The 72089-nt window shown below is 42.6% G+C and overlaps 1 protein-coding gene and 1 pseudogene across 4 annotated transcripts; both read right to left on the reverse strand.

Moving 5' to 3' along the window:
- Positions 1-212: 212 nt before the first annotated feature.
- CLRN1 (clarin 1) lies at positions 213-31559 on the reverse strand (the record flags this gene model as incomplete). 3 transcript variants are annotated; one of them, XM_080655554.1, is made up of 3 exons in its annotated part: positions 213-478; positions 12712-12891; positions 31307-31559. In XM_080655554.1, 3 exons carry the CDS (start codon positions 31557-31559, stop codon positions 213-215), a joined length of 699 nt encoding a protein of 232 aa, XP_080511680.1. The 3 variants fall into 3 exon arrangements, with proteins under 3 accessions (XP_080511680.1, XP_080511679.1, XP_080511681.1); XM_080655553.1 differs by having other exon boundaries at positions 12712-12935; positions 31303-31559; XM_080655555.1 differs by lacking the exon at positions 12712-12891.
- Positions 31560-36830: 5271 nt separating this feature from the next.
- Positions 36831-41139, reverse strand: LOC308241570 (D-3-phosphoglycerate dehydrogenase-like; annotated as a pseudogene). Its single transcript has 2 exons — positions 40728-41139; positions 36831-37996 (listed from the first exon to the last, which is right to left on the reverse strand). The product of its transcript is annotated as a D-3-phosphoglycerate dehydrogenase-like (transcript).
- Between the last annotated feature and the right edge of the window lie 30950 nt (positions 41140-72089).

The raw sequence follows: 72089 nt of genomic DNA on the forward strand, positions 1-72089 counted from the left end.
TGGTGAAGCGATTCCCCCCAAGGCAGCACACCTTCTGAAGCTTTCCTTCTGCTCCCTACTTCCGGCCTGTGCCTCTTGTGCACCGTTTGTAAACATTATCAAGGTTGGGTGGTCTGACTGAGGCATCTGGAAGGATGCACAAAATTAACCATATCCAAGCAGATGCAGCAAGTCTGCTCACTGCCTTGGAAAACCACAGAAATGTCTGCCATTCAGTACATTAGATCCACAGCTACATTCGTCGTCTCTGTGTCTTTAGATTTTGCAAAGGGGAACTGAAATCCAGCAAGTCGTATTAGGAGCCCATTCAAAAAATGAACAAAAAAGCAAATGAAAACGACCCAGAACGAGGTGGTGTATTTTTCACTTTGCGTTTTGTAGGCATAAATCCCTTCTTTATAATTTGCAATTTTTTCTGAGAGGTGGTGAATTTTCACTTCAGAGGCAAACAAAATCATGACAAGACAACCGCAGGACCCTGCAACAGAAGCAACAAACACCATGTTGGAACAAATATTTCCTGATGGAAAGGGACAGGGAAGAGGGTGGAGGTACAAACTAAAGAAAGCCTTTTACAGGTATCCTCATTTGCATTTTTCTGTAAAAAATGTATTATTTCAAATTAGTAATCATGAGCCTGATTCCCCACACAGTGGGTGCTCGTGCCTGGGTGATGGCTTTGAGTGAGAGGACCTGTGGAAGTCAGGTCAAGCTGTGTGGTGAAAAGGCTGGGTTGTTGGGCACCTTAAAAGCACAATGATGAAATCAGGCACAGAGCAGCCACTGCTATGATGTGGCTTCAAGAGAACAAAATTCTCTCAACAAATTTCTCAAAATACTTCACAGGCCATGCAGGAGAAATGCCATTCAGACAGCTCTGTGGAAAACCTGGGCTTCCTTCAGAGGGTTATGTGCCTCCTCCTCCTCCAGCTCCCACCTGACCGCAGCTGCCCAGAGGAGTCCCTGAGCAAAGGGAGCCATGGATGAGGTGTTGAGGCAGAGAGTACCTGTTCTCCTTGTTAACAACTCAGGATTTTCACCTGGGCATGTGGCTGCCTTGAATATAGACTACATTGTTTGGCTGAGAGTGGCTGAGATGTAGGGGCAGCAAAGTCTCCTTGAATTATGCATGTATTAGGGTCTTCCACTATCATTATTTTTCTCTGATTTATACTCATTGGTAGCCTAATCTAATCTTAACTGGTGCAGCTGCCATCCGGAAGAGACCTCTGCAGGACAGGGGCATCCACACTGACCGGTGCCTAAAAACTCTGACAGGACCTCCCCACTTGAAGATGGGGGACCGTCGGGTGGGTGGATAGCACAGAGGCAGAACAGGTGGCAGGAGGGCAGGGTGAGGAGCACAGTGGGTGGCTGGGACTCCCAGGGCTTCCACAGCCTGTGTTGGATTCCAGGCCACCTCAAAGGGGTGCCAGTTAATAGGAGACTTGCTGGGATGGTTTTCTGACTTAAGTCAAACCAATTTGGGTTCCTAACCTGTGAAATTAAGCAGTTTTAATCACCAAATCTCAATTTCCTTATCTATAAAATGTGGATAATAGAGATGACACATGATTAGCATTTTGCATTAGAATTGATTTGCATAAATGCTTATTAGTTGGTAGCTATTCTTATGGTTCTCATGTATTCCTTTCTCTCAAAAATTTTCACCTTAATTCTTTCCCCCACCACACATCAGGTAGGTAACCCAAAAGAATGTATTACAGTGCCTTGCTCCTCCAAATACTCTCCCGTTAGGCTTGTGACTCCTTTAGGAGGGGTGATGCTTTTGGTTCTTCCATTACAGTTCATCAAGTACTCTGGGAGCAGCAACAAGTGGCTTAAGTTCCCATCCATTAATTCACTCCTTCATTTATTCAACTAGATTTATTATATGCCACTCATGGGGATAGTGGTGGAGATTTAAACATTAAAACAAGCACATGTTTTCTGCTCTAACAGAGTGTGTAATCAGGCAGGGAACATAGATACAACAATGATTAAATCAAGCACAGTGATGTAATAGTAAGGGAGGTACAGGTGGCCATCACTGAGAGGGTGGGCAACAGCATGGAAGGTTCCTTAGAAGTAGCTATAGGAGAAGTTAGCCAACAAAGGGAAGCTGGCCTGTGTGGGGAGAGCATCCCAGATGTGGGGAGCTGCAAGGCAAGCGACGGCCCCCATTGCTTCCAGAGGCCAGGTTTGGGTTGGAGTGAAGGTACAGACTGGACCATGAGGGGTGGGGAATGGGGGGGAGCAGGAGAAGGGAAATCACATTTCTTTATTAGAATTTAGCTTAGGACTGGCCCTATCAGCTTGACAATCAATATAATACACCCCCAAATGATCAAATGATATAATTTTCTTGAAACTTCACTCCCCAGTAGCCTCAGAGCAGTAGTTGAAAACATTCCCATGTAAAATGTTGTCAGCCTCGTTTTCCCCTGGCAAAACTGTACTACTCCTTCATTGTTAGATGGTGCAGGACAAGGACAATCTATCAAAGCAGTTCTATGCTCATTGCCACCATGAGCTGGCGAACTTATTTATTTGAAAATGGTGGATAAAATGCCATTTCTTTTACAAGAGTCTTCTTTGTCTGAGAAGATGGTGAATTTCAGACAGAAGAGAAACACTGTATTACCTTAGTGCTTGAAGGGAAAATTCAAGCACGGTTTCCTTTTCAAGTTGCTAAATATTTTAAAGGTATTACTTTGTTAAGGAGACAGCATCCTAGTGAGACTGCATTTCAAATTCCTAAAGTAAAAGTTGCTTGAGGTGTCTTAAACTCACAGCTCTTCCCACCCGCCTTTATTTTACTTATTTATTTTTCATCCCCATTTATTCCCCGCCCCCATACCCTCTTCCACCTTCACCTATCCCCGCAATCACCAGACTGTTATCCGTGTGCACTAGTTCTTTCTTTTTTAAAATCTTTTTTGCTCAATCCCTCCATCCCAGCCAACACCCCCATCCCCACCAGAGCTGTCAGCCTGCTCTCTATCTATGAGTCTGTCTCTATTTTACTTGGTAGTTCAGTTTGTTCATTAAATTCCACATATGAATGAAATCATACGGTACTTGTCTTTCTCTGACTAGCTTATTTCACTTAGCATAATGCTCTCCAGGTCCATCCATGATGTCGCAAAGGGTGAAATTTTCTTCCTTTTTTATGGCTGTAAACTCAGCCTTTTGCCATAGCTAATACTTTAAGCGCACAAGCTCTCGAATCAGAACATGTGGTCCAGTAGTTGAGAGGATGGACGACCTGAGGTTCTGCTCTGGATTCTGGGCTTGGCCATGTGGTCAACTTTGCCATTTCAGAGTCAGAGCATAGAACCCAGCCCGAGCCTCAGCCAGCACTGCTAAGAGATGTGAAAGGAAACAACTCAGTGTGGATTGAGAATATTTTTGCTTTTCTCTGTCGAGGGCTCCAAACGATACATGAGAGCAAGTATAACTGTTTATGACTTATAGACCAACAGGTATATGGAACCGTTCTGTTGGTGGTCTGACTGCCAGGGACACGGAGGAGGCGTGTAAGGGATATGAATGATGGTGAGAACAGGGCTTAGCACATTTCCAGTGTGACTCTCAGGCTCCAGCAAGGGGCTCCAGCAAGGGGGTCCCACACCCAGAGGTCCTGCTCCCTCTTTCTTCTGGAGATCCCTCCTCTGTGGGGCAAGGGATCTTTGAGGTCAATGGGCCAGGCCCAGCTGGAGTCCCTGACTCACCTTCTAGATACAGTTCTGGGACCTGGGAATTCCTTCCCCAAACACCTGACACTTTCCAGGGCTATGTGGGTATCTCCCCTGGGCCATCCTCCCAAGGGCAGACTCTGTGTCTGGTACACAGCCCTGAAGCCTGAAGGTGTCCAAGGCACAGCTGCTTTGGGCATGGTCAGAGCCCCTGGAGGTCCTTTACAGTGTGGATGGAACCAGGCACAGAAGGAAAGAGGACAGACAACAGCCAGCTCTCTTCCCATCACCACATCCAAGTGTAGAATTGCCAGGGCTCAAGGATTCTAAATGTGAATCTGGCCTCCCAGGTCCTATGGAGAGATGTTTGTTCAGGCAGGAGCCGAGAACACGCCTCAGTGAATAGTTTATTAATGTTTAACTTTTAAATGTCTAGACACGGGGTATGTGAGCTGTCATTCATACTCTTGCCCAAGGGCTTACAAATGTTAGAATCAGGTCTGCTTGCTTCTCCCCTCCTTTTCCCAGTTTTCCATGTACACCAAGAGCCCAAATTCAGCAGGGCCATTTGGCCAGATTCCCCACGTCTGTCCATCTGACCAGCACTGCTCTGGCTCATAGGAAAGGTTAGAGCACACTAGACTTCAGAAACCTGCCACACCTTGCTCAAGCTAGAATTTGAAGTATAACCAGGCATAGGGCCCAGGTTCTACTGCCCAGGGTCTTACTCAAAGACCAGCCATTTTTCCTTCATGTGTTTGATTTCCCCACCATCTGGCTGATTCTGTAGTGTGTTGTTTTTTTTTTTTCCTTTAATGACTTTGATTACTGAGTTAATTTCTGACTGAATAGGATTGCTGAGTTACAAGGCTGTCACACCACGAATTATCAGTCAATTATCAAGCGATTGTAATGTCCTAGACACTGCACACTCAGGACTCTCTCTGGCAGCTGTTGAGAATTGGGCACCTCTCTCCTCTTGGACTTACAATAAAGGGGACAAAGGTCACAGCAAGGAGAAAACTGCTTCTTCATTGCTGGCTAACCCCTGAGAGAGAACATCCTGCCAGGATCTAGGTGAGTCCAGGGCAGCAGGAGTTTTGGTAGAGAAGTGTCCTCCAAGGTGAAAATCTATGAAACTTCCTCTCATTATCACTGAGATTGTATTTTGGGAAATAATAAATTAGAATTTCAGTTCCATCTAAAGTAATGGCCGAAATTTCCAGAAAGCTAACACATAATCTTTAAACCCTCTTATGGATGACAAATGTCAGAGGCACTCCATTTTCTCTACAGAATGATAAATCAATAATTTCCTTCTTTAAGGAGCCTTGAGAAATGATAAGTGGGGGTAGGAGAGCCACAACTTTGCAGGTGCAGGTGCTAATTTTCTGTGAAGTTGTGCAATCTCACTAGAAAGCAGGTATTGGAGGTGAGATCCCCAGCAGCGATTTCTTCTCCGAAGGAAGTGGTTCTGGTTTCCATGGCTTTCAGAGACCAATGGCTACCATCTAGACCAGGGGTGGGCAAACTTTTTGACTCGAGGGCCACAATGGGTTCTTAAACTGGACCGGAGGGCTGGAACAAAAGCATGGATGGAGTGTTTGTGTGAACTAATATAAATTCAAAGTAAAGGAGCGGAGGGGAGAGCAAGAGAACCGGATAGAACAGCCAAACGGGCCGGATCCAGCCCGCGGGCTGTAGTTTGCCCATGGCTGATCTAGACAATGGGCAGAGGGTCAAGTAAAGCAAACTAATATCTAAGGGTAGATTCTGAGGTCATAACGAAGAACAAGTTGGTCATGTGATTCCAAAGAGCAGCTGTGGATGAAGGATTAATGGCAGCTGGGCTCAGCACTTCCTCTTCCTCCTCTGTAACAGAGTTGAAGAGCCCACGTCTAACTGGAGCTTCACAAATGTCATGTTAGTGAGAAGGGTGATTTGTGCCAAGATAAAATGGTCTAAAAGCACAGTCTTTTTCCAATTTGAATTGATTTCCAGAAAGGGGAGAATGTCATTTTTTACCAGGAAATATGCAGGACTGCTCCTATTTTACTCAACAAGTATTTATTGGGTGCTTACACACTGTCTGGGCACCAGGGACACAGCAGCGAACAAAGCAGATAGAATTCTCTATCTTCATGCAGCTCTTGTTGGTGGAGACAGTGCAGAGAGAGGAAATAACAAGATAGATTTAGTTTATTGGAGTGTGATACACACCAAGGAGAATAAAATAAAGCAGGGAAGGGGATCCCTTGGGGAGGCCTCAGAGAGAAGATTACATTTTAGTGTCTCTTGAAGGATATCAGGGAGTGAAAAGTGAATACTTGTGGAGAAGAGTATTTCATATGCGGGGGGAAGGAGGGGAGCCAGGACGACAGCGAGTGAAAAGGAACCAGGTGGTGAGAGCTGAGAAAGGAAGGCAGGGGTGAAGGAGGTGAGCCGTGTGTGTGCCGTGTGTGTGTGTGTGTGTGTGTGTGTGTGTGTGTGTGTGTGTGTGTGTGGTGGGAGGGGGGGCGGGGGAGGACACATCAAGTGGTGCTTTGGAGGTCATAGCAAGGACCTGGGCTTTGATCCTAAGTGAAGCAGAAGGGAAGACATACATGCACATTCTGAGTAGGAAGGAGTCTCCTTGAAATTGTGATAGAACGAGATTGAACATCTCCTTGCACAGGTTATTTCTGGACCCTTTGCAGAGTGAGTTAGATCGTCCTTGTCCTGCATCCTCAACAGGAGTGACCCAGAGTGCAATCCTCTCACAACAGTTTTGCCCCTTCAGCTGCTGCCTGCATATCAAAGCAGTGCTATGCTCATTGCCACCATGAGCTGGCGAACTTATTTTTTCCTTCTGCAGCCTCCTTTCTAAAGGCTATGCTGAGAAACTGATAGAATATTTTTATTGCTGACTTTTCTACCCAGTCCTTAACCTTCCTTAGGATCCATGGCTTTGGTGCTGGGATATCCTGTTTCTCTTTCTCGGACTCTGAACAGCAGCTCCTCCATAAGGACCGAAGTGAAACGAGATGCAGATAGTTGCAGAATAATGAGTACTAGACATATTAAAGAGGCCAAGACATTATTGACACTAAAACTGATATGCAATGAAAGCATTCTTCTATTTTTGTCCTGCTTTTTATTTTCTGGTCTTCATGTTTTATATATGACTTGTGCTTATTTATGTGCCCTGTCACTGTTGTGATTATCATAATTAATTAAACCCATATTAGTAGCATCCCCCTTTTAAAGAAAGTCAGTCATTTTATTTGTTTGCCTTGCTTGGTATAACTCATTACATGATGCTCTACGTAAAAGAAGACATAATAAATGTAATTTGCAGTAAGCCCACATTTCGGAGGCTTGCTTGAGCTAATACATATCGTATTATCCTCAGAGACTGTTCCCTGAACTATTTAGGACATTCCAACGTTGATTCACAGCAAGTCTTCTACCCAGCCTGCTCTCTTTTACATGCAGTTGATTCTGCGATCAACTAGGAAACTTCTAGCATGGAACATATAAAGGCATACGCTTACATATCAATGCTCCAGTGTGAAACTGTGGGTCCATTTGCTTCTATATTCAGTTCTCTCTCTCTCTCTCTCTCTCTCTCTCTCTCTCTCTCTCTCTCTCTCCCTCTCCCTCTCCCTCTCCCTCTCCCTCTCCCTTTCTGTCTCCCTCTCCCTCTCCCTCTCCCTCTTCCCTCTCCCTCTTCCTCTCTCTAATTTAATTGGAGTCTCTGGAGGTTGAGCCTGAGTAGTGGTATTTTTTAAAGCTTTTGTAGGTAATTCTTTTGTGTGATGAGTGTTGATACAGGCACAATGATACAGGTGCACATGTTTCATTTACTCAACAAAACCTGAGTGAGGGCTCACTAGGTGCCAGCTGTTATAACGGGCACTGCGATACCACAATGAATCAGGTGCACAGTTCTGCCTTCGTGGAGCCTACAATATAGTGCAAGAGTCACACAAAAGTGGACACAAATAATTAAAGATCACAACAATTATAATTGGGGTGCTATTAGAAAATGGAGGCAGAGAGGAGATGGGGCTTCAATGTGGTAGTCAGCAAAGGCTATGCCCAATAGCTGAGTTCTAAAGATATAAAGGGGCTGATGACCCTCAGAGAACTTCTGGAGGAGAGGAGGAAGCACATGTGAGGATTCTAGGGAAAGAGGTCTCCTTGCTGAAGGAACTGAAAGTAGGCCCTTGTGGTCAGGGGGCAGGCAGGGAATGGGAAATGGAAAAGAAACTAGATTGGAGAGATCAGCTAATGCTAGTTAATGTTGGATATCCAAAGCCATGGAAAGTGTTTTGGGATTGATTCTAATTACAATAAGAAGTTTGTGAAAGACTTTAAGATATTGAATAGCTAATTTACTTTTTAAGAAATTTCTGGTGAAAGACTAGGCTGCTGCATTGGAGATGGGGAGAGATGAATGGATTCTAAAGACATTTCAAAAGTAGATCCAAAACATTTTGGAGGTAACTTAAGCAATTAGTAGACAGTGGTGGCATTAACCAAGATAAATAAAATAGGAGAGGAAAAGGCTTAGAGTTTGGGCAATAAAGAATCAGGGAGAGGATCTCAGCACTAAAAATCAGGTGTTCTACTTGTGGCATGTCAAGTTTAAGATGCTGTGAGATGTGCAAGGGGAAATAGCAAGTAGATAGTTGGATATGTGAGTCTAGAACTCAGAGAAGAGGTCTAGATGAAAAATATAAATTTAGGAGTTGTCAGGATATAGATATTATTTAAAGCAATGACAATGGCTAAGATCATCTAGGGAGAGAATGTAGTAAGACAAGAATTGTCCTGGGACCAGTCCCTGAGAATACCATCCGTTATTTTGGGTGGTGGAGGAGGAGGAACCAGCAGAGGACACTGACTAGGTGTGTTCCAAGTTGGAGGAAGGAAACCAGGAGACCTCCACATCCCAGAGACTGTAGGAGGGAAGTTTCAAGAGTACTGGTCAACACTGAGCTTTGTGAAAGAGTCAAAAGGAGAGTAAATGGGAGGGGAGGGAAAGTGGCAGGGAGAGGCAGAATGAAGGAAAAGGATGGAAAACACTTCCCTTGAGGTTTAGAATACAGTAGGGGAAAGAGAGAGATGTACACAAATTAAGGAGGTGAAGAGAGGGAGCCAGAGAAAGAGAGAGAGAGGAAGAGAGAGAGAGACCTGGGGCCCTGGTGTTAGTGTTTTTGAAAGCTCTTCCGTGATTCTAATGCACAGTCCAGGAAGAGATTCACTGCCCACAATGAACTATGGAGGACCATTAAGATATGGCTAACATCTTAACTAGGGGAATGATTTCTCAGACCTGGTTTTAATTGACAGGAGGAGAGAGAGCAAGCTGACTTGCACGGGTTTCATGGAACAATAAGAGTTCTCAGAAATGTTGCACAAAGAAGGCTGAGGAATGTGATGAGCCAAACGGGAAGCCATGAGAAGTGGAAGGAATGTCTGGTCCAGAAGGGCTATAGTGTGAGCAAGCTGTGGGGACTGAAACCAGTGGTGGCCTAATCCAAACTGCTGTTCCCTTTCTTTTCTACATCCAGGGTCAGGCCTGCACCACACTAGGAAACATACGAAGCAGCTTGTAGCACTGTTCCCTGGGCAGTGCGGAAGGCCCTGCCTAGACAGTAGGAGGACTCCCTTCCCCACCTTCTCCCGTCTTCATGCTTCAGGACCAGAAAGCTAAAGAAATAACTCTGCAATGACGTCACCACAAGGAAATCAAGAACCTGGGGGTAAGTAGGAGAAGAAGGGAAGATTGAGAAGTTTTCTCTGCTGACTGTGAGGGAGGCCACCTGGGCAGAAGGTGGAAGAGAGATGCTCCCTGGAGGGTCTCTGATGAAATGTGACTCACACTAGAACTAAAGGATCTCCCAGTTCAGGCTCTGGCCTTGGAGCGTGTAATTTATTGGCTTGCATGGGTTTCATGGAGCAATTCAGTGTTTGAGATAAGGGCTGTGAAACTCCCATCCTCCACATTCAGAGTTTATACTGGGGTATCCATGAATATTACAGCTTCAGTTAAATCTTCCCACACTCCTGGGGCCTCTGGGGACTATCTGTAGATGGATGGGGAGTCTGTGATTTACAAGTAACTCTTTTATCACCAAAGATCAGCTGGGAGTCCATCTGACCCTCACACATGTTTTTAAAACTTATTGAAAATTTTGGTATTTAAAAATAAGGATTTGGGGCTTAAAAGAACATAGATGATCTGGACACACTAAGCCTTTCTCCTCTGCAAGACACAGATCTGGAACTGGCTCCTTCTTTCCTTTCTCCCACTCTATCCCTTCCTTCACCCACAAACCTTTATTGAGCACCATGCTTTTGCCACAAGTTCAAAGCTAAGGTATAGTGTAAGCACATGGCCCGTGTGCTCCCACATATATTCTGTGCTCATGTTTTCTTTGCATTAGAATTGGACAAAGGCCACGATAAAATCTGAGACTTGGATTAAATTCTGCATTCTCTGAGTCATGTTTTTCAAATACTGTTAGTTTGGTTGCCCATTAGTACTGTCCCATAATTTGTCTTCCAAATGGGCTGTCCTGAATTTTATTCAGAAGCTATTGTGAGATGGCTATGCCAGTTAATAAACTGCTGTGTCTCGGCTTCAAACCAGCTCTTTTTTCTCTGCTTTGTGATGCTGGGTCAAGACTAGTTCTGCCTGTCAGCTGCTTCCCACATGGAGAACATGGCAGGGTGGGGAGGACAGGGAAGCAGAGGGGTCTGCTTCTTCTGCAGCTGGGGGTTCCCCAGATGGTTCCACACTCTCACAGCTGCCTCTTGGTGTCCTGTGACAGTGCATCTCTGCAAGGTTCAGTGCCTTTTTCCCAATGGTCTGAGACCAGCACCCTGGGCCTTTCCTTAAGTCCCTTGGTTCTGATAACTCCAGACTCTCCCCTTGGTTCTCAGAGCCTTAGGGGTGGTAGCTGCTTTCTGCAACTATGGTTTCAGAGTTACTTCGGGTTTCCTTTGTGTTTTTCCAGTTCTTCCAACACCTGTTTAATTATTTCCCTATTACCCTGGTTCTCAAGCTTGAGTTTGCTTCAGAATCCCCTGAAAGAAGGGCTTGTTAAAGCTCAGCATGTCGGGCTCCACCCCGAGTTTCTGATTCAGTAGGTCTGGGGTGGGGCCTAGAATCTGCTTTTCTGTCAACTTCTCAGTGATGCAGATGCTGCTGAACATTCACTCCCTCTGTTAAAATAGCATGTATTCTGTTTTCTAGCTGACCCGACTGATTCGGTGGCCTTCACTGAGACAGCACACCACCCGTTTGGTTTGGTATGCTGGGTGGGGCAAGTAGTGGTAACACCCACTTCTGATCTAGGCCTTCCCATGATATCCAATCACTATATAGGAACGTCCATCCACACTCTGTACCCGTGCTCTTGCTCCTCTGCTCTGATTGCAAATCCCTTGGCTTTCCTTTGTCATCTTCCATTCCATCTCTGCCTGGCTCATGTCCCACCTTCTCTATGGGCCTGCTCTGCTAATTCCAAACCACTTGAATTCTGATTTCTCTACTCTGTACTGCACTAAGTGACCAAGTTAACATCTTCTTTGGGGCTTGCTTTTTCAAGTCCACAATACACTGAATTGTTTACTGTGTGCAGAGCCTCACACTGGATGCTCTTGCTAGAGATAAAAGATGAGACTTAGACTCAGCCCTCACAGGGGAATCAACACTGCACAATTGAAAAATGGTATTATTTGCTTGTGAAAGATCTGGAAAAAATATCTGTAGAACCCCCACTAGAGAGAGAACTACTTTGGTAGAGTGTATCATTTGTTTATCAAGATGAGGGTGGGATAAGACCAGAAGAAGTGAACTCAAGCAATAATGGCTAGAGGCTTGAATGCCTGCTGACAAGCAGGCTTTGTTTCACAGAGAGGGAACTATGGCAAGTGTGTGGCTGGAGTGGAATTATGTGGAGGGAAGAGAGTGATATCAAGAGAAAGAAGAAGCATGGGGCCTGATGACAATCACAGGACAAATCAGAGGAGAATGAAATGGAAGAGAATGGGGATTTTCAATACACTACTTGCTGATGTGTTGTAATCTTGCACATCTCTCCATGAAATCATTAGTAAAGCTACTTGCTTACTGGGACTATGACAAAGTATTGAGTCTTTTTGCAGCTTTGGAGTGGGATGAAATCAGAGACATCCTATAGGAAAATGGCTACATAGGAGTTATATATTTTATTTTCTTGTTGTTTTTTTTCTTCCTTGTAAATATATGCTAAGCACCCTGTGGCCCTGAGTGGATTTCGTATTCTTTCCATTAGTCCTGGTTACGAGTAGCACATGTTTATTGATGAATTAATTTCCAGGTTTAGAATTTATCCTTGCCCAGACATACTTACCATTAGGTCACAGAAAGTGCCCACAGGCCTGAATACAACTCATATGTGGGTGAAACACTCGTCCTCGGCTTTTTTGATGATTTTTATTTATTTTCTGATTATATGTAAATAAATGCACATTATTGAACATTTGTAAATAATAAAAAGTGTGAGAGAAAATGAAAACCACCTATATTTCATTGTTCAAAGGTAACTACTACCAACAGAATGGTCTTTCTATATATCTTTATCTATATATGTATTTATGTAATGGAGGCTATATTTAGAGAGTATATATTTATATATTTATATATATTCTCTCTATATAAAACAAATTAGTTCCATATTTATAAAATTTTATATACTGTTTTTTAAACTTAACTTTTTGTTATAAGCATTTATCCTTTTGATTATGTCTTATTCAAAAATATAATTTAATGTCAGCATCATAATTATTCACATAGACTACCATAATATATTTATTGAAATCCCAATGTTGGATAATTATATTTTTCTCCACTTTTTGCTATCATATGTAATGCTACTGTGAACATTTATGTATATATACAGTAACACTGTATTTGAGTAGACCTATCTTTTGATATTGAAAAGCACATTTGTCTTCAGGTGTAGAATTTTGTTCTTACCTGAAATGAAGCTCAGAAGATACAAACCCAGAGGGCCATGCAGAGTTTCAAAGGGCTTGCCAAAAGCGTTGTACATGAAGAAGGCTGTCCCCACCATGGTTAAGACAATCAGGATCATGGAGAAGAGAATGACATTGACGTGGATGCTCACTGGGATTGCTTTGAGCAAATCTGGGAAAACTGAAGGTAAAACCAAGATTAGAAGGAATTTAATTAGCAGTTTTCTGCAAGTTTAATTTAAAAAATTAAATCCCTATTATTTTTAACTTCAAAAATTACTAAAATCCTTCAGATGAATACATCTCTCACTAATTTACAATGGATTTATAAAAATATTTAAACATGGGATTATTTTATAGAACTCACCAGTAAAAACTAGCAAAGGAGAGGTTTGAGGGAATTTATTTTCTGCTTTGGTCATATGTAATTACTTCAGTAAACAAGTGCTGGCTTTTTCTTTTTTAATTGATTAAGGTATTAAATATGTGTCCTCCCATTGACCCCCTCCCCGGCTCATACCCTCACCCCTCTGGTGTCTATGTCTATTGGTTATGCTTATATGCAACAAGTGCTGGCTTTATAACCAAAAACTCTACATAAGTTTGATGCACAAAGTTTCTTTAAATTGATTTTTAGAGAGAAGAAGGGAGAGAGAGAGAGAGAGAGAGAGATCAATCAGTTGCCTCCCACACATGCCCCCACTAAGGACTGAACTCACAAATTTTTAATGTACAGTATGACGCTCCAACCAATTGAGCCACATTGGCCAAGGTGATGACCAAAACTTTTAATGACATTTCTCAGTCATCATCTATATTTTTAAAATCTACCTTAATTTATAATGACATTTTCAATTTGGGAATCTCTGGGAGAGTTCAAATAGCAGGAGGTTTTTATATTTCCTTTACCAACTTTAAAGAATAGGATATTTGCAGTCAACTTTAATATTTTGATGTAGCACAAGCTGTGGGAAAATAATTTCTGGTGGTACAAGAAATATTTTCCACTTGAAAAACAGGCCAAGTCTATTTCTAGATTTTGTGTTCAGGGTAAGTTTTTCTTGTTTTCAAAAGAAATGAAATGCTTTATAAATGTACAAGAAATATTTCTCTTATCTGGTGAGACATCAGCATGCTTTAACATCAGCAAACCTGACAAAACCAATCTGGGGAAGTCTATTTCAGTCTATGTTAGTTTCCTGAACATTTATCAAGTGTTTAATTTATTTACTGAGCTACTACTATGTGCCAGGCATTCTTCTAGGTGCTGGAAATATAACCATCAAACAAGACAGACAAAGTGCCTGTTGTGGAACTTATGACCTAACTAGAGGCCCGATGCATGAAATTTGTGCAAGAGTAGGCCTTCCTTTTCCCAGCTGCTGGCACCGGCTTCCCTCTGGCACCCAGGACCCGGGCTTCCCTCACAGCCCCAGCTTCATCTGGAAGGACGTTTGGTCTAATTAGCATATTCTGCTTTTATTATTATAGATGGGAGTGGATAGACAATTAACAAGTAAACAAATAAGATACCTTATTGCCAAAGATGGCCACCATCAATTCCTTTCCTTCTTTTACACACACGTAACTTCCCCTTTAAGAGGTAGAATTTATTTCTCAATTCCCTTGAACCTAGGCAGGCTTGTGACTGAGCACCTGAATATGACAGCAGGGCACCTCTGCCAGTTGCACACCTAGCCTATGAGAGGACCAGCAGTTCCCACTGCTTTCCTTTTGGAGGCTTGTGCTACCCGCCATGCTGGAGGTCCAGGCTACTTTGCTGGAGAGAGAGGCCACTGGAGGAGCACCAGGCATAGGAGGAAAGAGTGTTGGACTTCCACCCCAGCAAAGTCTCCAGATGACGTCAACCCCAGCTGCTATTTAACTGCAACAGTAAGAGAGACTCAATCAAGAACTGTTCAACTGAACTAATAAACTTGTTTTAAGCCCCTGATCTTAAATAATAGAATGATATACATTTTTTTCCAAATGGTGCTAGGGGGTTATTTTGCAGTGATAACAATAAGACACTTTCCACTGGTGATAATGTTATGGGGAAAAATAACAGGGTAATGGAATTGGCAGTGATTGAGTGAGTGATGAGAGTGGTCAGGAAAGTAACACCTGAGCTGACATCTGAGTGTTGAAAGGAAGTGGCTATGCAGAGATCTGGGAAAGAGCATTCCAGAGAAAAGGAACACAGGGGTGACGTTATAAGAAACTGCCGCCCCGGCCGGTTAGTTTGGCTCAGTGGATAGAGTGTCAGCCTGCAGACCAAAGGGTCCCAGGTTTGATTCCTGCCAAGGGCATGTACCTAAGTTGCAGGCCTCTCCCCTGGCAACCAATCAATGCGTTTCTCTAACATAGATGTTTCTCTCTGTCTTTCCCTCTCTCTTTCACTCTCTCTAAAAATCAATGGAAAAATATCCTTGGGTGAAAATTAAAAAAAAACAAAAACACCTATCCAGTAAAGTCATCCTTTGAAAAAAAAAAAAAAAATAACTGCCTAGTGTTTTCTAAAGTGGCTGAACCACTTCACCTTCCCACCAACAATGGAAGAGTCCCCAGTTGTTCCTCACTCTTACTGGCACTTTTTCAAAAATTGTAGCCGTTTAATAGATGTGTAGTCTGTCACATTGTAGTTTATTTGCATTTGCCAAATGGCTAATGTTGTTGAGCATCTTTTTTTGTGAGTTTCTTTGCCTTCTGTATACCTTTCCTTGGTGAAGTGTCTGTTCATGTCTTTTGTGCATTTTTATTGGACTGTATTACTATTATTATTGAGTTTTGAGCATTCTTTATGCATTCTTGGCCCTTTATCAGATAAGGAACTCACAATATTTTCTCAAAGTCTTGGCTGGTCTGTTCATTCTCTTATCAGTATCTTTTGAAGAACGGTTCTTATTTTTATGAATTCCAATTTATCAATTTTTCTTTTATGTGTCATGTTTTTCATGTCAAATATCAGTAGTCTTTGCCTAATGCAAGGCCACAAATATTTTTTCCTCTGTATTTTTCTAGAAGTTTTTTAGTTTTAGGTTTACATTTAAGTCTATGATCCATTTGAGTAAGTTTTTAAAATTGTTTTAGTATTTAGCTGAATATAGACTTAAGACCCACAATGCCATTTCTAGGTATTTCCTAAAGGAATTAAGAACACATGCCTACACAAAACTCTGAATGCAGATGGTTAAAGTGGCTTTATTCATACTCACCAAAAACTGGAAACAACCTGAGCTGTGACCCATCCATATGGTAAAATACCACTCAGTAATAAAAAGAACCAGACTGTTGGTGACACAACAACATGGAGGGCTCGGAACTGCGTTTTGTGGGGTGAAAGAAACTCAAAAGGCTGCATATTGTATGATGCTATATATGTGACATTCTGGAAGAAGCAAATGGTAAGGACAGAAGGTGAGGAAAAGAAATGACCACGAGGCCAAGAGCCAAACACCCAGGGTTCTAGTCTACTGTGGGAACTTCAGCAGGTTGCCGCGTCTATTTTCCACCCTGTAAAGTGAGAGGGTCCCAGGGGACAAACTGGGAAAGTACCAAGTATTTGAAATCTGAGGAGGTTCATATTATGTTTCTCTTCTAACTCCATGAATTCCTTAAACCTTGATTTGAAACCTTATCTGAAAAAAAATACTAATTCTACCTTTCTCTCAGATTTGTGAGGATTCAGTGACATTAACGTAGAAGTTCCTAGCACATAGTAAATGCCCAACAGAGGTTCAGTATAGCCCATTCCACTACTGTTGATGATCTCACCTCCTCCAAGACACTGCTGAGGAATGCCCTCCTTCTCCTCAGCGTCGTCAGTTTTCCCCTCTCTACTGGATCCATCCCATCAGAACGTTATTTTCTCATCTTAAAAATACATCTCACTTAAGTCCTCCTTCAGCTTTTGAACCCACCACACTGATCTGACATTTCCCAGGCAATAGTGAGCTTCCAGCTGCCCAGCCCAAAGGTCTGTTCTTCATCCTCATCTTGCCTGGTCTACATTTGACACAGCAGCTCACTCCTTCCTCCTGGAAACGCTTTCTTCCCCTGGTTCCAGACACTACACTCGCCCAGTTTTGCTGCCACCTCAGCAGCTGCTGTCTCGATCTACTTGTTGGTTCATCCTCATCGGAGTCATTTAGGGGCTGACTCCGTTGTCATATGTTTTCTCTTCTGCCTCTTCACTTGCTCACTTGGTGCTTTATCCAGTATGATAGCTTTTCCTAGAAGCACTCTCAAATGGATTATTTCCAGCCCAGACTTTCCCCTGAATCCCACATCTGCATGTCGTCCAATTCCTTATGGAACATCTTGACTGGCATATTGAATAGGCATCTCAGTGTGTCCCAAATTGAACCCATATTCTTCCTTTGGCTTTCTCTACCTCAGTTGCTGACAGTTCCATTCTTCCTGGCATCATCCTTGATTCTTCTCTTACTCTCACATTTCATGTGCAACCCATCCGGGAAACCTGTTGGTGCTGCATTCAGAGTTTGGTCACTTCTCACCATCTCACTTGGGTGACTGCAAGAGGTCCTAACTGATCTCCCTAATTTTACCCCTCCTATCTACAACTTGCTGATAACCCAGCAGTGAGAGGGATTTTTAAAAAATGTATTGGTTTAGTTGTGGCCAGTGTTCTCAGTGGTTAGCGCACGCACTGAGAGGTCACAGATTTGATTCTCAGTCAAGGCCACGTACTTGTTTTGCAGGTTTGATCCCTGGCCCTGGTTGAGGCGCATGCGGGAGGCAACCAGACAATGTCTCACATTTATATTCCTCTCCCTCCTCCCTTCCATTCTCTCTAAAAAGCAATGGAGTGTTCATGCTGTTTCATCTGTGAGCACTTGTTGTGTTGCCTGGCACTCAGTAGTCAGAGTCCACGACCAACACTGTTTTCAGCTGCCCCTACCCAAATCAGAGACACTTCAGGGTCTAAAGGCCTGATATTGAACTCAGACCTTCGAGTGAGTCCCAGTGGAGGAAACGTAGAGAAAACAAGAGCAAAGCCCAGCCAGCGTAGCTCAGTGGTTGAGCATCAACCTATGAACCAGAAGGTCACGGATCGATTCCCGGTCAGGGTTGCAGCTGGAACCCCAGTAGGGGGCATGCAGGAGGCAGCCAAATCAATGATTGTCTGTCATCATTGATGTTTCTATCTCTCCCACTCCCTTCCTCTCTGAAATAAATAAAAATATTTAAAAATAATAATAAAATAAATAAAAAGCAATGGAGCCTTAGCCAGTTTGGTTCAGTCAAAGGGTCCTGGGTTTGATTCCAGGTCAAGGGTATGTACCTCATTCAGGCTCCTCTCCCGCCTGGGCCCTGGTGCAAGAGGCAACCAATCTATGTGTTTCTTTCACATCGATATTTCTCTGTGTCTTTCTCTCTCTCTCTCTTCTACTCTCCCTAAAAATCAATGGAAAAATAACCTCAGGTGAGGATTAAAAAATAATAAAAAGCAATGAAAAAAATATCCTTGGGTGAGGATTAACAACAACAAAAGACTTGGTTTATATCAATCCCCTCCAATGGACTCTAATCTCACCCAGAGGATAAGTGAAATGATTACAATGGCGGAGAAAGGATACATGATTGGAATCCTTGCAGACCCTAACTTCCTCTGCTACTTGCTTCCTTGCTCAGTGTGCTCCAACCACTGTTGTCCTGACTGTACTTAAGACATGCCAGGAATACTCCCGCCTTAGGGCCTCTGCACTTCCTGTGCCTGGATATTGCCCTAGATATCCTCCTGGCTTGCTGTCACCTCCATGTCTTTATTTAAATGTCATTTCCTCAAGGAAACCTTCTTTAACCACCTTATGTAAAGTTGTAACCCCTCTCCCCCCAAAGTCCAGTTACCTCCCCACTCCCAAACCCCTTTCCTTATTTTTATTTTTCTACACAGCAACTATTACCACTGACAAATTCTATATTTTTATTTATTTGTTTATTTTTGTTCCCCCCTGGTATGAGGCAATTGTGTTGGCTCTTTTATTCACAGCTGTATTCCTAGTACCTAGGGATGCTGGCACAGTGAGATCCGTATTTCTCAACATTGTTTTTATTGTTGCTCCCCACTCCGGGAGTCTTTTAGACACTTCTCCTAATTACTCTCCCCCATAACATTTTTAACACCACAGATATATTGTACATTAGTTTCTGTATTGTATTTATATATGTTTTAAATACATATACAATTTTTAAGAGTCAGGTGTGTTTTTTCCTACAAGAACCAATTTTCACCCCTTTAGGGGATACTTGCTGCTGTTAAGAATGCATAACAACCCTGGCTGGTGTGGCTCAGTGATTAGAGCATTGGCCAGCACACCAAAGGATCAGGGGTTCAAATCCCAATCAAGGGCACGTACCTGGGCTGCATGTTAGATCCCGGCCTGGTTGGAGTGTGTGTGGGAGGCAACTGATCTATATGTCTCTCCCACATTGATGTTTCTCTCCCTCTCTCTCCCCTCCTTCCCTCCCTTTTATTCTCTCTAAAAAATAAAATAAAATAAAAAAGTGATGAAAAAAAAATCCTTGGGTGAGGATTTTTTAAAAAAGCATGGAGTAGCTGTTGGACACTCATATGTGGGATGGGTCATTTTGCTTGGAGTTGGATGCAGGAATGGAGTCTGAGGTGGTTAGCAGGTCTCAGTTTCTTGATGGGAGCCACTGGTTCAGACTGGAGGAAGTTAGTGTCCCACTGGAGAGGAGGGAAGGAAGAAGAGGAGCCAATAGTCTAGTTAGCGAAGGGGGTCAGAGGAGAAGTAGAGGGGATTGGCAGTGTTAAGTGTGACGGGAAGTTCTGGTTAAGAAACAGAATTTGTCCACTGAGTCAGGCAGTCACTGATAGCCCTCCTGTAAGCTGTTTCTGGGGGCTGGTGGTAACAGCTGGATTGAACAACTTTTCAGAAAGAATCTGGGGCAATGGAGGTAAAATAAAGGAGTTGTCAGAGGAGGTGATAGAACCCAGAAGGGTTTTTTGTTTGTTTGTTTTCTTTTGTTTTTAGCAGTTGAAAGACAACTGGAATGGAATTTCAAATCTCTTTATTTAAATAAAAACTTTAATCCAACATACTTGGGTGATTGTCAACATGTTCTATGGAAACTGACTGCTGTTTAATAACAGGTTTAAAGTTTGGGATTTGGGAAAATAATTTATCTCAAATCTGAACATGACCAAGCTCTTTTGTCAGCAGGGCCGGAAGGGATTTGCTCCTCACCTTGTTTCCATTAGTTTGTCCAAAGCTCAAACTGTTTACAGAGAGACTTTCCTTTTTAATGCACAACAGTATAACAATGAAATGGATATTAATACAGAAATTTCACCTACAATCCTACCAACATAAAAGTAAGATTTGCCTTTATTTTTGTTCCTTTCATATCTTTGTCCATCTTAATATTTATATCCTATTTACTATAATCAAAATGCAGTTTTGGGGTCACATTCTGTTATTTTTACTAAGAATATAAGCATTTTCCACATTATAAATATTGTCTTCAAAACTATCATTAAGTAACTATATGAACCTTCCATCAAACTGGTATTAGACAAACTGTTGTCTTCTACAGTTTCAGAATTATAGCTAATGCTTCCATGACACCTTCAAGCACATACCTTTTTATTTTTTATTGTAGGGGTGGATGATGAATGGGGATAACCTTTATAGATGAATTCCCAGGAAAGGAATTACTTGGGTCAGAGTGCTTTCTAAAATTATATGTATATATTAACTTAAAGAACATTTATTATATTTTGTAACATATATATTAAGCTCCATTGTTTCAACCTTGGTTCATAGCTCAGTTTGTCCTCTGTGAAATCTGGAAAGCAAAGATTTCTGATAAGATATCTCGTCAGAAACAGAGAGCTAGAAGAAACTAATCATTAGCTTCACTCTCCTAATAGCAAGGGTGCCCAAGTCACAGGCGGGAGAGGGAAAAGGAAATTCACATTGTATAGGTCGCTCAGCATGCAGAGAAAGGCTGTCATGCTCTCATCACTCTAGTGTGCTATTATGAAACTGAACTAAGTCATAAGTTAATGACTTGGAGTGAAAACCCGGTTCCCAGGATGCTCCCTATAGTTTACCCTTCACAGTCCTTTACTGGGGGCTGTATTCTTTGAGCTGGGTCCCCTGCCTCTGCACCTCTCTTGGTCAGAGAGTGACTCCTCAAGCCTCTGACCTATGGTCCCCCAATTCTGAAAAGCCTTTTCCAGTCTTCATTTTCTGTCCCTTGTCAAATATTCCAAACTTCCCCCACTCTTAAGTACATATCCCATCCCCATCTCCATTTCCCTTAGTCTTATATGTCTGGCTTATGCAAAGCTTAAAAATCTCTAGTGAACTGAACTCTTCCATTTCACAGAACAAACACAGGCTATCAGGGGAATTGCCTCAACTTTCCAGTCCCCACTGCCATCCACTCACACCTTCTCTTTGGTCCATGTCCAACCTTTCCTCTACTCTTAGTGAATTTTTTTTCCTCCTGTCCAAGGTGTGGCCTTCTACCTGTACTCTCAGACCCACCCTTTTCCACCTTCACAGGGTGCTTTCTAGACTTATTACCTACCTCTCCTATCTATCTTCAGCCTTTTCCTCTAGCACCCTATCCCCTCAGCATAGAATCATGCTCAAGGCTCAAGTTCCCCCACTGTAAACACACACCCACACACACACACGCACACACACAGACACCAAGCCTGGCTTTAGGGTTCATCTAGCTACCACCTGACCTCTGTGGGTGATTGCAAAGTGAAGCCAGGGATGTGGACCACTGATCTAACGATTAGGTCTCATGAACCCTTTCACCATCTGGCCAGATGTAAAATGCAGGTAGTGCCATCTCAGAATGAAGACAATCTCTGATAAGGATGTCAGCAATAAAGCAGCAGCTTCTTCCTAGATTAAAGCCATAATGTAGCTTCTGCGGCCATTTTCCTTCTCAACTTGCCCTTCTTCACATAAAAGGCGTGTAAAAATGAAGTCGCATTTGGCCCCTTAGTGCTCTGCTATTCATTTTCTTGAAAGGGGATAAGAAAGAATATTTCTTTCTTCTTACAGAAATGTTCTTGATGTGACTTTCCCCTCAGTCCACCTGCAGCCAGTCATTATGAAAATCCAGTGAAAGCCATTCTTTGCCACCCGCTCAATGCATTCATCTCCTTTACTATCACCTTAATCTCACACCCAGGTACGGAGCCAGGCTTCTGATGACTGCACGGTCAGGGAGAATGAAACCCATGACCCCAGCACTTAAAAGGGGGAGACCTGGTGGCATTTAAAATACAATTTTCTGAGTACCTCCCCTGAATTCCTCTCAGCTGAAAGGCATGTACCTGACTCAAGCCTCTTTGGAGGCAGCCCCATCAGTGAGTCTTAATCACCAATGGTGGCTTAGGGATGGCAGCTGCTTTGGCACATAGGTACCTCTGATAACAGAACCCATTTAACTGCTCCTAATCCACAGGGTATGATTATGTCAGGGAAATAACTCCCAATAATGGCTTTGCCATAGTTAGAACTGCTGGGCAGGAGCAAAATCTGAATCCTGCATGAATTAGTCTGCAGACACAGTTCACTGTTAGGTCTATCACACCAGCAATAAAGGTGTGTCATACCACAACCAGTCTGGGTGTTCAGCTGCATGACTAGATGAAAGGCAAGTTTGTCATTGTTTAATGTAAATTAGTTTTGTTTTTAAATATGTTCCTTCAACTTTATAAATTCCTGATATATGTGAGAGTAATAATGAGTTTTTGGTGTGTGTTTTTTATTTTTTATTTTATTTTTATTTTTTAATTATTATTTAATTTCTTTATTAATTAAGGTGTTACATGTGTGTCCTTATTCCCCCATTGCCCCCGCTTCATCCCCCCCACTCATGCCCTCACCCCCCTGTTGTCTATGCCCATTGGTTAGGCTCATATGCATGCATACAAGTCCTTTGGTTGATCTCTCCCCCTTACCCCCACCTTCCCCTACCTTCCCCCTGAGGTTTGATGGTCTGATTGATGTTTCTCTGTCTCTGGATCTGTTTTTGTTCATCAGTTTCTGTTGTTCATTATATTCCATAAATGAGTAAGATCAAGTGATATTTATCTTTCTCTGACTGGCTTATTTCACTGAGCATAATGCTCTCCAGTTCCATCCATGCTGTTGCAAATGGTAAGAACTCCTTCTTTTTTACTGCAGCATAGTATTCCATTGTATAGATTTTTTTTTTTAATGAGATTTTAATTTATGCTCTAATTTTCCACTAGCTCTTAATGAATGTTTTTGGAAATTTTGAAAGTGAATACAATGATATGTGTCTGCCTTTCTCTTTGTTCCTGACTGTGTTTTGAAACTGCTTCTATCACCCCAGGAAAAACTATACCAGTGGTCGGCAAACTGTGACTCATGAGCCACATGCGGCTCGCAAGCCATGGTTTGCCGCTCTGTTGACTAATGAGTTTGCTGACCACTGGACTACACCATTTGGGATTGCTATGATGAAATAATTGTTGTAGTCAAAGAACTAGTTTGAAGATCATACCATGAAGATTTGGGTCGACAGTGATTCTAAGTCAGCTCACCACATAGGCAGTCAGATACCTCTGCCATCAACATTAACATTCAACAATATGCTTACAAAACCCAAAGATTAGCAATAAGTGTGTGACCTGTTCAACCTAGATTATTAAACAGGCTTGGCTTGGCTATTTTACCTCACAAAGAAAGTTCAAAGATGGAGCTTAGACATCAGGGCCACGGAAATATGAATAGAAGAGACAATGAATGAACCCGGGTCTGAAGGCCAAGGGCCATCACAAGGCTATATGAGAACTAGTGCTTGTGAAGTCGCAGCATCAGCTTTTAAATGGATGGTGAAATCGAAGACTATTCTTACATTTTCTTCATCTCTGTGTCCCTTTTGCACATTGTAAGGAGGCCAATGTGATAGAAGACTAGCACAGTCTATCCTATGCATCTGAATTTCAATCCCAGGTCTGCTCCTACTATAGCTCTGTGACTGGGAAATTTTTGTGATCTCTCTGAGTTTCCAGTGTCTGCATTTGTTTAAGAGGAGTAGTATCACAATACCTCCATGGAAGGGCTAGAGATGATATATGCAAGATGCTTGGCACCTGTGAGGTACCCAATAAATGGGCAGCTGAAATAAGGTGTTTTTTTTTTGGCGGGAGGGGGGGGTTGTCTGAAACCAAGAGGTCCCTTGTTCAATTCCTGATTAGAGCACATGCCCAGGTTGTGGGCTTGATCCCCAGTAGGGGTCATTCAGGAGGCAGCCAATCGATGTTTCTTTCTCATTGATGTTTCCATCTCTCTATCCCTCTCTTTTCCTCTCTGTCTAAAAATCAATAAAAATGACCCAAGATGGTGACCAGCAAGAAAGTAGGGAGGGAGAGTGTGTGAGAGAGTGAGGAAGCGATAGAGGAGTGTGTGGACGTGTATGGTGTGTGTGAGTGAGAGCTAGGGACAGTTAGATCCTGCAGGTCTTCCAAGGGGCTGCCAATCCAGGCAGTCTTAGACAGCGAAACCCCGCTGCCACCGCAAACACTCCAGGGAGGACACTGCCGGCACAGGGACTGCACCATCTTGAAGAACAGAACTGGTTGAGACTAGGATCCTAGCCTCGCCACTACCCAATCTGCTCTCAGTCGCAAACCGGGACCCTACAGTCACTCGGGTAATAGACCTGCAACCACAGTTGCAGACCCACGGACACCAAGACTCCAGGTACCCCGGCCACAGATTTCTGTGAGTCACAGAGCCAATCCCCCTCCCTGCCAGCCCCACAGCAGTGGCATAGGAACTGCCAGACCCTCTCCGCTCAAACAGGCCTCCTGCCCACACACAGCAGCGGCGCCTCTACCTGAATTTGAGCCTGGGTGTGCGGACATGGGAAGTTTGTTTCCTGCAGCCAGACCCCGCCCCCACGCAGGGATGCTGTGCTGAATCTGAGCCTGGGTACATGGACACAGGGAGTTTGTTTCCCACAGTGCACACCTGCAGGACCAGACCCCATGCCCACACAGGACGGCAGAGCCACCTGACCTTGATTCAGGGCAAGCACACACAGAAGAGCGTTTTCTGCAGGGCAGGAGTGGACCTCCTGCTGACACAGTGTGACTGTGCAACCCAGTCCCCCAAGCAGACTGGGGATCCTGATTCCCGGCGCGCGAGGCAGCATTGAGCACCAGTGACTTGACTCTGTTTCTCATTGCTCGTTCCTGGGATCCCTGATTCCCAGTGCATTCATACTAAGAGCCAGTGACTCCAATTCTTGGCGCATGAGCACACAGGGACCCTGATTCTCCGCACAAGGCCGCCCCAAGCAACAGAGACTCTGATACTCAATTCTCGGCATGGGCACAGGGCGAGATGAATCCTGACACGTGCTAGGGGACTCTGATTTTCAGCACACGCCAGCGGGGTCTCTGTTTCAGTGTGGCGCAGGTGGGGTCCCTGATTCTAGGTGCGCATACGAGGCCACACAAAGCACCTGTGACTCTGATCCTGGGAGAGCGTGGCTCCCACCCACCCACGGCAGCCACACGTCTTGGTGTCGGAGCGCTTCAGTGACCCTCAGGGGGTGTGAAGGTCCCACTGCACATGGCCCAGGCCCCTGCAACTCAACATTTGAACCTTCTGGTGATAATAAGAATGGGGAGGCAATGAAACAATCCCCAGAGGAAAAAAAAGAGGAATCGCCAAGAAAGGAAATAAGTGAAAAGGAAGCATGCAACATGACAGAAAAAGAATTCAGAGTAATGGTTGTACAGTTCATACACCAGATGGACAAGAAAATCAACAACCTATGCAAAAACCAGGAAGAAATCAAAAGTGATATAACTACAATCAAAAATACCATGGAAGATTTCAACAGTAGACTAGAAGAAGCAGAGGACAGAATTAGCCTAGGGGAGGCAGGTGCTTTCTGCTGTTGCTACCTCCATGTTTCCAGTTTTTTAATACCTAATAAATAAGTCCTCTTTATTGAACTAACTGATTTGCTTTCTATTTCTTAATTGAATTATATCCAATACTTTTGTCCAATAAATAAATGGCGCTACTGGAAAGAAAAAAAAATAAAAATCAATAAAAACATAGTTTTAAAAATGCATTAAAAATAGAGACTATCAAAAGTGCAAATGATATTAAGGGTGTGAAAGAAACAATGATCACAGGCAATTGAAAAATGTGTTGATTTGGAAAGATAAAAAGCAGTTAGCTGATGAGAGCATTTCAAAGGTAATGATACGTGAAAAAGCTAAGATGCTGTATACTGACCTCCTGAAAGAGACCCCTGAACTGAGTGCTGAAAATGGTTCATTTAAGGGTGGTTTGATAAATTTAAAGAAAACAAGTGTTTGTTTATAGTACTCTAGAGGCCCAGCACGCACGAAATCGTGCATGAGTAGCCTGCGGCCACGCGCCACCATGCAAGCCGTGGGCCCTTCGTTGCCACACGAGCCACAGGACCCAGAGCAGAGCCTGACCTGCTGGTGCCGCGGGACCCAGATCCCTGGCCGCCAGTGCTGCCGCGGAACCCAGAGCCCTGGCCACCAGTGCTGCCAGCGCCACCGCAGGACCCATCAATGCACCTCCTGGTGAGTCCGGTCATTGGGCGTTATGGCGTTATGGCCACAGGCCTTTTACATATATAGATTAGATACTAGTATGTACTGTATATAAGAAAGCTTAAAATGGAATCATTTGGGGGTCTGGAACAAATTAATTCAATTTACATGATTTATAATAGGAAATATGATTTAGTTTTTTAACAAATCACTTCTCAAACAGCCTTCTGGAATTAATTAAGTTCAAGAACCCAGGTTCCACTGAATTTACTAAGTACCTCTTTGTGACATGAGCTGTGCTAGGTCCTGTTTGAGGGAGCACCAGCATGAATACTGCACAGCCTCTGCCTTCTTGGGGCTCAGGATCACCGTGCAGAGAAATACACATTCTCAAATACTTATAAAACAAAGTGATTTGAAATAGTAGAGTGAACATCAAGGTCTGGAAAGGACAGAGGAGGAAAAAGTTATTTGGTTGAGAGAAATTGTAGGGTTTTCCTTTACACTAGTGCTTCTTAAACATTACTCTCTTCTATTCCACTAATCACTTTTTTTCCAATGGAAGGAAAACAAAATCTCCATTTGCTGGACTGTTTTTTTGTATGTTTTTTAAAATATATTTTTAAAAATATATTTTTCAGAGAGGAAGGGAGAGGGAAAGAGAGATAGAAACATCAATGATGAGAGAGAATCATCGATTAGCTGCCTTCTGCACACCCCACACTGGGGATTGAGCCTGCAACCTGGGCATGCACCCCCCCGATGGGGAATTGAACTGTGACCTCCTGGGTCCTAGGTAGACTCTCAACCACTGAGCCATGCCGACAGGCTTCTGGACTGTTTTGATGGGTGAGTGAGACTACATTAGTGCCTGAAGGTAAAAGTCAGGAGGGCCCATGCAGGCTAGGTGAAATGATGCAAGTCGCTTCCTTTCCCCATTCATCCCACCAGGTAGTCTTACCAGGTGAACTCCATAGGCTCCCGTTTCCACCCCCACCAGCCTGCTTCCACACAGGCCACACACTAAGGAAGGGAGGAGAGACAGGTACATCAAAGACCTTTGCAGCTCTGCGTGGTTTGGCAAGGTAATGGGGAGGGTGCAGGTTGTGAAGATGGTGACCAGGAGATCATCTGGGCCAGGCAGGTGGGTTAGCAGGAGACCATGGCGACAGAATGGCAGAGGTGACAGAGATCCAGAATCCCAACTCTTCTGCCCCAAATATGTTTGAGAAGCCACTTGCTTGCTCATAGAAGTAGTCTCAACATTCCCTCTGCAGTCTGGAACATATGCTTATTTGGTAAAGAAACTCTGCTTAAAATATGAAAATCTAAGCCTCTGTTAAGCTTTCTACAAAATTTCAGTCATTAAATTAAAATGCTTTGTATGACTTAAGTAGCAAGCTGTGATACATGATTGGTTAAATTTTATTTTTCACATTTCAAAAAAAAAAAAAAGATTCCATATGTTTTACCAGCTCATTGAACTTTCTTGGCAATGAACAGATTGGCGTATCTAGGAATGATTGATACCATGTGATTCTTGGGTATCATATTTTGATGATGCTCTGCAGTGTTTCAAACCACCAAAGCAGAAACCTACCCATACACACAGAACACAAAACTGGCAGTTTTTGTCTTGATGGCATATTTAGAGTTTAAAATCATCATTAAAAGTTTACAGGTGGCATATCAGGAAAAATTAAGCCTACCACTTGTGTTGCCTTGAAAGAAAAACAGTTCTTCATTATAATGAATGAAATTGCATGTTAGGCATGAGTGCTGGTGACCTCTAGAAAATGAACCACTGACCCTTAAATGGATGAGAACTGGCCAGAGTAAATGAGGCAGAAGTTTTTCCAGCATAGCTGTGCATGCTGGCAGGAAAGATTCTTGTTATAATTAAAAGAGATAGAGTAGTCAATAGGACCATTTAATAAGAACAAAAATGACAACATTGCCTAACTATTTTTCTGGCCTAGTCTTCATCCTCATGTTATACCATATATCTCGGTTTTAAAAGTTACACATACATTGCACATAAAAATAACACACATAACCTTGTAGAGAAACAAGCAAAAATTCATTTAGAATATGGACACTGTCAATGCCCAATTTATTGAGAGCGAATCTCCATCTAGATTTGCACTCTCCAGTGTGACAGCTATTAGTCACATTGAAATGGCTAGTGAACACTTGAACTATGGCTGGTCTGAGTTGAGATGTGTTGTAAGTACAACATGCACACCACACTTCCAAGACTTATCACCAAACAAAAGTAAAAATAGCCCACTACTTTTTTAACAGTTAAATTGACAGTATTCTGGACATTTTGGGTTACAGAAAATATGTCATTAAAATTTATTTCACTTGTTCCTTTTACTGCTTTTTCTAATATGGCTACTAGAACATTTGAAATTACATATGTGGCTTGCATTTATGGCTTGCATTACATTTCTGTTGGCCATTGCTGATCTAAATGAAAAGTTCGGTAAACAAGGTAGCATTTAGCAATCCAACAAAACTGAAATATGCGTGCATATTAACTGGTGATAACATGATCACGAAGAAACTTGGCCGTAAAGTTACTGATACTTTGATGAGTTACCTTTTCCACTCTGCCTACATTGGAAAGTTTCTGCAAATCCAGATGTTTGCTTAATAACTTTCAAAAGGGAAAAGGAGAAAGGGGAAAATTCTGGGAAATGAGGTGTACTCTAATTTTAAGTTGAACTCGAAGGAACAAAAGAATCATCCAACTCTTAACTTTTTGGGGGCCCTGGATTTTGAAGCTATTATTAAGAAGACATGGTTGGGCTCTGATTCTTTTATGTGAACAGGGCTATATTTTCCTATCAGGAAGAACATCAGAGAGCTTTCTCCCTTCAAGGGGATGTTAATGGAACACCCTAGACAGGGCACTAGCATTTTGAATGGGAAGCTGTGGACCAAGAAGCTCTGTTGCACTGAGAGTATAAACTGGGTGTGTCCTGAGGCACATTGATTAGGAAGATTTTAACACTCAAAGGGGGTGTTTATTTAAATGAGCATTATGCCTTTTAGGGAGTCTATTGGATCTATTTATTCTACAGTTTTCCCAACTTTCTCTCATGTTCCATTGAAAAGGATACTTTTCTGCTTAGACAGAAAAAGTTATACTGTAAATACACTTCCCTGGGCCTCAGAAATGAATGGAGTGTTAACGTGTCTGGGATAGTATATATGGGAAGGGTTGTCACCATAGAACAGACAAGCAAATATAAAATTTTCTTCACTAGGCTGGGGGAAAATAAGGGATTAATGCAACTCTGTGAGATAGGGGAGGGTATTGTTTAAGCCCACCAGCTCTGAGTCCTCACAGAAAGCAAAGGGAGGGATGCCTGATTGGACCAACTTCATCTGAGATAAGACCAGCATAGAACACAGCCATAACAGCCTGCCATTGAACCACAGATAAATGTGGCTGAGTGAGGGTTAAATGGGACAAAATGTGCATAGTGCTTAGTGTCTAGTAAGCATTCAGGAAACATTGTTTTTGAAACATTTCTCTGTAGAAAATGCAGACTCCAGGAACCTCACTGTATGTTCCCTGCTTTTGTCTAAAGTTGTCTGTGAGAAGCTTTACTCCTGCTTTAAGCTGCCAGCGACTCATGGTTAATCACCTCGCTCATTTTCTTTCCTTTTTTAATTTTGTAATATGTTGCAAATCATGTGGCATTCTGCTTTGTTCTCCGCCCTCCCCCCTTCCCCCATGAAAGCTAAGCAACTCTAACAGCCCCATTACCTTAATAAGCTGAAGCCATTCAGTAAAAAGAGTTGGTATCCACTTCATAAAATCTAGTGTATAATCATTTCTTGAAAAGCTGAAGACTAATCCTTGGAGAATTGCTGGCACCCTATGAAAATTCTTATCACTTATGAACTCACTATGTGAGATGAAGGTTGGTAGCCAATGACTGCTAAAAAGATATAAGCAGTGTTGCAGAAATATAAATAGACCAGCTCTGAAATTTAATTAGATACTGCATATGTTAATAATAAATTCAATTAATTTAGCCTTCTAACTATGCTGGTGAAAAAAAATACCCAGACAAAATAATAATTCACTTTCAATGCCTCATTGGCAACCTCTTTTCCTGAGGAGTGATTTATGCACTAATTTACTGGTTGTGTCTTCATAAGATTGTTCCAAACCAGTCCTTTTGAAATAATAATTTATACATGCGTGTTGTGAAAGATATATCAAATGATTTCTTATTAATTTTCATTTAATGAGTTGCCTATTCGACATGGTAACTTTTAAGAAGTTATCTTCTTAAGATAAACAGGTTATAAATATTGAGGATAACACTTCCATTTCACAAAAATCGTGACAGAAGATCTGTCTCATATTCTCTACGTGATTTGAAAGTCAATCACGTGAAAATTTTCTATACTGTACTAAACAGGCAACTATTTCTCTCCCAGTTAGCACAGCTGATTGCTTTAAATTTCTATAGCCAAGTGATTCCAAGTCGGTTTAAAAAAGTATTCATGAGCAGGAGAGGACGTTGCAAGGATAAAGGGGAGTGGACAGGAAACAAAGTCATGAGTGGGATAGAAAGCAGCGAGGCTTGGTTAAGGAGCCCACAGCACTGCCTGACACTTCTTTAAAGAACAAAATTAAAATCATTTCTAAGTCCCTCCCTTTTTAACAAGACCCCATAATTTCTTATGTAAATATTAATATTCAATAAAAAATTTCTTTTCAAAAAGTTTAACTCCATAGCCACTCATTAACTATACGTTGTCATAATAAAAATAGCAAGGATGAAATAATAAAATTAACACAAAATAAAAGCTAGGGAGAAGAGATTGCTCAGAAGAGTCTTAGGTATTTCAAGTGGGTCATACCTGTATAAAAAGTCCTGAAATAGACAGGACAAGGCTCTTAAAAATAATTTCCTGCAATCCTTGGAGGAGCGTGCCTAAGATATTAAAAAAACAAAATGCAGTTGCTACTTACATGAGAACCGAAAGGGCCGTGCTCCTAGTCCGCACTGCCTCATGCCTTCTCCATGAAAGAGCCCGTACTGCATCTCCCCCATGAACTTGTCCAGCTCCTGCCCCGAGGCGTTAACTAGCAGAGCCCCTGTTTTGCAGAGGAAGGTGGCTTTGATCCACAATGGTGTCCCCAAGGCTGTCACAACTCCAAGGGCACACACGAAGCTTAATACCCCTGCCATGCAAAAAATGACTTTCTTCTGTTGGCTTGGCATAATGAGAAGTGGCTTTTGTGAGGGTGAAGTTCAAAAATAAGACCTTTTGAGTGATGAGAAGCTACTTGACTGTCCCTTTGACTGCATTGATTATAGAAGCTGAACAGATGGAACGAAGCTGAAGAGGAGCTTTGTCGCCGGGGGCTGCGGTCAGGTGAAATGTCTGCAGAATGCCATAGAAGGCTTCTTCAGCACACGTACTTGTCTTTTCTCCCTTTTTGCTTCTACTTCTCTCTAATTTGAAATCTTTGAACTAAGAATCTGTAAAATAAAACTCTTTCAAACTGCCTTGAGTATCTCCTCCTGTGTCCCTTGGTAACAAAGGTCTAAGATAACAGATGGGAGTCCTCCGAGTAACTTGATAAATGCCTCCCTTTCTTCAGCCTTTTGTCTGATTGGGTGAGCTGAAACTTTCAGAAACAGGCTTAGTTCCTATGGTAAATTTTCAGCAACTTGAGAAGTTCGTGTATTGATGTGTTTTTATTTTTGTGAGTTTGGTTTTGTATGGGTTTTTTTTTTTTTTTTTTTTGATGGGACAGAAGAGAATTTTTGCAGAGGTGGAAAGGACATGTGTCTATTTATTGGTTGGTGTTAACTGATTTTGAAAAAAATATCATTGTCGCAGGAAAAATTATAGGCTTGAATTGGGTCCTGCATGGATTTGAAGTACCCTACACCAACCACCAGGGCTTGCCCTCCAAGCTTTTTTTTTCTCCCAGATCTAAGATTTAGAACCAATGTGTCAGTGGAGAATTTGATTCAAGTTTTTCCTGGCAAACGAAAATACGGAGATGTAGTTACAAATATCTAGGTTTCTAACTGCTTTCCTTTCAAATATTTGGCTGCTTCAGGACAATAGTAAGGGGATATTATTATGAGTCTGAGAAGTACCAGAATCTGTAAAGAAGATAAGGGTATGGTCATAAGAAGAAGACTGTGGTCAGATGGGAGGTTCTAAGAATTTGCCACAGAAAAACAAGGGTCCCAGGAGAGGTAATTGCCGTGGTCGGCAAACTGCGGCTCGCAAGCCACATGCGGCTCTTTGGCCCCTTGAATGTGGCTCTTCCACAAAATACCACGGCCTGGGCAAGTCTATTTTGAAGAAGTGGCGTTAGAAGAAGTTTAAGTTTAAAAAATTTGGCTCTCAAAAGAAATTTCAATTGTTGTACTGTTGATATTTGGCTCTGTTGACTAATGAGTTTGCCGACCACTCTGTTAGGGAGTAAAAAGACAAAGTCATAAGCGAGATTAAGTAGCAAGTGAGTTTGATTAAATTGTCAAGATCTGAAGACTAAAATTCAGAATTCAGTGATAGCTTTTAAATCCTGAATTTCCAATGAGATTCCTGTTCTTGGGCACAGATATGCGGGGTGGAGGGGGGGGCGGTGTTTACTGAATATCTGTTGTATGCCACATTATTGTGCTAGGCTCTGACCTACAAAGAATTCTTAACTTTTAGGACAAAAGTTCTTAACTTTTGGTAAAAACTTCATATGTCTGGCACCTTACTAACTATTTTACCTAAATTATCTAATTTAATTTTCATAGTTACCATATAATCGGTAATGAAGATGATGATGGTGGTGGTAGTCAAGATGATGATATCTCATTTTAAAGATAAGGAAACTGAGGGTCAGAGAGATAAAGCAACTTGCCCAAGAGAGTAGAGGAGCTAAATTCAAATTCAGGTCTAATTCTGAAGTGTATGTGCTATTCTAAGCAGCCCATGACCTTGAGGAGATGCAAGCTCTTCAGTTGGGGTTGGGTTGAACTGGGAGTTAACAAGGACAGAGTAGCCCACTGTTAGTTATACATCTTGGGTACTTGAAGAACAGAAATGTTTGCAAATAAAATTTCCCCAATTGGTCAAAAGCACATGTTTATGCTAGCTCCTGTTCTCTTGATCCATTGTGAAGCACGACAGCTTAGAAGAAGTCAATACATGAAGGTTTATTTCACACATTGGCAGCATAGATGGGTCTCTAGGTTGTGTGTGCTTGGAGGGGAACTTTAAGATATAGTCTTGGACTTTGGGGCACAGCTATCCTCTCTTGCTACAAGCTGTCTTGTTAAAGATATACAACTAAGTGTAGAACTGATTCAAGAATGCCAAGGTCCCTTCAGAGGAGGAGGGGACAACACAAACCATGGCCTCAAAAGAATGGGTCATACACAAGATTTAAAAGGGGAACTCAAAATTAGGGTTAGGATATAAGTAAGTCTTTATTGCATGTAACTTGACACAGAATAAACAACTCATCACAGGTTATTTGGCCTCCCAATTAATTATCCACTGGATTTAGACTAATTATCATCATTGTACACTGAAAACAAGGGAGCACCAGCAGTTATCTGGAGGTGTGTGTGCCACATTCAATCCAGAAATCTTAGTTTAAAATATCCAAGGAGAGTTCTAATTAAATCAACATATTCTGTAATGGGAAGAGACAACATTTCCAAGCCTGGAAGCAGAAATTACCTACAACTTAATCAATAATATTAACACCTTTACAAAAATGAGAGTGGTAAGGGAGATGTGGGGTAGTTAGCACAGGACAGTGGTTTAATGAATCAAAACCTTGCCAAATGTCTCTAGGCTGTGCAGGAAGAGAAGCCCTGCCTGTGACTGCAGAGCAATTACATCACACCCATTAAGTTTGCATCAGTTTAGAGTGAGAAAAAGAAACACAGCATAGTGAGTTAATCTTTTACCGTGAAATCGTGTCCTTCCTAATATTTTCTGTTAAGACTTTTTTCTTTCATAAAATAATGGTAATTTAATTTTTAATTAAATTACTTGCCTTGCTTGGCAAGTTAAAAAAATGGCAAACCTGTATCTGTTCCCAACTTAAAAATACAAAACAAAACCACATTGGTCTATAACATACAAAAGCATGGATCCCTGTGAGAAAAGGATGAGGCCTGAAGACCTCTCAGTTTAACCTGGCTGTTCATTGGAATCACTTGCGATTTTAAACTATTGCTGTCTGGGTCCTAGTCCCTGAGACTTAGATTTGTTTGATTTCAGAGTATGGCCTCAGGTGATTGCAGTGTGCAGCCAGGGCTGAGAACCAGAGTACTTCCCCTCCTCACAGGCTGCCTTGTGATTCTTAACTGGGCTTGGCAGCAATCTCGATGCTGGGATGCAAGGAGACATGAATGTCTAGTCACTAGAGGAGAATATTCTCATTGCTAATTAATAAATTTACACTATCCTTTGTAGCTCAAACTTTCCTGAATTTTGTTCAGCACCAAGAGCATGATTTTGTTGAAATATCCTGAGAGGGGTAGGTTCCAGCATATTCAAAATTCAAGACCAGGCCCTGGATCAGAGATTTACCCTCAGTCATCATATGAGTGTCACCGGTAGTGTCTCCTGATTGTGAGGCAGCCCCCTTGGGTCCTACGCCCACCTCATCTCCTCTCTGTGCAGCTTCTTTTCAAAATACCACACCACCCACCCACAAGCTGCAGAGTAGTGTGTGTGATCCACCCCCTGGGAGTGATATAATAGAGCCTGGCAGTCATTGTGCCTGACAGCCTTCCCGTGAAACTTCATCTTAAATGTATTGAATGACAGTGATGACACCATTTTCCTTGCAGTTGCTCTGAGAATTTGAGTCATTAATGTCAGCAAGTTTTCACCAAGCATGCTACAGAAATCTTCTCACAATCTTAATAGCAATACATTTGGTGACATAAGAAAATGGAACTAGGCCTTTCCATCCTCCCCCATGACCCTTTCAGGTTCTGGATGATGACATATTCCTTTAGTGTGCCTAGGAAGAACACAGGAAAAGAATATAATTGAGGACTGTGTCTTTATACCTCTTCTCACACTAAGATGGCTTCATTGGATACCTTCCCAAAAAAGGCTCAACTACAAAGGCATGGAAATTCTCACCTGAGTTGCTCTCTCTGTGTAAGAGACAGCATGGTGTGGTGTGGAGAGAGCACTGGGAGAAAGATGTGATCCAGGGTCTGGGTCCAAGACCATCACTAAATTAAGAATTCCTTCATTTTGGGGGGCATTTATTTTTCTCATTTAAGAAAAGAATGGTTCTGGCTGCATAGGTGATTTTTCAAATTATTTTTAACCAGAGAAACCATTTTCTCCATTGAACTCTTGGGTGGATTAAGAGATAAAAATTGAGCTTCTATGCTGGAAGAAATGGGATCACGGAGCTCTGCCACCCTCACTTCCAACCCTAAAGTCAGCTCTGAGAAGCGCTGTGATGAGCATAGGCCAGATGATCCTTTAGTTCTCCTGTAACTAAAAATTTCTTTGCAAGTTATAAAATTAAAATTTGTCCTTTTGCTGGATTATTTCTCTTCCTTTCTTCTTTGCTATACTAACTTGTTAGCTATTATAGGATACTAGAGGCCCAGCATGTAAAATCGCATGGCCCCGCCCCCCCGCATGTGTCTGCCCACCCACCCACCACCCTGCTGAGCTCTTGCTCTTCCCACCCGCCGGCACTCGCAGCCCCACCCACCTGCGCGTGCCTCGTCATGCTCTCCTTGCTGCACCTGCCTCACTGCACCTGCCTGCTGGCCACCAGCCTTGCTGCAATAGGAGCCTGTGGGCCACAGGGAAGGGACCGAGAGATGCTCCATGCACCTTCTGGTGACCTGTCGTTTGGTCGTTCTGGCGTTACAGCGTTACAGCCACTGGCCTTTTATAATATAGACTAGTGGCCCAGGGCACGAAATTTGTGCATGGAGAGGGGGTTCCCTCAGCCAAGCCTGCACCCTCTCCAATAGGGGACCCCTTGGGGGACATCCCTCTCACAATCTGGGACTGCTGGCTCCTAACCGCTCACCTGCCTGCCTGCCTGATTGCCCCTAACTGCCTCTGCCTGCCTGCCTGATTGCCCCTAACTGCCTCTGCCTGCCTGCCTGATTGCCCCAACCCCTCTGCCTGCCTGCCTGATCGCCCCTAACTGCCCTCCCCTGCTGGCCTGATCTCGTCCCTAACTGCCCTCCCTTTGCCGGCCTGGTTGTCCCCAACTGCCATCCCCTGCCAGCCAATTTGGTTCTGATTGGTCGGTTTCTATGCCAGTCAACGTCAAAAGCTCTGCCTCCTAGGCAGCCATTGGCTCCTCACAGTTGACCCAGATTTGGTTCTTTGTTTTTTGGGGGGGGGAGGGTGGGCTGTTTATTAAGTGGTTATTACAGGGGTCAGACCACATAAGTGGTGTCAGACCCGGGAATGTGACCTGTCAATGTTGATCACAAAGCCCCCAAGGCTGGTCCTAGTGAGCCCCAAGGTCAGAAATGAAACTGAAAGGCCTCGGTCACATGCTGCTTCCAGGCATCCAGGCTGGGCAGCAGGGAGGAGATGCCCATGACATGCCAGGTCTCCCCATTGGATACCACCGAGGTCTGGTAGGACAGAAACTGCACGCCTGCCTCTGCCAGGAGCCCAATCATGGTAGGCAGCATGGCAGGGTTGGAGGGCTGAGCTCAGAACAGGAGCAGGGGCACTTCTGGTCTGAAGACAGCTTTGTTGAGTGCCTGCAGCACAGGTGTGGTGCCCTGGACAAAGCCCACAGCCTGGTAGTGGGCACCTGCCAGGGCCACACTCAGGAGGCCTTCCCGGCATCCTTGCTCTCCTGGCACAGTGGGGTTATGGGAGGTGGTTACATTGAGGCAGGCCTCCTTCACCAGTAGCTTGGCGTTCACCAAGTTTACATCAGCATGATTAGACTTTGAGGAGGCCAACAATGACTTTGGGGCTCAGGCAGTTCCCAGCATTCTTCAGGGATAAGCCCTGCATTACCACTTGGATGGTCCCTTTGAGGGACCCTGTCCAGGCTCACATCAGAGTCCCCAGAGCTTCTGCCAGACCCATCCAAGGTTTGGTGTGCGGAGAGAAGGCGCTTGTAAGGGCCTGGGCATTCACGACCCCTGTGAGGACTTTCCCCTTCACCATGTCCATGAACTGGACAGCGATCTGCTCCTCGCAGCGGCTCTGGGCCTCCTTGGTGCTGGCACTCAGATGGGGGCAGCTGATGACGTTCTCATGGTCCACCAAGGCACAGTCCCGAGGCGGCTCCTCCATGAACACGTCCAGTGCTGCACCTGCGCACTGCCCCGACTGCAGGGCCCAGAGCAGGGCGCCCTCATCCACGATCCCTCCGCGAGTGCAGTTCACCATGTGCACGCCCTTCCTGCACAGGGCGAAGGTGCTGTAGTCCAGCAGGCCTGTTGTGGAGGGCAGGAGAGGTATGCACAGTGATGAAGTCACAGAGGGGACAGATCTCCTCCAGGGGCAGCTGATGAATGCTGAAAGAGGCCGAGACCTCTGGTGAGATGATGGGGTCGTACCCTACAGTCTTCATCCTCAAGGACTGCATCCAGATGGCCACCTCTCTCCTGATCCTCTCCAGGCCAAGAATTCCCAGGGTCTTTCCATTCAACTCGGTTCCCATGAACTTTTTTTTTTTTTTTTCAAATTTGCAACTCAGTTTTAATAACCTTTTAAAAACCTGTGACCTTAATATTGATATTCTAACTTTCCCTTTGATCTTGAGCTTCTGTTCTACCTTATTTTTGTTGATTCGGATTTTTTTAAAATAAATCTTTATTGTTCAGATTATTACAGGTGTAATCTTTTTTTTCCCCCATAGCTCCCCTCCACCTGATTCCCCACCCCACTCCATGCCCTTACCCCCACCACTGTCTTCATCCATAGGTGTAAGATTTTTGTCCAATCTCTTCCCGCATCCCTCACATCCCCTTCCCCCTGAGAATTGTCAGTCCACACCCTTTCTATGTCCCTGATTCTATTATATTCACCAGTTCATTCTGTTCTTCAGATTTTTTATTCACTTGATTTTTAGATTCACTTGTTGGTAGGTATGTATTTCATGTCATTTTGTTGTTCATAATTTTTTTTCATGATTCTATACTATTTTAATATATTATTTTTATTGATATTTTACAGAGAGGAAGAGAGAGGGATAGAGAGCTAGAAACATCGATGAGAGAGAAACATCGATCAGCTGCCTCCTGCACACCTCCCACTGGGGATGTGCCCGCAACCAAGGTACATGCCCTTGACTGGAATCGAACCCGGGACCCTTCAGTCCATAGGCCGATGCTCTATCCACTGAGCCAAACCGGTTTCGGCTGTTGTTCATAATTTTTATCTTTACTTTTTCCTTCTTCTTTCTCTTCTTAAAGAATACTCTTTAGCATTTCATATAATCCTGGTTTGGTGGTGATGAACTCCTTTAGCTTTTTCTTGTCTGTGAAGCTCTTTATCTGACCTTCAATTCTGAATGATAGCTTTGCTGGGTAGAGTAATCTTGGTTGTAGGTTCTTTCTGTTCATCACTTTGAATATTTCTTGCCACTCCCTTCTGGCCTGCATAGTTTCTGTTGAGAAATCAGCTGACAGTCGTATGGGTTCTCCCTTGTAGGTAACTAACTGTTTTTCTCTTGCTGCTTTCAAGATTCTCTCTTTGTCTTTTGCCCTTGGCATTTTAATTATGATGTGTCTTGGTGTGGTCCTCTTTGGATTCCTCTTGTTTGGGGTTCTGTGTGCTTCCTGAACTTGTAAGTCTATTTCTTTCACCAGGTAGGGAAAGTTTTCTGTCATTATTTCTTCTAATAGGTTTTAAATATTTTGCTCTCTCTCTTCTTCTGGCACCCCAATAATTCGGATGTTGGTACGCTTAAAGTTGTCCCAGAGGCCCCTTACACTATCTTCATATTTTTGGATTCTTTTTTCACTTTTGTTTTTCTGGTTGGGTGTTTTTTGTTTCCTCATATTTCAGATCTTTGGTTTGATTCATGGGGTCCTTTGATCTACAGTTGAATTTCTGTATATTCTTTATTTCAGACAGTGTATGATTAATTTCTGACTGGTCCTTTTCCTTTTTTTTTTTTCTTTTTTTTTTTTTTGGCATTCTCATTAAGGTCCTTAAAGGTCTCACTAAGCTCTTTGGAGGTCTCATCAAGTTTCTCAGCGGTTATTAGAAGATTCTTGAGTAACCTTATAAAAGTGGTTTTGAACTCTATGTCCAGTAGTTTGCTTTCCTCCATTTCTTTCATTCGTGACATGTTTCTTTGTCTCTGCATTTTGCTGCTTCCCTGTGTTGATGGAGTGGTTTTCTGTGGTAGGTGACCAGTGGTTCAGCCTATTATCTGAGGTGGACACTCTTGGTGCACCCCTTTGTGGGCTGAGTGCAAAGTCTTGGTGTAATTGAGCCTTGATTGCTGTTGGTACACTGGGAGGAATTGACCTCCAGGCCAATTGGCTGTGAGGACCCGCTGTGTCTATAATGGAAGAACTGCTGTGCTGGAGACACACTTATGGGACAGGACTTGTTTCAGTGGGGCTTTGGTGCTCACTGAGTCTGCCTCTTGAATGTGTCACTTATGGATGTGAGGAGTTGAAATCTGGTGGCATCTCACACTGACCTCTAGATACACTAGCTTCTGGATCTCCAATGGGGTGCAGGTCAGCTACTGTCTGAGGCCACCCAGCAGGAGCTACAGCGAGAACAATAGTTTTCTCCTCTTTGCTTGGGGTTTGGAGATTTTGGAGCTGTCTGACTGGAGCTGCAGTTTGTTAGGTTAAGCTGCAATAGGGCAGACCATTTATATGCAAAAGCCGCTGAGTGGAGCTTGGGTGGGTTTGTAGATTGTGCAGGGCGGGGTCTCAGGGAGTCACTAGGCTAGGGCATGGCAAACAGTGATGGCTGCCAGTCGTCTCTGCGTCTCTGCATTTCCAAGTCCCCACATCCTGCGCCCCAGCATAGTAAACAATGATTGCTGCGCGTACCTCTGCAAGAAAGCCACCCTCACTTTCCAACCCGATGGCAGCTTCTCCCCATAGGAGTTTGGGTCCCCAGCATCTCCCCAGAAACTGGAGTTCAATCGAGAGCTTGTCTTCCTTCTGGTTGAAAAAAGCAGCGCACCCAGTCGCCCGCTGCCAGCCCGATTCGTGCTCCTCAGTACCTCAGCTTTTCAGCGCTTGTGCACGTCTCAATGCTCTTTTCTCTTTCTTTCTAGTTGTAGAACTTCCACTCAGCCAGCTTTCCTGTGGCTCTGGGTGATAGACATTTTGTCTTTTAATTGTAGTTTTGAAATTGTTGTGCGAGGCAGCAGTTTAGGTGTTTACCTACGCCACCATCTTGGTTCGGATCTCCCCCATGAACTTCTTTCGGTCCCATTTGCCATCCTTCATCGAAGCCGTTGCCTGGGGAATCTGCCTGGCCAGACACATGATCATCCCACAGGTGAGCTTCACAGCACTAAAGAATGTTCCCACTGGAAGTGTTCATGACCAGGATGCCCTTCCTCGTGGTGGCCTCCAGATCCACGTTGTCCATGCTGGTGCCAGCCCTGCCCACCACCTGGAGCTTCTCTGCTGCGTTGATGACATCCGCAGTCACCTTGGTGGCCGAGCAGAGGATAAGGCCTTTGCAGTCCTGCAGCTCGGCTATTAGCTCCTCTTTGCTCAGGTTCTGCTTCTCCACCACCTGCAGCCCTCCATCTTGCAGGATCTTCCAGCAGCAAGGGTCCAGGCTGTCACTGATGAACACTTTCTGTAGATTTGTGAAGGCCATTGCTGGAGCTGGCCTTGGGATCGACTGCTCTCCCTGGACAGAAATACCTCTAAGCCCCCAGATTTGGTTCTGATTGGTCAGTTTCTATGCTAGTCAGCGTCTCTGGGCCTATCAACAGGGCCTGATCAAAAAGGCGGGGCTAATCAGCAGCCCCAGTGGAGTCCTGGAGAGAAATGGAGGAGTAACTGCTGGCCAGACTGGGAGAGAAAGAGAGAAGCAAGTGCTGGTCAAAAGCTGCCACAGAGGCAATGGATCGCTCCCTGCTTCTCTCTTCAGGCCTCTCTCTGGCCCTGATTTGCAGCCCCCTCAGCAGTCAGTGCTGGGGCACCGCACCTGCAGCGGAAGCAGTCAGCACTGACTTCTGATCTGGTCGAGTTTCAGCGGTAAGGGTGTTACACCCTGGCTCTTTATTATAGAGATAATATAGATTACATTACCTAGAGATACTAGGTGCTTGATTATTCCAATTATTAATTTTTTTAACTTTTTAAGAAATATATTTTTGTTGATTTCAGAGAGGAAGGAAGAGTGAGAGAGAGATAGAAACACCAATGATGCTCCCTACTAAGGAGCCCACAACCCAGGTATGTGCCCTGACTGGGAATGAAACTGTGACCTCCTCGTTCATAGGTCAGTGCTCAACCACTGAACAACACTGGTTGGGCACAATTATTAATTTTAGATTACTTAATGAGAGTTTCTGGGTTTTGTCTGATTTGTTATTGGTAATACTGACTTTGATTTTCTTCCAAATGTATCATTATACTCTAAGGCCTCTCTAAGAGAGATTCAACAAGGGTTTATCAAACTTCCTATTCTAAGACAAGAAGCTTTTGTGAATATAACCCACTTTTCTTATCTTTAAAGCAAAATCTGGTAAATTTGATTGACATTTCTTAACTAATTCAAGTTGCTGGTGATACTCAAGTAGCATTGTAATTCTCTAATGACTCTAATGGGAAAAAACACACTCAGAAGAAAGAATTGATTGATTTATTAGGGGGAAATTATCACGTGTGCTAGACCTTGATTGCAGCTATTATTTGTAGAGCTAATTGCTTAAACTAGAGGATTAAAAGGGTTGAGGGAAGGGGGGAAAAGAAAACAAAGTTCTCTTTGAATACAGATGAGCCCACAGCAGATTTGGACTGGGAAGAGAATTCAGGGCCGGGGTTTTCAGGGAAGATGACAGTAGTGTGATATTTAGAGTGAATTCAGGAGCTGGACTTCTTTGATAGAGCAACTATAGAGTGAGAGCCAGAACCGGAGAAAAATGGCTGCTAGTGGAATCCATCAAATAAGAAGTGTGGCACCCTCTGATTTCTCTGGTTTTCTTGTTGGTATCTTATACCGAGGCTATGCTGGTAGTTAAATCTCAAAACATCAGAATGTCTGAGCTATTACAGGAAGGTGGAAAAAGTTCCTTAACCTACAGGAGTGAAGAGGGAAGGCACAGTTTGAGACAACTACATCAACAATAACAGATGGACTAGAGTCTTATCCTAGTGCAAGGAAATAGATACTGATTTTCCTCATTGCTATCACCTGTGATAGATGTGTTGAGACAGCAAACTTTGAAGTAGTTTGATTCTGTCATTACCTGTTATTGTTGTGTATATGTTTTCCTTTGTGTGGGTGTGTGACACTTAAAATACTGGTAATTTCCTTGATGACTTACATCAAAATAATAGTAGCAGTAATTAACAAAAATGTAACACATACGGGGACTCAGCTCTATTCTAAACACTTTCTGTGTATCACTTTATTTCTTTTCACACACACTGGGCAATTATTAGATTTCCTACTGAGGAAGGTTAATAAGAAGCTAGGAAAAGTCCTTGTGGTGGGATGGGGAAACTGAGACAAATAACTAAACAAACTGGCTGAGCAATTTACAGCCAGATACAGAAGGTCACCAGGGTGGAAAGCCCCAGCTGCCTAGCAATGGGCAAAACTGGTGCTGGACCTCACCCCAGGGTAGCCTTTCCTCCCTAGAGATAATGTCTAGGCCTCAGCTGTATTTCAGCTGCAGGTCAAAAAAAAGCAGCAAAACCAAGTGGGTGGAGTCAGGACTAGCTTCGATGACTAATAATTCCCTGCCCTGGCACTGATCAATCAGTGGAGACCACAGCCCTTAAAGGACACACCTGGAAAAATTGATGAATAAGTCTGTTGAGATCCTTCCCTAAGATCTCGCTAAACGCCCAGCCTTTAAAACCTTCAAGATAAAGGACCTAGTGTGCGCTCTCCTTCCCAGGAGCATGCTTACACCTTTCCATTTCCCCTTTTCTTCCCCCACAGGCATGCATCTCCTAAACTCTAAGAGACCCCATGAGACTTGCAACAAGAGGAGCAATGGGAAGTGGCAGCTGGTCCCTGGCAAATCCCCTCAACCTGTTAACAAGGCCCCCTTTTCTCTGACCTCTCAGTGAATTCACACAGCCCAGTGTGGTTCTATTCCTTTCCTATAACATTTCTAGAAAGCCTAGAGCCAAGGCAGCCCCGCCTAGGCTCTCTCCTATTGCTTCTTCTGTCCTGAGCCCTTTAATAAACCTACTTTGAATCACCTGGATGCATGTTGTGAAATCTTTCCTGCATGAAGTCAGGAACTCACTTACTACCAGCTGATCCAAGGCAGGCTCACTGTGGGCCCTGGCCCCTTCCTGGAGACACTACCACTCCTCTGTTAAGATGTGCCAGGTTGTAGGATAACTTAGTTTTCAGTCAGACAAATCTCAAAGCCTCCTAAAATAATTTTATGGCCAAGAACAGGATAGTAGTCCAAGTAGGTGGATTTATAGCTTGTCAAATCTCCAGAAACAAGGAGTGTTGACTTATGGAACAATGCAAGCTAGAGAGATCTTTAGACTAATTCCCCATACATTTTTATCAGTTATTTGCTTAGAAACATAGACTATATATCATCCAAAATTTTAGCTTCATATCAAACCTTTATTTGAGGACTATGAACAGAGACAGCTAAAAATAATAGAAGACCAAATGAAGAATCAAGGCCAGGGGTCCTCAAACTTTTTAAACAGGGGGCCAGTTCACTGTCCCTCAGACCGTTGGAGGGCTGCACTATAGTTAAAAAAAAAACAAAAAACTATGAACAAATTCCTATGCGCACTGCGGGCCCAGGACGAGTCGGCTGCTAAGCAGGACAGGCAGCGGCACCTGGTGGGCCGGATAAATGTCCTCGGTGGGCCACATGTGGCCCGTGGGCCATAGTTTGAGGACGCCTGATCAAGGCTATTTTAACCTTAAATAACAAAAGCCTAATATGCTAAGTGTCCATTTGTCTGTTTGTCAGTTCAACCAATCAAAGTGTAATATCCTAATGATATGGTAAGGCTGCTCAACCACTCGCTATGATGTGCACTGACTACCAGGGGGCAGACGGTTGACTGGTTGACCAGTTGCTATGATATGCACTGACCACCAGGGGGCCAACGCTCCGACAAGTAGGTTAGCTTGCGGCTGGGGTCTGGCCGATCGGGACTGAGCAAGACAGGCTGGACACACCCTGGAGCCCTCCTGCGGTCCCTCCCTGGCTGGCCAACCTCCGTGTCCTTCCCCAGCCCCGATTGTGCACCAGTGGAGTCCCTCGGCCTGGCTTGCACCCTCTCACAACCTGGGACCCCTTGGGGGATGTTGGAGAGCCAGTTTCAGCCCAATCCCGCAGGCCAGGCCAAGGGACCCCACTAGTGCATGAATTCATGCACCGGGCCTCTAGTAGTTTATAAGAATGGGACCAAAGCAACAAGATGTCTTTAGGTTTAAAATGTAATTGCTTGGCAATCTGGGTTGGTGGGTGTCCTGTGAAAAGATAAATAGTCAGACAATGGGCTTACGCAGCCAACACTGTGACAGGACCATTGTAAGTGCTGTAACAGTGTTGTTACAGAAAACCAGAGAAGAACCAAGCAACACTTAGAGAGATGGAGTTACATTTATTATTATTATTATTCTGCATGGGCCCAGAGAAAAACATCTCTCAAATTCTGGGCCAAGTCACACAGGAAGTTTCCTGTATTTATACCTTCATACCCTCTTTGTCTCCCAAATATGGGGTTTTCCGGTCCCCTTTGCAAGTTCTTAAAGAGCCCCTATGTGCTGGGGCTTTGAGACCTCAACCAAAGGCATGGCCTGGTGCCAGCACTGATAACTTCATCTGGGGAAGGTTTAATGGCCTCTCTGAAATGGGAGTAGTCTTATTTTCCTTATTATTTAAGCAAGCAAGCATTTACAGAAGCCAAAATAGCAGGGTTAAAATTTCAAACAGCAGTTTTTATATAAGATGGATGCTTCCGTATAACTACACATTTGAGGTGTCTGCCCAGCCTTTGATCCTTTCTTTGAGAAATTCCTTCAATACCCACATTTTTACTATGCAACTCATTCTTTCTAGCCTTCTTTCATTAAGAATAGACATATGGATCAATCGGATTCTGTCTCCTGAAAATATAGGGTTCTGTCTCCTGAAAAAAAATGTATACACACACTTTAAATAATTAGAAAGTCAGTGTTTATTAAAATACATTTCATTTTCAAAATTGAGCTATCAGCTGTTAAAGTGTGTTTGCTTTTTGGGGGACACCCTGTGGTGTTGAGATGTGAGTCCTCAGAAAGAGAGGACGAAGCAGAGTCTTTTCCATACAGAAGGCCTTGAACTGTCCTCTACTGTGGAAGCTGATGGCTCCCTTTTCCCACCAGTAGTCACTCTTCTTCCTGGAAGTCAAATCTAGGTCTATGTGTCCAAAGTTGTCTTAGTCTTTTACTATTTTTTTGTTTCTAAAGAAAGTCCCTGGAAGCACAGATTTCAGCTCTTCCCATGCATGTATGGTTCTTGGCATGGTGCCCAGGTGAGGCTGAGTGATGGTCGCCTCAGTGAAGACTATGTGGTGGCCACCTTAGGCTCCATGTGTGGTCATGAGCAGGTGTGTTAGTGCCAGCCTTCCCCAATTGTATGGTGTATGTCTAATGTGGCCTACCTCAGGAGCTCTTGATCAGGCTGGTCTCACCTGGCCCCTCCTTGATCAGAGATGAACCCTTTTTTTTACATGCTGTCATGTCCCCCTTAGGTGTCCAGGGCCCCACCTTCCAATCCTAAAGGAATCACAGGGTCGTGGGCTGCTGAATCTCCTGGGATTGACTTCATAGAAAGGAACAGAAGGGCGTGAAGAGGGCTGAAATGAGTCTGGGAGTACAGACAGGCAACTCTGCTGTGGATCTACTATTGGCAATGTGCTGGCTGCTGTCCAGTAGTGGGCCTCACAGCTAACCATGAAGACTGGGTAACAGTTCAGTTAGGTACAATGATCAGGGACTTGACTTCCACGCTGGGCTCTAGTTCCAGCTCAGTCCCCATATACCCTTCCCTGAATACTGGGTCCCTTCCTCCTCTTCACTTTCTCAGACTGCAATGTCCTTTAGCAAATCTGCAGGTAGCAATGCAGGCCCTACTCAGATCTGATCTTTTTTGTCCATCCTTAGGGTAGATCACACATAAATTAATCTTACTTCCCTTTTTCCTCTCTCCCTCCCTCAGTTTGATTAGCAAAAAGAAATAGTTTGTCCATCCATGAGAAGATCCTGAATGAAATGCCTTTTTATGCACCTTTGAAAAACAATACCTTGGATGGTGAAACACACTAGAGCATTAGAGCAGTGCTGTGTTAAAGCCAAACATTTAAGCACTTGTAAACCAAGGTAAATTTTCTAGGTTGAGTCCTTTGTCGGAAAATTTAAATTGAAATGAATATAAGATCTTCATTAATTTTCTGACTTCTCTGTGCATAGTACTTAGTTGAAAAATAATTAAGGTAAACTGTAGACCAAGCAACCTAGAGGCTATGAATGCTTTACGGTTAAAGTCTCTCTCCAGGATGAGCAGCCGCAAATGGGTAAGTGCTGGGAAACCCAAGCTGGACTGGGAACAGCCTATGGAGTTACTATACTTGGAAGACAAAATTCTTTGACTTGTCATGTGTTGAAAATCACCAGCAAGCCAGATGAGACATTACACTGTGTTTTTAAATGCTGTAAAATGCTTGGGCTCTAAGCCATGGGCACTACTAAGAAGAGATATAACTTCAATGAACCTGGATCCTTATGCTGCACATAACTCCGCCTTTTTCTAATACTCTCTATTGAACTTATATCAAGCTTTACTTCATGCTTTCACTTCTCTTGGAATGAAAGGTAGACTAGCCCATAACTTTTCATATCAGTGACACATAAATGTTTTGCTATTATGAAAAAGATTATTTTGACAAAGTTATTTAAAAATTAAAAACGTACCTGATTTAAAAATTAATTAGAAGTGTATTATAGATCTAAATGTCAAACTTCTAGGATAAAATCTTTGTGACCTTGGCTTAGGTAAAGATTTCTTAGAGAAAAAGAGTATAAACTATCAAGTTAAAAACAAAGTGATAAATTAAAAAATTTCTACTCTTCTAAAGGAAATGTAAGAAAATTAAGAGGCAAGCCACAGACTGGGAGAAAAATCTATGAATTACATAGATTTAATATAGGACTTGTATGCAGAACATATAAGTCAACAATAAGAAAACAAATGCTGCAAGAAAAAGGGGTGGGCAAAATACTTTAACAGACACTTCATTAAAGAAGAGATATGGGTGGCAAATAAGCCTGTGAAAGATGCTCAATATCATTAGTCAAAATAAAGTTACAATGGGATACCACAAGCCACTATTTACATAACTAAAATTGTTAGAAAACTGATAATACTAAGTCCTGATGAGGAGGCAGAGCAACTGGAACCCTCATATATCTTGATGGGGATGGGAAATGACACAGAACTTTGGAAAACAAGACCAGCAGTTCCTTTAAAAGTTAAATATACTTTCGGTATGACCCGCTCTGGATATTTACCAAAGAGAAAGGAAAGAATGTGGCCAAATAAAAACCTATAGACAAATGTTTATAGTGGTTTTATTCATAATTGCCCCCAAATGTCCACCAACTGTGAGTGGCTAAGCCACCTGTGGTACATCCACACTTGAGATACTTCTCAGGAGCAGGAAGGAACAGACTACCAACATGTACACCAAAACAGATGAATCACAAATGTTTTTGTCAGGTGAAAAAAGTCGGACTCTATTGAATGATTTTATTTACATGATATCTAGCAAAGGCAAACTGTTAAGACAAAAATTATATCAAAGATTGATAGGGGCTAAAGGTGGGAGAAGTATTGACTACTAAGCACAGGAGGGAAGTTTGTGGGTGATGATCATGTGAGGTTACATGCCTAAAAACATTTGTCAACAATTTTATAACTGTATACCTAAAAAGGGAGAATTGTACTATATGTCAATTATACATAAAAGAAAGAAAAAGAATTAAAATATATTGAAATGCCACCACTCAGCATATAGCTCTCCAGATGTCATCTCATGCAAAAAGTTCAATATAAATTAACCTCTTTCTTAGAATAGAAAAACAAAATATTCTAATCAATTCAATATTTTGTTAAACAGAATTATATGGGGGGGGGGGGGGGCGTGTCCCTTAGCCCAGCCTGAACCCTCTCCAATCTGGGGCCCCTCGGGCATCTTCTCACAATCCAGGACTGCTGGCTCCTAACCACTTGCCTGCCTGCCAGTTTGATCACCCCCTAACCGCTCCCCTGCCGGCCTGATTGACACCTAACTGCTCCCCTGCTGGCCTGATCGCCCCAACTGCCCTCCCCTGCAGGCCTGGTTGCCCCTAACTGCCCTCCCTGCAGGCCTGGTCGCCCCCAACTACCCTCTCCTGCCTGCCATCTTGTGACAATGTGGGGGGTGGCCATCTTGTGGCAACATGGGGGTGGCCATTTTGTAACACGAGGGCATGAGAGTCAATTTGCTTATCACCTCTTCATTATATAGGATTACATACAGAGATCACTGCTTCCAAAAGCGTTCTAATTAAATACCTCGTCTAAAATTTCTTCTACTATAAACATTCAGTATGTTTTGGACGAAGTGGCATAGCTGGGAGACCTGGGCTCCACTCTAGGTCTCAAGACTAACTCACCTATGACCATGAGCAAGTGAATTTCCTCTTTATCTCTTATTTTTTCCTGTTTTACACTGGTCGATTTGACATGACTCATGGTCCTCAACCGTCTCTGCCTATGCAGGTACAGATAAGGGATACTGTCATTGGCAAGAGCTTTCATCACAGACAGTGATATTCAATGGGTTGGGGGAAGCAGCCAAAGAAGAAAATAACCCCAAATCTTTGGGGGTGGTGAGGCATTTTAAAAGTTCACACACCTCTGAAATCCTTTGTTTTAAAAATTATTGGATTAAATACTCTCTATGAAGCATTTTAGTTCATTCTAGTATTCTGCTGAGGGCATAAAATGTGTAAGGCAGTGTGTACCTAACACTAACCGTATGCTGCACATAAGTTTGTCTTTCTCTAATATTCTATACTAGAGGCCCGGTGCACAAAATTCGTGCACGGGTGGGGGGGGGGGTGTCCCTCAGCCCAGCCTGCACCCTCTCCAATCTGGGACCCCTCGAGGGATGTCCAACTGCCCGTTTAGGCCCGATCCCACCGGGCAGTCGGACATCCTTCTCACAATCCAGGACTGCTGGCTCCCAACTGCTCGCCTGCCTGCCTTCCTGATTGTCCCTAACTGCTTCTGCCTTCCAGCCTGATCACCCCCTAACCACTCCCCTGCCAACCTGATTACCCCTAACTGCCCTCCCCTGCAGGTCTGGTCCCCCCAACTGCCCTCCCCTGCAGGCCTGGTCCCCCCAACTGCTCTCCCCTGCAGGTCTGGTTCCCCCAACTGCTCTCCCCTGCTGGCCTGATCGCCCCCAACTGCCCTCCCTTGCAGTCCTGGTCCCTCCCAACTGCCCTCCCTTGCTGGCCATCTTGTGTCCACATGGGGGCAGGATCTTTGACCACATGGGGGCAGCTATCTTGTGTGTTGGAGGGATGGTCAATCTGCATATTACTCTTTTATTAGATAGGATAGAGGCCTGGTGCACAGTTGCGGGCCAGCTGGTTTGCCCTGAAGGGTGTCCTGGATCAGGGTGGGGGTTCCCTTAGGGTGTGGGGTGGCCTGGGCGAGGGGCCTGTGGTGGTTTGCAGGCCAACCACGCCCCCTGGCAACCCAAGCGGAGGCCCTAGGAGCTGGGGTTTATTTATCTTCTACAATTGAAACTTTGTAGCCTGGAACAGAGCCAAGCCTTCTGCTCACTCCCTGGTGGCAGCCATTTTTTTTTGGATTTATGTATCTTCTATAATTGAAACTTTGTAGCCTGGAGTGGAGCCAAGCCTTCTGCTTGCTCTGTGGCAGCAGCCATTTCTATTGGGATTTATGTACCTTCTATAATTGAAACTTTGTAGCCTTAAGCGAGGCCTGGGCCGGCTAGGGCTGCAGAAGCTTGGCTTCCTCCATCGCCGCAGGCAACCCTAGCCTCCTGCTCTTTCCAGCTCCATGGCTGCCGCCATTTCTGTTTGGGTTTATGTATCTTCTATCATTGAAACTTTGTAGCCTTGAGTGGAGGCCTAGGCCGGCAAGGGCAGGCGGAAAGCTTGGCTTCCTCCATTGCTGGGGAAACCCAAGCCTCCTCCTGGTCTCTGTGGCCATAGCAATCTTGGTTGGGTTTATTTGCATATTCGCTCTGATTGGTTGGTGGGCGTGGCTTGTGGGCATGGCTTGTGGGTGTAGTGGAGTGATGGTTAATTTGCAAATTACTCTTTTATTAGATAGGATTGACCTTATAAAATGCTGGAAGTTCTTTTAAATAAATCCAGTTTGGTTTATTTGTCGTGTGTGTGTGTGTGTGTGTGTGTGTGTGTGTGTGTGTGTGTGTGTTTTCTTCACAAAAATAGAAGGACAAAAAAAATTCAATTCTTTGAGTTTTCTGGTTCTTTGTATTATGGTGCAGAGGGTGGGAGAGTTCCAAAAATAAGACTGTGAGCCACCTCTTCCCCAAAACTATAAGAGATGAGCCATAAAATTACAGTGATTGGATAAATCATTTAACAAGAACAAAACAAATCTTATTCCCCATCCCCAATCTGAATCTTTCCCATCTCATTAATGGCACCCCAATCCCACCTCAGCTCAGGCCAAAACCCAGAGTTGTTCTTGATCTTTGCCACATCCCCTATTCTGCTGCAATCTTTCCACACATTTTTCCAGCTCCACCTCCAAAATATATCCTGATTCTGACCAGGTATTAGTATCTTCCCTGCTGTCACCCTAGTCCTAGTCATGTTGTCTCTGGCCGGAGCTTTTGCATTTTCCTTTTAACTTCTCTCTCTCATGCAATTCATTCTCAGTTCAGCAGACAAAGATCCTTTACTAGTATAATTGTAAGTGCAAGTCAGGTCTCACCACTTTCTGATGGATGCATTCTGGTGACTTCCCATTGCAGTTATAATATAATCATGGACTCTACTGTGGCCTGTGGTCCAGCCCATATATCCCATGACATATTTTCTTATCTCTCTCTGCCTGGGGTCAGCACAAAAGCCTGCTTTCTATTCCTAGAAAGATTCAGTCAACCTCAGGGACTTCATCCTTGCCCATTCCCATGCTGGCAATTATTATCCCTTGGACCTTCTGATAGCTTGTCTTTTCTGTTCATGCAGATTTCAACTCAAGTATTACCTTCTCTGAGGCTCCTTCCTAGAACATTCCACCTGAACAGCACACCTTGAACAGCCACACTCTCTCCCATTGCTCTGTTTTATTTTCTTCATATCAACACCTAAAATCGTGTTATTTTTTTTTGTCAACTTTATTAAATACTTTGACCTTACTCTCTTCCTTTTCTTTTCTCTGATCTGCTGCTGGTGCTTCCATTGGCCAAACCCAACTGGATATCAGTGACAGCCTTTCAAGGCATAGGGCAGAGTGGAGAACACTGGAACATGGATATCAAAATCCTGCTGACTATCAAACTCTATCTATCTATCTATCTATCTATCTATCTATCTATCTATCTATCATCTATCTATCTTTCTATCATCTATCTATCTATCATCTATCTGCAGTAGTAATGCATATTCATTGTTCACAAAATTTAAAGATGATAAGAGGGTAAACAGTAAAAACTAATTCTTCTATCCCTGAAAGGCTCTCCCCTCCCCAAGGTAATTCCTTGTGAAGCTTCCTGTTATCTTCTAATCATCTTAGCATAGATTTAAATAAATCCTCCCTCCACCATCTTCTTTCTAAACAAATTATAGTATACCACGCAAACTCTTCTACATCTGTGTTTTGTTTTTTTTTTCATTTAATAAAATGCTTTTGTGACCATTCTAATTTGAACATATATATGACTAGTGGCCCAGTGCATGGATTCATGCACATTGAAAGGAAATTAATTAGAAGAAATATTTTAATATCGCTATTTACCCTTTCTCTATAATAAAAGTGTCAACCAAATTCATGATCTACAATGACAGATTGAAATACATGCGTGCGATTGGCACCAGCAAGAGCTTTATATGTATCACACATGCACAAGTCAATGTTTATTTTTAAATTGCCAGTGCATGCCATATGTACCGGCAGGTTGGTCGGATGGTCAGACGGATGGTTGGTCACTTAGCCTTTTATATATATATAGATTATTTTGGTTGTTTGGTCTGTTTGACAGCAACAAATTCTACTTTTAAAAACTCTGTTTGGAGTAGGACCTCCCTGATGATGTATGTGCCTTTGTCCACGCACATATCCACAGCCACCCACTGCTACTTTCCAAGATATACACAACCTCTCCTTAATTCAAGATCTGGAAGTAGTTCACTGCATCCACATTGCACACCTTATCCTGGCAACCACTAGTCCGAGATGCAAAAGGGTAAGTTCCACCTCAGTGTGCCAGAGGTGGAACCTGGAGCTTAACTTCCACTTTATACTGTAATCAACCCAGGCAAGTTACTCTCAGCCATATCTGATTTGGACAGGGCTTCTTTGCACAAATGTTTTTTTAATGCATTTTTATTGTTGATAGTATTACAGATATCTCCTGCCCTTCCCCCTTACCCTCTCCTTCCAGCCCCTACTCACCCCCCAGGTCTTCACTACCCTATTGCCCATGTTATGGGCTATGTATATAAGTATATATGTTCTTTGGTTTATCTCTTTTTGTCCCCCCAACCCCACATTGAGGTGTTTGTCTGTTCCATAATTCCCTGCTTCAGGTCTTATTTTGTTGGTCAGTTCATTTTGTTCATTAGATTCCACAAATAAGTGAGATCATGTGATATTTTTCTTTCTCAGTTTGACTTGTTTCACTTAGCATAATATTTTCCAAGTCCATCCATGCTGTCCCAAAGGGTAAGAGATCCCTCTTTTTTATAGCTGCATAGTATTTCATAGTGTAAATGTCCCACAGTTTTTTTTATCCATTCATCTACTGATGGGCACTTGGGCTGTTTCCAAATCTTAGCTATTGTAAATAATGCTGCTATGAACATAGGTGTGCATATATTCTTTCCAATTGGTGTTTTGGGGTTTTTAGGTTATATTCCCAGGAGTAGGATCACTGGTTAAAACAGAAGTTTCATTTTTAATTTTTGGGGGAAACTCCATACTGTTTTCCATAGTGGCTGCACCAATCTGCTTTCCTACCGCAGTGAACTAGTGTTCCTTTTTCTCCACATCCTCACCAGCACTTGTTGTTTGTTGAATTTTTGATGATAAGCCATTCTGACAGGTGTGAGGTGATATCTCATTGTGGTTTTCATTTGCATTTCTCTGATGATTAGTGACTTTGAGCATTTTTTCCATGTTTCTCTTGGCCATTTGTATTTTCTCTTTGAAGAAATGTCTATTTAGATCTTCAGTCCATTTTTTAATTGGATTCTTTGTCTTTATTTTGTGGAGTTGTATGAGTACTTTATATATTTTGGATATTAACCGCTTATCAGATGTATTACTAGCAAATGCGTTCTTCCATTCAGTGGGTTCCCTTTTCAATTTGATGGTGGTTTCCTTTGCTGTGCAGAAGCTTTTTATTACGATATAGTCCATTTGTTTACTTTTCTCCTTAGATTCCTTGGCCCTATGAGATGTATCTGTAAACATATTGCTGTGTAAGATGTCTGGGATTTAACTACCTATGTTTACATCTAAGATTTTTATGGTTTCATGCCTTACATTTAAGTCTTTTATCCACCTTTTATTCACAGTTTATTCTTGTGTATGGTGTAAGTTGGTGGTCTAGTTTCACCTTTTTGCATGTCTCTGTCCAGTTTTCCCAACACCATTTGTTGAAGAGACTATCTTTACTCCATTGTATGTTCTTGCCTCATTTGTCAAATTGAACGTAATGCTATGGGTCAGATTTTGGGGTCTCTGTTCTGATCCTTTGGTCTATATGCCTGTTCTTGTGCCAGTAGCAGGATGTTTTGGTTATAATGGCTTTGTAGTATAGTTTGACATCCAGTATTGTGATCCCTCCTACTTCGTCCTTCTTTCTCAAGATTGCTGCAGCTATTCAGGGTTTTTTATGGTTCCATATAAATTTTTGGAGTATTTTTTCTAACTCTGTGAAGTATGCCATTGGTATTTTAATAGAGATTGCATTGAATTTGTAGATTGCTTTGAGTAGTATAGACATTTTAATGGTGTTAATTCTTTCAATCCATGAACATGGTATATGCTTCCATTTCTTTGTATCTTCCTCTAGTTCTTTTTTCAATGTCGTAAAATTTTCCAAGTAAAGGTCTTTCACCTCCTTGGTTACGTTCATACCTGGTATCTTATTTTTGTTGTTGCAGTGGTAAATGGGATTGCTTTTTTAGTTTCTCTTTCTGAGAACTCATGGTATAAAAATGCCATTGATTTGTGGATGTTGGTTTTGTATCCTGCTACCTTGCCAAATTCATTTATTAAGTCAAGTAGTTTCCTGGTGGAGTCTTTAGGGTTTTCTATGTACGATATCATGTCATCTGTGAATAATGAGAGTTTTACTGCCTCCTTTCCAATTTGGATGCGTTTTATCTCTTTTTTCTGTCTGATCTTTATGGCTAGCACTTCTAGTACTCTGTTGAATAGGAGTGGTGAAAGCGGATATTGTTGTCTCTTTCCTGTTCTTAAGGGAAACATTTTAGTTTTTGCCCATTGAGTGTTATGTTGGCTGTAGGTTTGTTGTATATGGCCTTTATTATGTTGAGATATGATCCCTCTATTCCCACTTTACTGAGAGATTTATCAAAAAAAGGGGGTTGTGCTGAAACCGGTTTGGCTCAGTGGATAGAGCATCGGCCTGCGGATTGAAGGGTCCCGGGTTCGATTCCGGTCAAAGGCATGTACCCGGTAGGGGGTGTGCAGGAGACAGCTGATTGATGTTTCTCTCTCATCGATGTTTCTAACTCTCTATTTCTCTCCCTTCCTCTCTGTAAAAAATCAATAAAATATATTTTAAAAAAAGGGGGGGTTGTATTTTGTTCAATGCTTTTTCTGCATCTACTGATATGATCATGTGGTTTTTATCTTTCAATTTGTTTATGTGATGTATCACATTAATTGATTTGTGAATATTGTATCTACCTTGCGTCACTGGGATAAATCTCATTTGATCTTTTTAATATATTGCTGGATCCGATTTGCTAATATTTTGTTGAGGATTTTAGCATCTGTATTTATCAGGGATATTGGACTGTAATTCTCTTTGTAGTGTCTTCATCTGGTTTTGGAATTAGGATAATGCTGGCTTCGTAAAAAGAGCTTGGAAGTGTTCCTTTCTCTTGAATTTTTTTGGAATAGTTTGCAGAGTATAGGTGTTAGGATATCTTTGAATGTTTGGTAAAATTCACCTGTAAATCCATCTGGTCTGGGATTTTTGTTTGCTGGAAGTTTTTTTTATTATTAATATATTTTTATTGATTTCAGAGAGGAAGGAAGAGGGAGAGAGAGGGAGAGAAACATCCATGATGAGAGAGAATCATGGATCGGCTGCCTCCTGCAAGATCCCGACTGGGGATTGAGCCCACAACCTGGGCATGTGCCCTTGACTGGAATCGAACCTGGGACTTTTCAGTTCGCAGGCTGATGCTCTATCCACTGAGCCAAATTGGCTAGGGCTTTTGTTGTTGTGGGTTTTTTGTGTGTTTTTCTTGTATGTGTTTTCTTTTGCTGGAAATTTTTAGTTACTGCTTCAATTTCATGAGTTATTGGCTTCTTCCGATTGAGTTTTGGAAGATTGTATGTTTTTAGAAATTTGTCCATTTCACCCAGCTTGTCCAGTTTGTTGGCATATAGTTATTCATAGTATTTGCTTACAATCTTTGTATTTCTGTGGTACCCATTGTTATATCCCCTCTTCATCTCTGATTTTATTTATTTGGGTCCTCTCTCTTTGTTTTTTGATGAGTCTGGCAAGGGGCTCATGAATATTGTTTATCTTTTCAAAGAAACTGCTCATGGATTTATTGATCTTTTGTACTGTTTCTTTAGTCTCTATTTTATTTATTTCCATCTGATCATTAGTATTTCCTTCCTTCTACTTCCTCTGTGCTTTTCTTGCTGTTCTCTTTCTAATTCATTTGGTTTTAGGGTTGGATAGATTATTAGTCCTTTTTCTTGTTTCTTGAGGTAGGCCTGTAGTGCTGTGAACTTTCCTCTTAGGGCTGCGTTCACTGTGTCCCATAGGTTTTGGGTGATTGTGTATTCATTTTCATTTGTTTCCAGGAAGTTTTTAATTTCTTGCTTGATCTCCTTGGTAACCCATTTATTTTTTACTGCCATGATATTTAGCCTCTATGTATTTGAGTTTTTTTGTTGTAGTTGATTTCTAACTTCATAGCATTGTGATCTGAGAAGATGCTTGGTATTATATCAATCTTCTTAAATTTGTATAGAATTGTTTTATGCCCTAACATGTGGTCTATCTTTGAGAATGTTCCATGTGCACTTGAGAAGAATATATAATCTGTTGCTTTGGAGTGAAATCTTCTGTAAATATTGGTTAGATCCATCTGATCTAGTGTGTCATTAAAGGTCTCTGTTTCCTTGTTAATTTTTTTTGTCTGGAAGATCTATCCAGTGATGTCAGTGGGGTGGTTAAAGTCCTCCCCCACATGACTGTATTGTTGTCAATCTCTCCCTTAAAGTCCATCAAGAGATTTTTAATGTACTTGGGTGCTCCTCTATTGGGTGCATATATGTTTACAAAGGTTATATTTTCTTGTTGAATCACTCCCTTTAGTATTATAAAGTGGCCTTTTTTGTCTCTTGTTATGGCCTTTGTTTTGAAGACTGTTTTGTCTGATATGAGTATTGTTACTCTAGCTTTTTTTTTCCTTTCATTTGCATGGAATATATTTTTCCATCTCTTCACTCTCAGTCTTTGTGTATCTTTTGTTCTGAGGTGGGTCTCTTGTAGACAGCATATATATGGGTCTTGTTTTCTTATCCATGCAGTCACCCTATATTTTTTGACTGGAGCACTTATTCCATTTAAATTTATGGTTATTGTTGATAGGTATTTACTTATTTCCATTTTTATGTTCTTTATGACCATTATCCTCTCTCTCTCCTTTTCTTTTTCTTAAAGCATTCCCTTTAACATTTCTTGCATTGCTTGTTTGATGGTAATGTGCTCCTTTAAGCTCTTTTTGTCTGGAACGCTTTTTATTTTACTGTCAGTTTTAAATGATGGCCTCACTGAATACAGTAGTCTTGGATTTAGACCCTTGCTTTTCATTACTTCAAGTACTTCATGCCACTCCCTTCTGACATCAAGTGCTTCTCTTGAGAAGTCAGTTGACATTCTAATGGGAACTCCTTTTTAGGTAATTTTCTCTCTTGCTGCCTTTAAGATTCTTTCTTTGTCTTTAACATTTGACATTTTAATTATGATGTGTCTAGGTGTGGATCTCTTTGAGTTCATCTTAATTAGGACTCTCTGTGCCTCCTGAACTTGTGTGGTGTTTTCCTTCACCGGGTTGGGAAAGTTTTCTGTCATTATTTCTTTAAACAGGTTCTCTGTTCCTTGCTCTTCCCCTTACCCTTCTGGTATTCCTGTAATGTGGTTGTTGTTACATTTCATGTTGTCCCTATCTTAAGGGAAGATATCTCCCTTAAGCTTTCTTCCTGCTTTTTAATTCTTTTTTTCTATTTCCTGCTCTAATGGGGTATTTATTTCTATCTTGTCTTCCAAATTGCTGATTCAGTCCTCTGCTTCATCCAATCTACTTTTAATTGCTTTCAGTGTGTTCTACATGTCAGATATATCATTCTTAATTTCTGTTTTGCTCTTGTTTATGGCTTCTATTTCCCTTCTCATGCTGTTGTAATTTGCACTAAGTTCCTTAAGTACCTTTATAACCATTGCTTTGTACTCTATTTCTGATAGGTTCCTTGCCTCCATCTCATTTAGTTCTTTTTCTGGAGATTCCTTCATTTCTCTTGTTTGGGGGTTGCTTCTTTGTCTCTCCATTTTAGCTGTCTCTTTGTATTTGCTTTTATGATTCAGGTAGAACCTCTATGAATCCCAGTCTTTATGGGATGGCCTTATGTAGAAGATGTCTTGAGTGGTCCAGTAGTGTAGTCTTTTTGTTCTCCTGAGCTGGATGCTCTAAGAGTGATCCTTATGTGCATTGTTTGGATTCTCCTATTGTAATTGGGACTTGATTACTGATGTCCCATTTGTGGAAGGGATCTCCCCTCTGACTTGCTGCCAGTGAGGTTCAACCCCAATGTCATTGTGGCAGCTGCCTAGTCCCTGGGGACTCCTTAGCCCAGAGGCTGGGTCTGCCTTGAGTCTTACACCTTGTTTGACCCTGTTCTGGGCTGTACTTTCTTCCTCTATGGATCTCTTCTGTGTCAGCTGCAGGTGCTTGTGGTTCTGCTGGCTTTTGTCTCACTGAGCAGTCTGGGATGGATGATGTCTATGGCAGGGACCCAAACTGCTGTTTCTGACTAATTATGTCAGGCAAAGACTCAAAGCCTCCAGATAACCACCTGCAGACTGATTGGATTTAGTCTGGAGTGTTCTCAAGCAATCATTCACAGGTGGGGTGAGAGGTCTTACAATGAGTGGGCACAATTGGTTCTGCCTGGAGGCTAATTGTTATTCTCAGTCTCTTAATGGGCCACAGAAACTCCACAGGGTGGGGCAGAAATTTTTCCAATAGGTTGGGTCAACTGTTTTCCCCCCAGGCAAAAGCATCAGGATAACACAGGTTTGCCAGAGAAAGATGACCTCCTCAGCTTGAGGGAATGACTCAGCAGAGGAAACTGGGGTGTTTGCCTTCTGAGCTCTATCCCCAGATCCCCCAACCCTGGATTATGTTTATACAGCTCCAGTCCACTCTTCCATCCCTCTGCCAGAACACAAAGTGAGTGGCTGCACACGGAATTTTGTGCATTGATCCTTTAGAAGAGTGCCTGCATTTCCATCCATCTCTCCATGGCAGACAGCAATCCTCCTGCTTTTCACAGCCAGATATTATGTGGGCACCATTCTAAGTTCTGGTGCTTTCTGCTGGGGAGCCCAGGTTAGGGATTAGACCCCAGAGTTGTCAGTGGCAACTCCCCACAACAGAGCTCTCTGGTACTTCAGCCACTGTCTATGGGAGCTCGGCCAGCCCTTTTACACCTCTGCCCTTCCTACTAGTCTCTATGTGGTCTCTGCTGTCTGTCCTTGGTTATCAGGGTTTTCTCCAGCTAGTCCTCAGTTGATTTTTCAGGGTGGTTCTTCTGTATTTTAGGTGTAATTAGTTTGGTCCTGAGAGTATGTGTGTGAGCTTCCACTTTCTCCACTGCCAGTTTTAATCCCTTCTACACAAATGTTTTTGAAACCATTAAATGTTTGGTCACCCCAAAGTACCCTGTTTAAGCAACATTTGAGTGTATAATACCCAATATTAGAAGTCAGGAATCTTCATATGTTTAAAATGGGGGATAATAATGAATTTCAAGGATGAAATAGAATAACAATGCCTGGCACATAATAAATGCTCAATAAATATTAGGTATTCTTTATTGTAATAATTACTATTCATATTATAATTACTTACTGAATTAGGGAAATGACTCACTGGAAATACTTAATACATTAAGTATATTTTAAGAAATCAGTGAATTAAGAATTAAGCCCTGCTACATATTAGTTTCTATTTTCATATTAAATTAAAAATATTAAACATAAGTCTTAATTTTTGACAAATTTAAACAATTCTTTTCTTGTCTAATGTTCTAGTACATGTAATTACCATTCTAATATATCTTTTGACACGGGTTCTCTCTGAAACATAACTTTAGAGATATTTAGAGTTCTTAACTAGGGCTATTTTATTCCATTTTAGCTTTTTAAATTTTTTTTTATTATTTAAAGTATTGCATATTTACCCCTTATCCCCCAATGACTTCTCCCACCCTGCCCCCACCCACTACCTGGGGCCTTCACCATCCTATTGTCTGTGTCTATGGGTTATGCATATACTATGATTTCATTGGTTGATCTCTTCCCCCACACCACCTTCTCATCTTTGATAGCAGTCTCAACCAGTGAATTTCCTATAGAAATATGCACAAGTTAGTGTGTTCAATGTGATTTATTTTAGCTCTGTAAAAGTAAACTTTGTTTTTCCTCTGAAAATTCAAATGACTTACATGTATTGTATGTGTGAAAGTGACCCCATTCAACAGTAGTTTCATATGCCATGAGTTATCTCTTCATATCCTTATGACATTTGCCTTATTTTTAATTTGTAGAGCTAATATTATTCAGATCATAGGAGGAAGAAAAATTGCCATAGCCAATTCTCCAATTGAAAGTCAGTGTGCATACAAATAATCCTGTTGGCATTTCCAGGGTACTGAAATGCCAACAGGATTATTTCATACTGTGGAAGACAGTATGGAGTTTCCTCAAAAAGTTAAAAATGGAACTCCCATTTGACCCAGTAATCCCACTTCTAGGATTATATCTCAAGAAACCAGAAACACCAGTCAGAAAGGATATATGCACCCCTATGTTCATAGCAGCACAATTTATAATAGCTAAGATTTGGAAACAGCCTAAGTGCCCATCAGCAGATGAGTAGATTAGAAAATTGTGGACACATCTACACAATCGAATGCTATGCCACTATAAAAAAGGAGGAACTTTTAACATTTGCAGCAGCATGTATGGAACTGAAGAGCATTATGCTAAGTGAAATAAGCCAGTCGGAGAAAGATAAATATCACATGATCTCACTCATATGTGGGATATAATGATCAACATAATTTGATGAACAAGAATAGATCCAGAGACAAATGGCAGGGGAGGGGGATTAGAGAGCAACCAAAGGATTTGTATGCATGCATATTAGCATAACCAATGGACACAGACACTGGGGTAGTGGGGGCTTGCCCGGGGTGGGAATGGCTGGGAGGTCAAGCGGGGAAAAAGGAGACATATGTAAAACTTTAGACAATAAATAAAAAATAAATTAAAATAATTAATTAAAAAGAAAACATAGGGGAAAACCTTAATACAGTAAATTTGGCAATGGTTTCTTGGTTGTGACATCAAAAGCACAGACAACAAAAGCAAAAATAGACAAATGGGAATAATTCAAACTTAAAACTCTGTGTGTCAAAGGGCACAATCATCAGAATGAAAAAGCAATCTATGGGATGGGAGAGAATATTTGCAAATTCATATATCTGATTAATATCCAGAATATACAAAGAAATCCTACAAACCAACAACAAAAAATAAAATAACCTGATTTAAAAATGGCTAAAGGACTTAAATAAATATTTCTCTAAAGATGATATATAAAAGACCAACAGACACATGAAAGGGTGTTCAATATCACTAGTCAAAGAGAAATTCAAATCAAAATCACAATGAGATATCACCTTCATTTCTTGCACCCATTAGAATGGTTATTATAAAACAAACCAGGAACTAGCAAATGTTGGCTTGCTCTCTTGGAGAATTTAAAACCCTTGGACATTGTTGATGAGAATGTAAAATGGTACAGCTGCTATGGAAAACAAACAGTATGGAGGTTCCTTAAGATATTAAAAATGGAACCATTTCAGTCAGGGCACAAGCCCGGGGTTCAGGCTCGATACCCAGTGTGGGGCATGCAAGAGGCAGCTGATCAATGATATTCTTTCATCATTGATGTTTCTATCTCTCTCTCCCGCTCCCTTCTTCTCTGAAATACAAAAAATATATTTTTAATTGAATTATCATATGGTCCAGCAATCCCACTTCTTGGTATACATCCAAAACAATCTAAAGCAGGGTTTGAAGATGTATTTGCACACCCATGTTCATAGCAGCATTATTCACAATAGCCAAGAAGTCCATCATAAGATGAATGGATAAACACAATATGATATGTACATACAATGAAATATTACTTAGCCTTAAAATAATATTGCCTAATGCTAAAACTTGGCTGAATCTAGAGGACTTTATGCTGAGTAAAATAGACCAGTCACAAAAAGACAAAGAAATATCTAAAGTAGTCATATTCATAGAGACAGAATGGTTACCAGGGCCTGGGAGTGGGGTGAGGGGTTGTTGTTTAATGAGTATATAGTTCAGACTGGCAAGATAAAAAGCATTGGAGATCTGTTTCCCAACACTACTGAACTTGTATACTTAAAAATGGTTATGATGGAAATTTTGTGTATTTTCTACCACAATTAAAAAAAAACAACACCCATCTGTCATCCCATATCAGATCAATTACATTAGATGGAGTGGTGCTAGGACTTCAATATTATTTGAAAGCTCCATGGATTTTATGGTACAATCAGACTTACAAGTAACTGCTCTAATCTCTAATCCTGAATCTAATCTGTCTACCCATTGTTCCTCCTTAGTGGGTTACTGCAAGAGGTAGGCCCTTACCATTTCACATAGAGCAGTATGGGGTCAGAAGTTTATTGAACCAAAACTGGTTTGGCTCAGTGGATAGAGCGTCGGCCTGCGGACTGAAAGGTCCCGGGTTCGATTCCGGTCAAGGGCATGTACCTTGGTTGCGGGCACATCCCCAGTGGGAGGTGTGCAGGAGGCAGCTGATCGATGTTTCTCTCTCATCGATGTTTCTGGCTCTCTATCCCTCTCCCTTGCTCTCTATAAAATATCAATAAAATATATTTAAAAAAAAAAAAAGTTTATTGAGCCCTTCACTCAGAGCTGGGCTGGGATGCAAACACTATATGGGCCACCAAACCAGATAACTCAGGTTTCCATATACAACCCTTTGTGTAATTTATAGGCAGGCAAAAATAGGAGATGCCTGGGTAGCTCAGGGTGAGGACCCAGACAGAGGCACACCTTTTTTTTTTTAATTTAATAAATCTTTATTGTTCAGATTATTACAATCATTTCTCCTTTTTCCCCCCATAGCTTCCCTCCACCCGGTTCCCACCCCACCCTCTGCCCTTACCTCTCCCCCACTGTCCTCATCCATAGGTGTACGAATTTTGTCCAGTCTCTTCCCGTACCCCCTGCACCCCTTTCCCCCTGAGAATTATCAATCCAATCCCATTCTATGCCCCTGATTCTATTATATTCACCAGTTTATTCTGTTCCTCAGGTTTTTAATTCACTTGATTTTTAGGTTCACTTGTTGATAGATATGTATTTGTTGTTCATAATTTTTATCTTTACTTTTTTCTTCTTCCTCTTCTTAAAGAATACCTTTCAGCATTTCATATAATACTGTTTGGCGGTGATGAACTCCTTTAGCTTTTTCTTATCTGTGAAGCTCTTTATCTGACCTTCCATTCTGAATGATAACTTTGCTGGGTAGAGTAATCTTGGTTGTAGGTTCTTGCTATTCATCACTTTGAATATTTCTGGCCACTCCCGTCTGGCCTACATAGTTTCTGTTGATAAATCAGCTGACAATCATATGGGTGCTCATAGGTAATTAACTGTTTTTCTCTTGCTGCTTTTAAGATTATCTCTTTGTCTTTTGCTCTTGGCATTTTAATTATGATGTGTCTTGGTGTGGTCCTCTTTGGATTCCTTTTGTTTGGGGTTCTGTGCGCTTCCTGGACTTGTAAGTCTATTTCTTTCATCAGGTGGGGGAAGTTTTCAGTCATTATTTCTTCAAATAGGTTTTCAGTATCTTGCTCTCTCTCTTCTTCTGGCACCCCCATGATTCTGATGTTGGTATGCTTGAAGTTGTCCCAGAGGCTTCTTACACTATCTTCAACTTTTTGGATTATTTTTTCTTTTTGCTTTTCCGGTTGAGTGTTTTTTTGCTTCTTTGTATTTCAAATCTTTGACTTGATTCTTGCGTTCCTCTAGTCTGCTGTTGGGTCTCTGTATAATATTTTTTATTTCAGTCAGTGTATGTTTAATTTCTAGTTGGTCCTTTTTCATATCTTCGAGGGTCTTGCTAAATTTATTGGCCTTTTCTAGGATATTCTTGAAAAGCTTTATAACTGTGGTTTTGAATTCTATATCCAGTCATTTGTTTTTTTCCATTTCTTTTGTTTGTGATCTGTTTCTTTGTCTTCGCATTTTCGTTGATTCCCTGAGTTGGTAGGGTAGCTTTGTGTGCTAGGTTTCCTATATGGCCCAGTGGGTTGGCCTCCCCAGTTAACCTGAGGTGGACACTCTTGGTGCACCCCTTTGTGGACTGTGTGTACAGCCTTGTTGTATTTAAGTCTTGATTGTTGCTGGTATCACTGGGAGGAATTGACCTCCAGGCCAGTTGGCTGTGAGGATCAGCTGTGTCTACGCTGGGAGAAGTTCAGTGCTGGAGACAGCCTTATAGGATTAAACTTGCAAAATTGCAAAAGCCTCTGTGCTCAGCTTGGATGGGGTTGAGTCTCAGGGCGGAGCAGACAGTCTTGGCTTCCCGTCAGCCTTGCCCTTGTGCGTGCTCTCCTCCAGACCTCTGCTTTCCGCAGCTCCCCTGAGTTTCCACCTGATGGTCCAGATTCCCCCTGTAAGAGCGTGGGTCCCCAGGGGCTCGCCCAGAACTGGGGTTCAGTGCAGTAAGGAGCTTCTGACTCCCTTCCGCTAGGGAATGCCTGCGGCAACCTCCGCATTCAGTCTTTTCAGTGAGCACTCGCGTGCGCGCCTCCAGACCCCTGCCCACTGCGGCTCCCCCGGGTCTCCGAGTCTCTGTGTGCCTTTCTCTCTACCTGACAGTCCAGGGTCCATGGGGTTTCGCCCAGAACTGGGGTTCAGTTCAGTCGGAACTGGGGTTCAGTGCAGTCAGGCACTTCCTTCCCCTTCCTGCCTGAGAAAGTCAGCCAGGCACTCAGCCACCCTTCCTTTCTGCACGCATCTCTGTACCTCAGCCCTTTGCCACTCCTCTGATTCTCCATGAGCTTTTCTCTTTCCTTCTAGTTGTAGAATTTTCACTCAGCCAGCCTTCCTGTGGTTCTGGATGATGTCCATTCTGTCTTTTAGTTGTAGTTTTGAAATTGTTGTGCGAGGCAGCAATTTAGGTGCTTACCTATGCTGCCATCTTCCAGAGGCACACCTTTCTTTAGGGTTAGTTAACAGAAGATAGAAGACAAGGCAGAGAGGAAAGAGACACTAATAGCCCAGCATGCTGCCTAAGGAATGGAAAATCACAGTGCACAGCAGGAGGAAAGTGATCACTTTGGATGGATGGTTGGGGGAAAGACAGAGAGAAAGTCCCAGAAACAGAGAATTGAGAGAAGGGGAAGGGGAGCAATATAATTTTTTTGTCTAGATCTAGACTTATTTAATTTGTCTTAAAATAAAATATGAACTGCCAGTAGGGGGTAGGGGGAATACATCATCATTTATTAGGAAGAGAGTGGGGAGCAGGTAGTACTCCCAACAGTGTTTATACAGGGGACAGTAATCAGTATTTGAAATCTTACTTCTTAATACATGAATGGTTGAAATCAGGCTTTAGCATCATTTACTTAAATGGACTATTGTTTTTCTTTCTCGCTGGTTTTAGGGAGAACATTGTGAGTATGAGGTGAGCAAGATTAGGTTCTAACTGAAGCAGATTTACCTGCCACAGAGCCAAGTAGGCCTGTGCAGACTGTGATGGCTTTCATGTCAATTCATATTCAGAGGGCTGTGGCCGATGGATACCCCTAATCTTCTTGGTTTCCAGGTTTAGAAAGCAGGGGGGAGGGGGAATGTTGGGTGAGTTCTAAATTTTTTAACACTACTGTTAGCTAGATGATGTTGGAACTCTGTAATTTGTGCTTCTGCAACACTTTTCACTGGAAAATGTGTTTAGATTTTATTTTCATTTAAAAATGGAACCAATATTTAAGTGCCTGCTATATAATAGCAACTGAAGAGTTTTAAATGTACTGCCTAAAGAAATTCCCTCAATGACACCCATTTTACAGTTGAAGAAACTGAGGCTTGGAGAGATTTTAATAAAATTTTCAAGGTCACTTAGCTAATAAATAGCAGAACTGGGATTTGAAGCCAGTTAATTTTGGTTCTAAAACCAATGTTCTTTTTGTTAGTTAACCCAGATTTTGAAGGAAGTGAAGCTAAGGTCTATAGTTCCTTTGATTTTATTTTCACAGAGATAAACTTAGAAAGATGATATAAATACAGGGTGGGGCAAAAGTAGGTTTACAGTTACTCAAATGGAAAATACCATTAATTAATACAAGAATAAATTCTGTGTATTACATACTTACAAACGTAAATTTACTGTTGCCCACCCTGTATTAGTCCTCAAGTGCAGAGGTCCAAAAATTTATTTCTTTAATTTGTATAAATCAACATAATCATAATTTAGAGCCTCTACCCTGCTATATATTCTCCTAATTTCTGTTGAAGTGTTTGCTCACTGTCCCAGCCCACATGCTTCCTTCAGGTCCGCATGCAGCTCTTTCCACACTGTGCTTTGGCCTCGCTGATCTTAGCACATCGTGGCTGCTGTCTGGGACCCAGTCACTGAGGGCTGCTCCAGCCCTTGGAGCTTTTCAGAACGAAAGTCAGAATGAGCCCTAACCAGTTTGGCTCAGTGCCCTAACCAGTTTGGCTCAGTGGATAGAGCGTCGGCCTGCGGACTCAAGGGTCCCAGGTTCGATTCTGGTTAAGGGCATGTACCTTGGTTGCGGGTACATCCCCAGTGGGGGGTGTGCAGGAGGCAGCTGATCCATGTTTCTCTCTCATAGATGTTTCTGACTCTCTCTCCCTCTCCCTTCCTCTCTGTAAAAAATCAATAAAATATTAAAAAAAAAAAAAAAAAAAAAAAGAAAGTCAGAATGAAAGTCCTTTTTTGGTCATGCTTCTCAGAAAAATACTCCTCTCTCAGCTCAAATTTTGGTCTCAAAAATGGGTTTAGACCAGGGGTGGGCAAACTTTTTGACTTGAGGGCCACAATGGGTTCTTAAACTGGACCGGAGGGCCGGAACAAAAGCATGGATGGAGTGTTTGTGTGAACTAATATAAATTCAAAGTAAAGGAGCGGAGGGGAGAGCAAGAGAACCGGATAGAACAGCCGGATCCGGCCCGCAGGCCGTAGTTTGCCCAAGGCTGGTTTAGACTTTAAAAAATAAAAGCCAGGAAGAGAATAACAATAATACCTACCTCAAAAGGTTGTTGTAAAGATTAAATAAATTATCTATAAAGTACTTAGCATAGTGCCAAACACATAAGACAGGCTCTGTACATGTCTATTATTGCATTATTTTAGAATAATGTACATTTTTCTTGTTTTACTTGTGTAACTTACAACACACATAATAAGAATGGAATTTGTAATAACTTGCATATAAGCTGGGCTGATATTAGGTTATGCCCAACTTTCACAGGAATACTACTATTTTATTTCACATAATTCTCATTTTAAAAAAAGTGGGGAGGGCATAGTATAATGCTGTTACAACTGTATGTTCTGAATTATACAGTATATTCTTGCTAAGGGAGAACTTCGGTTTTCTCTAAGCATCAGTGAGAATTCAATCCTCCTCTTACAATTTTACACATCTGCTAACTTGAAAAATTTTTCAGAGATTGGCTTCTGACTCTGTTTTTTCAGGTCTTGTTTCTCATCCACAGCCACATACCCAGTCCAATGAGCTGTAGGTCCCTTTCATCTGACGTGGTCGCTGGCTCTGGAGTGTTGTTTCACGATCAATCGGCAGAGTGGGCAGAGAAGCATTCTTGGAAGCCATCCCTACACTGGATGGTTGTAAAATACCTAAAACTATCCTGGAGAACCAAACTATGTGTAATCCCAACACAACTTATCATTAGCCAGATCTCCAAAATTCCCACAGATATTGGATGGCACCTGACAAAAGGGAAACATGACAGTAGAGAAACCTGAATGGAAAGAGACAGCATCTTAATCAGTAAACATATCTTACATTTAACATTTCTTCAAAAATGTAACTGTGTGAAGTCATTTTTGGGTCCCTCTAAGGACCTTGAAAGATGTTACACAAGTAGATAGCCCTGAAGCTTCAACTTGGTTAGTTTTGTGGTAAATCACTTCACAAGTATGAAGTGGGATTGTTCATGTAAAGGACCTAGAACTGTGTCTAGCTCTGTCTTACGTAGCTCTCAGGAAATTTGCTACACTCATCGAAAGCTGAATTGTCCCATCATATTGCATAAGAGGAAAACCTGACCCCATTCAGCTGCCAGTGCAATAGCTGGAGAAGACATTAAGTGTGAACTGATTCTCTGTCCTGAGATCCCTTCCCCTCCGTGAGTCCTTTAGTGTTTCTCCAAGCTGCACAGATGGTTGTTTTTCAAAAGGAATATACTGTCAGCCGTTGTTGCAGTGAGGGTACCACGTGTGCTAACTTTTGTCCACATGCTCTGTCCAGCTCACCCATCCCTCCTCTGGCTTGCTCTGTGCCGCAGGAAGCCTACCTTTATGTTCTGTCTTATATACACTTCCCTGCCCCTGGCTTCCTGTTGCCTTTGGACCATGGGAGGTACCAGCAGGAGACTGGAAAGTAGGATGAAAGAGAGGGTGAGATACTTATCTCCCCACAGTTTGCTGATGGTTCTGACCCAGACTGCAAGCAGCTCCAGCTCCTGGTGGGTGGCTCCTCTTCCAGGACTACTGAGCTTGCTGTTCTAACAGCACCACTTCTACCCTTTGTTCTCATTAGGTCTTAAGTAGTACAAGCCTCCTGCTGTCTTTAGTCCCTGGGTGCCCACTATCTCTTGTTAGTTCCATTAACCTGTCCACGCCTCTGTAACTAGTCTCTTCAATAAAGCCTTTAAGTCAGTCCTTTTATGGGCTATTTCCTGCTGGATCCACAACTGATTCATTGTTCTGACCCCAAATACTCTGCCCTGTCATTTATGTTTGTATACCTTTTCTTTCTTCTGGTATGCTGAGATAAAAGGTGTTGCTTATTTTCTTCTTCACAGAGTGAGTCATGGAAAATGTGTAGCTAATTTCTTCCTCCCATAGGGCAGCCATAAAACCGTGCGTGAGGTTCTTGTGGAACTTGGAGGACAGGTCTGCTTGTTGACCCAGCTAATTTTCCCCAGGCATGACATGTCCCTCAGAGTATTTAGCCTCTCTTTGAAGTCTCCAAGTCTCCATATGTGTTTATGTACTTACCGGTAGCTCTCTCCTATGTAGCTCTAGGGAAATTTGCTACACTCATCACAAGCTGAATTGTCCCATCATATTGCATAAGAGGAAAACCTGACCTCATTCAGCTGCCAGTGCAATAGCTGGAGAAGACATTAAGTGCAAACTGATTCTCAGTCCCAAGATCCCTCCCCTCCATGAGTCCTTTAGGGTTTCTCAAAAGGAATATTGTTTTCTTCTGCACTTAGAAAATTCTTAATCTGGACATTAGAAATGCTTCTGAGAGTAAGGAGGAACACAGTAAGAACTCACCAACACCATGTTTATCTTGTTTTACTTGTGTAAGAGAAGGGGAAACGAACAAGCAGATACGGAGCATCGTATGTTTTCTTCTTCAGACAGCAGATGAGGGTTCCAGAGACTCTGACTTAGACTCTTAGACCAACCCAGAATCTCTGTGACAACACTGCCTTTGAAAAGTGCTCCTCAGGCTCCTGTCCCATTTGATAGTCACGACCACCATGAAGGTTGTATTTCTTAAATGTCCAAGGAAGCTCATACCTGACTCTGTCCTAGGCTGCACTGCTGAACTCTTTCCTTCCTTCAGCCAGTATTCATTGAGAGCCTATGATGAGGGAGGCCCTGTTTAAGGTGCTGAAGATACTGCAGTGAATGTGACAAAGTCCTTACCCTCAGGAGCTTACATTCTAGGAGGAGAGGCAGAAAATAAGCAAGTAGGTAACTAAATATATTCAGACATCTATAATATACACTGAGTGGCCAGATTATTATGATCTCTGAATGCATAATAGTCTGGCCACTCAGTATGTGTGTGTGTGTGTGTGTATCCTATCTAATAAAAGAGTAATATGCAAATTGACCATCACTCCCACACACAAGATGGCTGCCCCCATGTGGTCAAAGATGGCTGCCCCCATGTGGACACAAGATGGCCACCACAAGATGGTCTGCAGGGAGGGGCAGTTGTGACCAATTAGGGGTGACCAGGCCAGCAGAGGAGAGCAGTTGGGGGTGACAAGGCCAGCAGAGGAGGGCAGTTGAGGGTTACCAGGCTGGCAGAAGAGGAAAATTGGGGAGGAACCAGGCCTGCAGTGGAAGACAGTTGGGGGGGGACCCAGGCCTGCAGGGGAGGGCAGTTGTGGGCGATCAGGCAAGCAGGGGAGGGCTGTTGGGTGGGGACCAGGCCTTCAGGGAAGGACAGTTTGGGGGGACCAGGCCTGCAGGGGAGGGCAGTTGGGGGGGACCAGGCCAGCAGGGGAGGGCAGTTTGGGGAGACCAGGCCTGCAGGGGAGGGCAGTTGTAGGTGATCAGGCCAGCAGGGAGGGCAGTTAGGAGTGACTGGGCCAGCAGGGGAGGGCATTTGGGGGGGAGGACCAGGCCTGCAGGGGAGGACAGTTGGAGGATGGGACCCAGGCCTGCAGAGGAGGGCAGTTGGGGGTGACCAGGCCTGCAGGGGAGGACAGTTAGGGGCAACCAGACTGGCAGGGCAGGGCAGTTGTGTGTGATCAGGCCTGCAGGGGAAGGCAGTTAGGGGCAATTGAGCTGGCCAGGGAGCAGTTAGGCATCGATCAGGCTGGCAGGGGAGTGGTTAGGGGGTGATCAGGCAGGCAGGCAGAAGTGGTTAGGGGCAATAAGGCATGCAGCCAGGCGAGCAGTTGGGAGCCAGAAGTCCTGGATTGTGAGAGGGATGTCCAACTGCCCGTTTAGGCCCGATCCTAGTAGGATCGGGCCTAAACGGGCAGTTGGACATCTCTCAAGGGGTCCCAGATTGAAGAGGGTGCAGGCTGGTCTGAAGGACACACCCCCCGTGCACGAATTTCATGCACCGGGCCTCTAATATATATATATATATATATATATATATATATATATATAGGGAGAGAGAGAGAGAGAGAGAGAGAGAGAGAGAGGCCCGGTGTGTCCTTCAGCCCAGCCTGCACCCTCTCCAATCTGGGACACCTTGAATATATATATATATATATATATATATATATATATATATATATATATATTATATATATATTATATTATATATATATATATATATATATATATATATATATATATATATATATACTAGAGGCCTGGTGCATGAATTTGTGCATGGGTGGGGTCCGGCCAGCCTGGCCAGGGGGAGGGGACATGGGTGGTTGGCTGGCCTGCCTGCTGGTCGAACTCCTGGTCGAGGGGACAATTTGCATATTAGCCTTTTATTATACAGGATATACACTGAGTGGCCAGATTATTATGCTTTCAGAGATCATAATAATCTGGCCACTCAGTGTATAATAATATTAGTGTTAAGTGCTCCATGGCACTATTACAAAGTCAATCTATATATATAAAAGGCTAATGTGCTAAGTGTCCCGACCATCCAACCGGTCACTATAATGCACACTGACCACCAGGGGCAGATGCTCAACGCAGGAGCTGCTGTGACA

This window comes from Plecotus auritus (assembly GCF_963455305.1).
Source record: "Plecotus auritus genome assembly, chromosome: 2".
In the NCBI taxonomy this organism is placed as follows: domain Eukaryota; kingdom Metazoa; phylum Chordata; class Mammalia; order Chiroptera; family Vespertilionidae; genus Plecotus; species Plecotus auritus.